Below are 69,331 nucleotides of genomic sequence, written 5' to 3'. Positions count from 1 at the left end.
ATTCCTTACTAACTTGACCACAATTCCCTGGGATTTGGTAACACCTCACCCAAACATAGCCAAGTTTGCCAAAATATCAATACAAGAAAAAATCAGATGGTACACACTTCACAATCAAGCAAACAGTTTTCCGACGAATAGGGTCTTCAATAACTTTTGATTTTACTTGGAAATCATGAAAAGAGCAGAGTGAAATAAAATTTTCTTGAGATGTTTTCATGAAATTAAAAGCTTAAGTAAGGATAAAGGTGACAAAGTTTGTGCTGCATAAGAAAATAAGTGAGATCCCAGAGAACTAAAGGCTAAAAATGATAGAATAAGCACTGGTATCAGCAATAACATACCGATATTGAAGCAAAAGCAGAAGGATGTGCTGTAAATGCACCACCACATATAAGATTCAGCTGCTCCTTCACTGAGTGAATGAGCTCTGCCTGCAAACCAGGATTGCTTCCACCAATAGTGGGACATAAACTGACCATTGTAAAATTCCATGAAACATATCAACACCAACTAATGAATGTTAAAAGCGCACATGAAGATGAAAGATGAATTTTCATGTGTTACTTGACGTAGTTAAAAGATGTCAATATTACTGATGTGCACAGGCTTAACAGGGATAGAAGAAAGTAGTTTAAAACATGCTGGGTACCAATTTTCCCTCCGCAAAATAAACCAGATGTGAATTAACCTCTAATGATTAATATCACATCTTAGGCCACATAAACATGTGCAAGTCAAAGATTCCAAAATTTCCAACCATTTCCTACAGTTACATCAGACATGCGTCATATGATGATCACCTTGTGAAACTCTATGAAATATCAAAACAAAATTACTCTTGTTAAGCCCCAGTTCAACTTGAGAACATACCTTTTGCCCAACTCAACCCATAGAATCATAAAAAGCTGAGAAAGAATTAAGATTGGGATGCGAAAGTCTTGCTGGAACAAATCAGTGGCCTCAAAGGCATCCTTCAGACCTAGCTCTCTTAGGGTAAAAATATTTTAATGCTCTTCTTCTTCTTTTTTTTTTGGCATAATTTTTCGTCAAGACATGTGCAGAGACCAGAAGGGAACGGTAATACCACTTCAACAGCATATTATCATCAGATTCAGAACAGCATAAGTAAAATTCATTTGAGTTTTTCTGGGTGGTTAATTATTATAGAGACCAGTATCAACAACTGATATACCTCTTTTCTTGTAAACCCTCAACATAGCACATAAGAGAAGAACCTTTAGAATGGAAAGACAATAATGTACAGCTAAAATAATAGAGAGACAGCATAACCAAACCTGAACTGAATTGTGGGCTTCACCATAAGACCAGATCGCTGCCAAGCCAAGGCTTGCGAAAAACCCAGTGTAAAAGACTTATCTGGCCATTGTATCATGGGTGTGATGCGTGTTCCCCACTTATTCTGAAACAAAAAAGATTTAAACAATCTTAACTATAATCAAACAAGAAGACTAAGCGTAAAATAATCTATATAAGTCTATTCTGGTACAAATTGTGAATAAAACTACTACAATTCTTTGTAAAAAGCATTTTACTAGTTTGCAATCTAACCTTGCGAGAGAAACTGAATATCATTTCTCCAGGATATTGACCTTGAGCTTGTAGAAGGCCTCCACAAAGAGGTAAGAAAGCACTTGTACTAAGTCCTTCACCAGATATATATGTAAACTGCCCGTTTGGAAACTGTAAATCAACAAACGACTGGGCACAGAGAGAGTGATCATGAGAACCAACGCCATAGACACAATAATAGTGCCGACACTGAAACACAAAAAAAAAAAAAAAAAAAAAATATATATATATATATATATATGAAAGCACAGAAATATGTATTCTAAAGAATCAACTTACACAAGTTAATGGTTTCAGGCAGACCATTGACATTAAGAGCCACCTTCTGTGTTTTGACCACACAGCCGGACAAAGAGAATGCACCCTATTCTGATAAATGAAACGAGTATATGAGAACATGGCAAGGAAACTGGAAAATGTGGAGAAGCATCAAGCTTCTATACATGATATAATGCCTCAATAGTCCACCCAATTAGTTTTACTCTTGTACACCTTGCAATTGATTCACATATTTAAGTTTCAGGTTTTTCTTTTCTTCTTCCATACTTTTGGTGCATTGGATGCTCTACTGGTGACTTCTAATGAGACTTTCACTTGTTACAGAAACAATCAAGCACAAGATTATTCCTTTCTTATGATATTAGTGATGCATTGACAAGATCTTCAAATAAAATGCTAGGTCGAAAATCTATTCCAAATAGTCAATTTTGGATGATGGGGGAAAAGAGAGAAGTAGAGCACAACTCAAACATAAATGAGATTCATATTCTATTTATCATTTTATCTCTAGATATAGTATAACTATTCAGGTTTGATAAACAATTACTTTTACACTTGAAGTAACAAAATACAATTGGCCAACAGAATTTATTCATACCTTCCTATCATAGCCATACCAAAGCAGGTGTTGCTTTGACAAATGCACTGGAAGAAGAAGAGTTGCATCACGAACAAAGAGTAACGGCCCAAGCTGGACAAGGAAAAGTGATGAATTGTCATTTCTAGATGTGGAACTGCCACTAGACGCCTCTACTCTCCATAAGTCTCCCTTTGCAAGGAAAGAACTTTCCAGCTTACGGGTTCTAGTATCATAACTTGTTGTGGTATTTACAGTCCCCTGCACTCCAGTACCCCACAAAAAAATAAAAAATAAAAAATAAAAGCAGTCAGTAATTGCACTACCAAGAACAACAACAACAACAACAACAACAACAAAGACGAAAAACGATGCACCGTTGCCGGGGATCGAACCCGGGTCACCCGCGTGACAGGCAGGAATACTTACCACTATACCACCAAGACCAACCATCTAAAATTCCAAAGGATTGCAACTAATGGTATGGGTGATTAGTAATAACGACAAAGTGATGAGAATGATAACAACAAATTGATGCTGCTAACAGGATATTGGTAATGATCACAACTAGTTCCACTGACCAGTAAACTGTAAATGGCATTCCAAATACACTTCATGAATAAATTTCCCATATCAATCAAACTTCTACCAATCATAAACACAATGTGCATTAGAAATCCTAGAATTTCATGAAAATATTAAACACCCTGTAGATTATAGGCAAATGGTTATAGTTTACTCTACCACCAATCACAACACTACAAAACTTCCCAGAAGAAAAACGAAATAGCATCCGTTTCAACAATTCCCCTCATCATGAGTTCTAGTTTAGCATACAAACTATCCTCAGAACAAAAAATCCTACAACTTATCCTGAACTTACTGCACCGCGTACATGAAAAAGTGACTATAACATTCTATCACGAATTCTAACATTGCATGAAATTATTGAGCACCTTACTAATTACAAAAAAGTGGTAAACTTTAATCTAGGACTTATCACATGACATATTTTCCTTTCAAAAAACAACTTGAGCAAATGTCCACTTCTATCAGCACTAAGTGATTATCTATGAAACACAATCATGCTCTATCATAATTCATATGTGTGGTTCTGTAACAAGTTAAAAATGTAACTTGGTGCTCCAATTAGAAATGAAAGGTGCAACTAGTTCATACATAAAGACCATAAATTACATACTACAATAGGTTGAAAAAAACTTACCAGTGGTCTACCCAGAAGACCAGCAGACCTTAGATTCAAGCCACCAAGTTCCTCATCCACCACACCATCAGAGCCACCATCACTCTCCACAACCCTGAAATCCTTCAACCGTTCCTTCAACGGCCCCAAATCCTCCTTGCCACTCAAAATCATATCAGCTCTGTGCTTAGCCTTACCCGAATCAATCCGAATTGCCGCCAAATCAACATTCTCATCATGCCTAAACGGCACGGGTAAGGCCCTAAAGAACTGCTGAAGCATCCCATTCAAGCACGCCCCAAAATCCGCCCCGGCTTGCCCAATCCTGTTACCGATATCAAGAATCGCAGAAACCCCGTTAATGCCCGGGTTCTCAGCCACCAAGCCAACAAAATCCCTCTTGCCAAAACTCTGGTTCGGGAATTCGAGGTCGAAGAGCTTCGATGTGTTAGGGTTTGGCCAATGAAACGACGGCGGAGTGATGTGGGACTGAATTAAACCCGTGAAGCCCTGCGTGAGGCGGTCCGCCAAGTCCTGCCCATGGCGCTGTACCTCCTCCCATGCTTCGAAGGGGCTCTCGACCGACATTTCGACGAAATTTGAATGCTTTTTCTGCTATTCCTCTGAAACAATCACAGCTTCTTCATAGCACAAATCAACTGGACGAATTATCGTTACCAAAAACAATGAAATTTGGGAATTTTAGCTACTGATTAGGTCCAACAAACCTAAAACAGTGAAATTACAATCCCAAGCTTGAAATTTAAGCTTTCAAACTTAGAGTTTTCAGATCAAATTCGAAAAGGCAAAAACCGAAAACAGTGAAATGTATTTGAGCTTGGAAACGGAAGTTGTCGAGCTTCTAGGGTTTTTCAGTCAAAATTCGCAAACAAAACAAATCCCAAATTTCAAAAGAGAAATCGAAAATTGAGAAAGGGGAAATTAAAGATTTGATTCTTCGAGGAGCTCCAAAGAAGCAACTGAAAGACAAAAAGAAAGGCCGCACTTAGTTTCCGTTAACGCAACGCTAACGGGGAAAGGACGTGTAACTTGTGAGGACGTGTCTGGATAGGGGAGTAAGTGGATGTAGAGGCCGTCACAGGCCAATTGCAAATTTTAGATAGATTTTAAGAATTTAAAATACAAGCAACATTACCATTTAGTACTACGTTCTAGTGGTATTCCTCTTTACTTATTAATAAGACATCTTAGATTCGATTATCAACAAAAACAAATTTGAACTACATTATGACTAGCACATTGTGAGGCCAAGTCCACTCATCCCTCTTAATGTAGATAATATCGTTTGTTTGAAGAAAAAAAAATTAATACAAGCAACATTTCTATGCTAAGCTAGACTAAGCGAGGTAGTGGTTTGAAGAGGTCATTTTTTTTTTCAATTTTAATATACGTGAGATTATTGTATTAAAAAAAAAAAAGTGATATCATTATTCTAAACTAGACAAAGAACATGGGAAGCTTGAACTACGAGAGTCGTAGTGAATTGAAAAAGAAAGTTATAACCATCAAAATAGTTCATCACTTGTAAAAGAATCTTACTTTTATATTTTCAGTATAGTCACTAGCTACATGGATTGTATCATCGATTCACCTTGCAAGCACATTAGGATTCACGAGGCTTTAGGCTTTATTAAGGGCATGTTTATTTCTTACGATGAATGAGAATATGACTCATTTTGATCTTGAGTTTCATGCGTTTAGTAGAATATAAAAATAGAACCAACTAATTTGAAAAAAATTCCATTTTTATTAACACGCAAGGAATAAAAAGTGTTAATTTTCTCTTAAAATTCATAATCAAATATCTAAACAGCATGAATCAGATCACCTAGGGGGGTTAGTTGATCCCATTCTCTTTCCTTACTTTCCCATGTTCCTAAGTTCTCCCATTCCCTCCTTATTCCATTTCTATTAAATAATGCGAATACATTGGAAAGTAATAATTCATAAGGTTTATTACTAGATCATAATGCTAGTGGTAGGGCTTTTTTGGATTAAAGGGTTTTAAACTTAATAACTAACCGTTTTTAACAATAGCTACTCCAGCAATAGTCACGTTTGTTCCATAATTATTCCCTTTTTTTTTTTTTTTCTTATAGGGATTACATAAGAGAATCTCTCTTCATTAGCGGTGCTCCTATCGTTGGATTCTGTCAAAACATTTGTTACATATGGTCGCATGTGAGTACATGCCCATATATATATTCATCAAATTAGCCCACTTTGGTGGTGAGCTCTCTGCAGCTCTCCCACTGGCTAGGTGTTCATCTGCTGTAAATGGAGCATACAAATTGAATTGGCATATAATGTATATGTCATAATCCAAAGAAAGTACAAATCAAATGAATATATTAGATGGAATAATATAACATATACATATATATATATATATATATATTTATCAAAAATAGCCAAAAATTAACTCTTAATTTCAAAAATGTCATTTTTTTTATAAAATCTTTCAAATGTATCTAAAATTCCACTTAAATATACACAAATACCCTCAAATTTAACAATAAAATAAATTAAAGGTTTTTTAGCCAAAATGATTTGTGACATTGACATAACTTCTTAATCTGGTCCTTAACAATTAATGATAATCAATAGTAGTGTTCTTTAATTTGTTATCATGAATCATTTTAGTCTTTCTTTGAAGTTGTTCATCGTGGTCATTTTAATTTTTTGGTGAAAAATCTATCAATTGCTCTGTTAATGTGATGATGTGGCACCACATGGGTTTCACAAATACAATCATATAACAACATGTGGATTAACTTTAAAAACTATTTTTTTATATTTAAAACTAAAAATGATATTAGTAAGAAAAAAGGCGTTGAAGGCATGATTGAAATTCTGCTACTCCCACTTGCGGTAGCCACAGCGGCGCTCAATGTCGGTGATGAGGGGGTCGAAGGGGATAAGGTTGTTGTGGTGGAGTGTAGAACCGAAGGTGAAATTGGACCGAAACTTGAGGTGACAGTAGCTAAAAAACCTTTAATTTATTTAATTGTTAAATTTGAGGGTATTTGTGTCTATTAAGTGAAATTTTGGATATATTTGAAAGTTTATGTAAAAAATGACATTTTTGAAATGAAGAGTTAATTTTTTGCTATATTTGATAAATACTCATAATATATATACCGCCTAGTTAAAAATTCAAACTCCTTAATTATCTGCACAGTATTATCGCTCAGCCACACAATCAAATCCAAAAACCACCTCCTACTAAATGCTGCGCACGAGCAAGAAAGAACCAATCTTTCATATTGCACTTCGACAACCCCGGATTGGATGAGCATACCAAGCTTAATAGTTCATTTCTATCTGCTGTCGATGTGATTGGAACTTGCAACGGGCTCCTATGCCTTGCTGCTGACTCGAGTTATAGCTATGCTGCAATAATTTGAAACCCTAGCATTAGAATAGTGATGGTTTTACCTACGCGTGAGGCTGATGGTATATTTGTTACGATTCGCTTACCAATGACTACACGGTTATGAACTGTGACTCGTGATTCATTTGTTACAAAGGCAACAAATCCATGTGAAGTTGACGTCTGGTCGTTAGCCAGGGTTTATTGGAAGAGTCTTAATGCTGGGGTTATTCTTGCAGACTTTTGACCTCCAGAGGATCGTCATGCACAAAATGATTTTGTCTATGGTGCCATGCATGCATAGGGTTCAAAATCGTAAGATATATACCCTTATTTTGTGGTTTGATATCGCCCATGAATTATTTGGTGATATATTTTTACCCGAAGATTTGCGAAAAGAGAATCGTTGTTTTATTTCGAGGTACATGCATGGAGTCCCTTGCCTGGTTCAAGATTCACGAAAATTTAGTGGAAGATAGCAGTGTTTCTCTATGGTTGATGAAAGAGTATGGTGTGACGGAATCGTGGACAAAATTATTAACTGTATCCATGCATGGGTTACAGATTGAGCCATCTTGTTTCAGAAAGAGTGGTGAAGTTATGCTTAGAGTGATATACTTTACTGTTTTATGGATTATTTTGTAGAGAGCCTTGTAAATTTACTGTTTACCACTTGCTCTTTCTTATTAAGGACTGAACCAAGTAAAAAAATGGGACACTTTAGATGCGGTCCCTAGCTATCAATATTCTTTGATTGAAACCTGTTAGTTTTTAGTTTTTTATTGAGGTCCCTAACACTAATGTAATAATATAAGTTACTATATTTTTTTAAATTAAAAATTAAAAATTGAAATTTGTAATTGTTTATATTAATGAGATTTTAAATAAAATCCATAATATATGGGATTAAAAATAATAAAATATAAATTATACTCTCTATTGTATTGTGTGTGTGTGTGTACACATATATGTATCGGTACATTAACCAAAATTAACAAAAAAAGTTATTGTACCAAAACATGGATACATTCTCAAATTAACGAAAAAGAATGTACCCATATAAGTTTAAACATGGATTAAAAAATTTGAATGGATTTTATATTAAAAAAGGGTACATTTTACATATAACAAATTGATATATTTGAGAATGGGTACATTTAAGATTAAAAAAATTGAAAAATTATATGAATGGGTACATTTAAGATTAAAAAATTAAGAATCTTTATATATATATATAAAAAAAAAAAACTAATAGGTACAAACTTAATTTAATTTAATTTTTTATTATTTTGGAAATGTTTGAATTGAAAATTAATTAGAAGTTTAATAGGGGTGTGAGTATTAAACCCTAAATTAATTACTATTTTTATATTAAAAATTTATATAATAAACATGTAAATTCATTATCACATTAATGTTAGGGACTTGAATCAAAATTTGAGAACTAATAAGGTCTTAGTCAATGAACAGGAATAACTAGGGACCGGATACTAATTTTTCCTAAAAAAATATATAAATTTTGAATTTATTGTTTCCCACTTGCTTCCAGTTTTGTATGTTTCACGAATCATGCACTTTTGTCAAACGATAGATTTTATTCAATCAAATCTAATTGATACGTTCACATCCTCAGTAAGAATATTAAAAAGAAAATCGGGACCAATACAATCCCAAATAAAAATTCCCCTTACAGATTACATGAAAGCGCATTTTTGAAATTACTTTTCCATGTTTATTGATTATTAGTTGAGAAGGGATACAAGTCCAAATAAATAACCATAGATATAGGGGGAGATTCATAAAAGTGCCTAAAAACGGAATTATTTGGGAAATTATGTTATAGGCTTATTTTACTAATGGAAAAGAGAGGGAGAGGGCCGACAGCAGATAGATAGAGAAGAGAGATTGTGTGTGATTTCTCGCCTGTTTCCTTTATTTATAGTGATAAAGAAGAAAGAATCTTGCTCTTTAAGTAATACAAGATATGTACAACAAAACTATCTAAAAAATATTATAGAATCCTACACATAATCTCACTCCTAAATGATTTACGACCGCAACAAATCTTTTATATTTTTTGGGAAAAGCAAGTCCTTTTTCTTGCGAAAAAAGGAAGTCTTCTAATATCCTAGTTTGATTAGGTTTAGGATAGACATGGGAAAGTGTTGCTTTTCAAAGGTTGTTTTGTATTTCTTTTATGATATGCAACGCAATTGTACAGACAAATATAAGGAGGTTGTCCCTCCTTGAGACTCTAACCTTCCTTAATTTATGCCATAATGAGCGGCTTTAGGAAAGCTAACAGTGGCAGCTTTAGGAAAGCTAACAGTGGCAGCTTTAGGAAAGCTAACAGCAGCTCCTTGAATTAAGGAGTTGACCACTATACAAGAATTGCTAAACAAAAAAAAAAAGAAAAGACAGTCGGCACTTAGAAAACAGTAACTAAATCCCTATTGTCCAGTTTACAGTGAAGCACCATAATACTTTGGAAACCCTAATAAACCACTGGACATCCAAGACTTCCAATACTCCATCTCAAGCTGGATCCAGAAGATTGATGGATCCAAGCCTGGACAGAAGCCTTTGAAACTGATGAGAGGCCAAGGGTTTGGTGAATATATCGGCCAATTGATCGGAACTTCTTGTATAATGCGTCTGAATCACCTGTGACTGTACTTGTTCACGTACATAGTGACAGTCTACTTCAATGTGTTTTGTCATCTCATGAAACACTGAGTTTGATGCTATGTGCATGGTTGCCTGGTTGTCACAAAATAAGTTCATAGGTTGAGTCGTAAACACACCTAAGTCACACAGAAGTCCCTTTAGCCATATCAGCTCACACGCGATTGATGCCATTGCATGATATTCAGCTTCGGCACTTGATCTTGCGATGATAGTTTGCTTTTTGCTTTTCCACGTGACCAAGTTTCCACCGACAAAGGTACAGTAACCAGTTTTGGACTTGCGATCGATTGCATTTCCTGCCCAATCCGCATCGCAGTACCCCATGATTTGGGTGTTTTCATTCTTCTTCATGATGATGCCACAACCCACGGACCCTTTTAAGTAATGTAAGATCCTTTTGACAAGGTTCAAATGATCGATTGTGGGAGAGTGCATGAATTGACTGGCGATACTCACTGAATATGTGATGTCAGGCCTGGTGATTGTTAGATAGATTAATTACCAACTAGTCTCTGATAGTGGCTGATATCCGAGAGTCGCGTGCCCCCCAAGTCAAGTTTGAGCTTGTTATCGAGAGGAGTATTTGCAGGCTTAGCATCACTCATTTTAGCATCCTTGAGTAGGTCCATGATGTATTTACGTTGATTAAGAAATAGTCCCTTGTGAGAAGTTTCCATCTCTATTCCAAGAAAGTACTTCAACACCCCAAGATCTTTAATTGCAAATCTTTGTTGAAGTGACTTTGAGTTTGGAAATCTCTTCAGCATTATCACCTGTAATTATTAAGTCATCCACATATATCAACACAACCAATTTGCCCACAGCTTTGGTGCGAACAAACAATGATGAATCTGCATTGCTTATTGTGAAACCAACGCTATTAAGAACTGAACTTAGTTTGGCATACCAAGCTCGTGGAGATTGCTTTAGTCCATAAATCGATTTGTGCAATTTACACACTAAATCAGGCTCATGGCTTTGAGGATGCCCTGGTGGCAATTTCATATAGACTTCTTCTTCAAGATCACCATGTAGAAGGGCGTTCTTCACGTCCATTTGGTACATGGACCAACCCTTATTAACAACAACGGACAATAGAACCCTAATTGAGTTCATTTTTGCAACAAGTGCAAAAGTTTCTTTGTAATCCACCTCAAATGTTTGTGTAAATCCCTGAGCCACCAGCCTTACTTTATGCCTTTCAATTGAACCATCTGAATTAAACTTGATCTTATAGATCCATTTGCAACCCACTACCTTTTTTCCTTTTAGAAGTTTGGTGATGCTCCAGGTTTTGTGTTGGTTTAGTGCTTTGAGTTTTTCTCTCATTGCTTTTTTCCACACATCTTGGTTGTTAGCCTCATGAAAGTTTTGAGGCTCATTGTGACTTGAGATGATGCTAAGAAATGCAGCATGAGATGGAGTCAACTTTTGATATGACACATAATTGGAGATTGGATGCTTGGGATTGTATGTGACAAAATCTTAAAACCTTGTAAGAGGTTGTCTATTACGCATAGGATTGCGTCATGGTGCTCGTACAGTTGTCTCACACTCGTTCAAATTTTCAGCCACACTTGGAAGATTATCTTGGTTGTCGCTGTCATCATTATGCATAGAACCATCAGGATGAATGCCTTCATTGTTACCTTTAGTGAGTGGTACATGTGGTTCATCATTATTGGAACCTCTTCTTGTTGAAGCATTATTGAGTCCGATTCTTGGTAGAGGAAACACATTAAAGATACACTCCCCCTGACTTGTGGTTTCAAGGGACTTGCTGAAAAAAAAAAATGATTAGTTTCATGGAATCGAACATCTTTAGATACAATCATTTTTCTCAGCTGAGGATCATAACACTTATATCCCTTTTGTGTTGATGAATAACCAAGAAAAATACATTTGAGAGCTCTAGGATCCAATTTATCTCGATGATGTGGTTGAACATGAGTAAAGCAGACACAACCAAAGACTCTAAGATGTGAAAGGTCAATTTTCCTTCCTTTCATGACCTCAAGAGGAGATTTAAAATCTAAGACTCGGCTAGGAAGTCTATTGATAATGTAGACAGCAGCCATGACTCCTTGGGACCAAAATATTTTTGGTACATTCATTTGTAACATTAATGCTCTAGTTTTTCAAGTATGTCACGATTTTTTCTTTCGGCTACACCATTTTGTTGAGGTGTGCCAACACAACTTGTTTGATGCATGATGCCATGATTGCTCAAATATTGTGTCATGATATGGGACATGTATTCGGTGCCATTGTCAGATCTTAAGGTTTGAATTTGAGATGAGAAATGGTTCTTAACAAGATTATTAAAATCCTTAAACACTTCCATCACTTCACTCTTAGACTTTAAAAGGTACAACCATGTGGCTCTAGAGAAATCATCAACAAATATTACATAATATTTATAACCATCAAAAGATTCACACGTTGGTCCCCATACATATGAGTGAACAAGTTCAAACAACTTACTGGCCCTAGATAAGGATAAGTTAAAAGGCAATCTAATGGCCTTAGATAAATGACAGGTTTCACATGAAATTAAATCTGTTTGTACCATACTTGACTAATCCCGAAACTACCGAGCACCGGTCAACGTTATATCGTCAAGGACCCAGAAGAGTTTCCCTCCAACCAGGAGGCCAATCATAGACGACACGTGTCGACATCAGAAGCCAATCATAGCGCGACACGTGTCAACATCGGAAGCCAATCACAACACGACACGTGTCAATGTCAGAACAAGGCTAGAAATTCTCTTCTATAAATAGAGATCATTCTCTCACAATATTTCCTAATGTCATTTGTACTAAATCATTCACTAGTACTCACTAAAGGAGAGCTTGAACCTATGTACTTGTGTAAACCCTTCACAATTAATGAGAACTCCTCTACTCCGTGGATGTAGCCAATCTGGGTGAATCACGTACATCTTGTGTTTGCTTCCCTGTCTCTATCCATTTACATACTTATCCACACTAGTGACCAGAGCAATCTAGCGAAGGTCACAAACTTAACATTTTCTATTGTACCAAAGTCCCTACTGATATTGTGCATCAACATTTGGTGCCGTTTGTGGGAACGACACTTATTCCCATTCTCTTCAGCTTTGCCAAGCTGGATTCCACCATTTGTACACTCTCTTTTGACCAAGCATCCCTCTTCAACATGGGGAGTGAAGGAAGCCACAACACACAGAATGACACCCCTCTTGCACCTTGTGCGAAGCAACGAAAGAAGGAAGGAAAAATGGTTGCTCTTCAAGCTAAAGTCGATGAGCTAGAAGCTCAGAACAACAAGATAGCAATAAAGAATGAGGTCCTCCATGAGCAGTATGAGAAGCTCTTTGAGACACTCCACGAAACTAGGCGTACTCAAACACGCGAGCTCGTTGCCCCTGTGGACATCAACCATCATCTGGGTACCCCCCAACATGAAGGGTCACTTCCCTTCGACATGGGTATCACTGATGAGCAAGCTAATCATCAAAACATTGATCAACATGAGACTTCTTTCAACCCAGATGCTTCGACCTGAAGTAGAAGAAGTTGAGGAAGACACCTCATTGCAAAAGGGTTGGAATGATCAAAAGCTGTTTATCCTGACTGCCGAGACTTCCTAAAGCAACGTCGAGAGAATCCCCTCCATATATGCTCGAAGATCAATGACCTAAGGGTTTCTGAAAGACTCGGTCCCCTCCCACGACCCAGGCCAGTTGCCAATTTAGGGAAGGAACAACCGGTCCCAGAGGAACATAAAGGTACATGGGACTCTGAGGTATTCCGACAGACTCACCCTAGAAGTTAGTACGGCGAGTCCAAGAAAAAACCACATGTCCTTGCTCAAACTTTCCTACTTCTAAGAGGCGATGAAGATTTACGAAAGAAAATTTCAGTGGTACATGACTCCACTCAGGACCCCCTTGTCTTACAGCTTCGTGAAGAAGTAAAGAAGTTGAAAGCCGAATATCAGGTCGAGATACCTGACTGAAACCAACCCAGACCTGGCCCTCTCACAAGGAGGATCCTCGACACCCCTTTCAAGCGAAGACAAAACCAAAGCTTGGTTTACAACTCTATACTGGAAGGGAGGACCCAATTGAACACCTTAACCTCTTTGAGTCCACCATGGCATATCGGATGAACATCGACGAAGAGCGATGTCTTCTCTTCCCCTCCACCATCTCTGACGGAGTTTTAAACTGGTATTGTCATCTTCCACCTGAGACGGTAGACTCATTTGAGGAACTGTGGAAACTGTTTGTCTCTCAACATATCTTCCAGACCGATCGCTTGCATTCTACAGGTGACTTGTACACTATTTGCTAGAAGCTGGATGAGTCACTACGAGAGTATGCCGGTCGTTTCAGCCATGAGTATTCTCACTGCGCTGAGGCAGATGACAAGACTGCCATCAAGGCCTTCACGGCAGGCCTACGTGATTGTTTCTTCAAGTACATGATCAATGCTAACATTTGGAAGACTTACTCTGAGGTGATGGCACATGCTTACAACCACGTATTCGCTGAAGCAAGGACATACCAAGGGAACCCCCATATGGTTAACCCCTATCAACAAGTGGGAAGTGGAAGTCACGTTCTACCAAGTAAAGAGATCTTGGCCATTCAGACACCCATTGCATCATCTCCTGCCTCATTTAGCTACTCGTTAAGTCACCAAACATATCTGTCTCTTAGTAAGAGGAAGAATTTTTACTCTCAGCAAGCCCATTACAACAAGAGGGATAAAAGTTCGTATCAAGACAACCAGGGGTGAATGTACTGTCGACTATTATGACTATGGGGCCAAACCTCACTCTTTCAAAGTGGAGGACTAGGTACTGAAGGAAATACTATTATAAGAAGGCATACACATTACAAATGTTTTGACTTTCAACCGTTTGAGATCTTTTGTCGCACAAGCCATTTGACAAATATTTAAAGAAGAGGGAATTCAGACAACTTCTTCTGAGTCTTTTGCGTTCCTAGCACTAGAACACTTGCTATACGTTGACCTACCCTTATACTCTAACTCAGAGCTTCAACATACGTACTTTGACACAAAGTATGTGATACTAAGTGTTACAACCAACATGGTTTACATATCAAAAGCATGGATCCCTTCATGCATAGCAAAACATTCATAAGCATCACTCATATCAATCAATATAAACATCATACATTACAACACATTCATAAATAAACATCATACATTCCAACACATTCATACATAAACATCATACATTCCAACACATCCATACATAAGCCAACTATGATTCGAAAGCGTTCAACATACTTTGTGTCTTCGACACTTGCTACAATGTGCCTCGACACCTTGCCCTTATTCTGACCAACCAGGTGATGAAATGTGAATAAGGAACTCATCTTTATGCCACCAACCTGGTGATGAAATGTACAACCCGTACTCTCCTTCATGCCACCAACCAGGTGATGAAATGTACAACTCGTACTCTAATATCATTTGGCAACTTGCCACTCATGCCACCAACCAGGTGAAGAAGGAACTCATCTTCATGCCACCAACCAGGTGATGAAATGTGAAGAATGAACTCATCTTCATGCCACCAACCAGGTGATTAAATGTACAACCCGTACTCTTCTTCATGCCATCAACCATGTGATGAAATGTACAACCCGTACTCTAATATCATTTGGCAACTTGCCACTCATGCCACCAACCATGTGAAGAAAGAACTCATCTTCATGCCACCAACTAGGTGATGAAATGTACAACCCGTACTCTCCTTCATGCCACAAACTAGGTGATGAAATGTACAACCTGTATTCTAATATCATTTGGCAACTTACCACTCATGCCACTAACCAGGTGAAGAAGGAACTCATCTTCGTGCCACCAACCAGGTGATGAAAGCAACTCACCATTCATTCCACTAACCAGAAGACGAGTGGTACAACTTGTACATGTGAACTCCTAGCATTCATAAATAATAAAAAACCCTCATGTTTTACAACTAACCTAGGGGAGCACTTATGCCCAACAAGAGTTATAGTCACCAACAAAGTCTTATTACAAGCCAACAACAACTTCAGTGCATGGCATACGAAGATCAAGCTATTCAACCCTCTTGCATTAGCTTCAGACATTTCTCATTTGTAACAATGCAAACACTACAAGGTGTGGCTTGCATCACAATCTCTTGCTCAACAGTGTGGAAGCAAATTTGTATATGTTGTCATCAAAGGAGTTCAACCACAATTCTTAAAAGCTTCACACACTCTTGATCAAGACAGTGTGAAGGAAAACTAATCTATGATGCCAACAAGAGCTTCATCAATGGAGGGCAACCACAATTCTCAAAAGCTTCACACACTCTTGATCAAGACAGTGTGAAGCAAAACTAATTTATGGTGCCAACAAGAGCTTCATCAAAGGAGTTCAACCACAATTATCAAAAGCTTCACACATTCTTGATCAAGATAGTGTGAAGCAAAACCAATTTATGGTGCCAACAATAGCTTCATCAATGAAGGGCAACTACAACTCGTAGAAAACTTCACACACTCTTGATCAAGACTGTTCGAAGCAAATTCAATTTATATGGTTCATCTAAACCTTCGAATACTACAAGGTGTGACTTGCATCACAATCTCTTGTTCAACAGTGTGGAAACAAAATTTGTATATGTTATCTCTCCCATATTTTCAAATTTCTAATTTTCCTAAAAAAAAAAGGAAATTGGGAAATTCAATAAAGTTTCATCAATTGTGGACAACTACAAATTCTCAAAGCCTCACACTATCTTGATCAAGATAGTGTGAAGCAAAATCAATTCATGGTACCCAACAAAAGCTTCAACTCCAAAGCTTCACCTACAAAGATTCAACTCCAAAGCTTCACCTACAAAGCTTCACCAACAAAAGCTTCATCAATGGAGGACAACTACAAATTTCAAAAGCTTCACACTATCTTGATCAAGATAGTGTGAAGCAAAATCAATTCATTGTACCCAACAAAAGCTTCAACTCCAAAGCTTCACCTACAAAGCTTCAACACAAAAGCTTCATCAATGGAAGACAACTACAAATTCTCAAAAGCTTCACACTATCTTGATCAAGATAGTGTGAAGCAAAATCAATTCATGGTACCCAACAAAAGCTTCAACTCTAAAGCTTCACCTACAAAGCTTCAACACAAAAGCTTCACCTACAAAGCTTCAACACAAAAGCTTCACCTACAAAGCTTCAACACAAAAGCTTCATCAATGGAGGACAACTACAAATTCTCAAAAGCTTCACACTATCTTGATCAAGATAGTGTGAAGCAAAATCAATTCATGGTACCCAACAAAAGCTTCAACTCCAAAGCTTCACCTACAAAGCTTCAACTCCAAAGCTTCACCTGCAAAGCTTCAACTCCAAAGCTTCACCTACAAAACTTCACCAACAAAAGCTTCATTAATGGATGACAACTACAAATTCTCAAAAGCTTCACACTATCTTGATCAAGATAGTGTGAAGCAAAATCAATTCATGGTACCCAACAAAAGCTTCAACTTCAAAGCTTCACCTACAAAGCTTCAACACAAAAGCTTCACCAACAAAAGCTTCATCAATGAAGAACAACTACAAATTCTCAAAAGCTTCACACTATTTTGATCAAGATAGTGTGAAGCAAAATCAATTCATGGTACCCAACAAAAGCTTCAACTCCAAAGCTTCACCTAGAAAGCTTCAACTCTAAAGCTTCACCTACAAAAGCTTCAACACAAAAGCTTTACCCACAAAAGCTTGACCTACAAAAGCTTGACCCACAAAAGCTTGACCCACAAAAGCGTCACCTACAAAAGCTTTACCCACAAAAACGTCACCTACAAAAGCTTCACCCACAAAAATTTCACCTACAAAAACTTCACCTACAAAAGTTTGACCCATAAAAGCTTGACCTACAAAAGCTTCACCCATAAAAGCTTCACCCACAAAAGCTTCACCCACAAAAGTTTGACCCACAAAAGCTTGACCCACAAAAGCTTCACCTACAAAAGCTTCACCCATAAAAGTTTCACCCACAAAAGCTTGACCCACAAAAGCTTGACCCACAAAAGCTTGACCTACAAAGCTTCACCACAAAAGCTTCACCTACAAAAGCTTCATACACTCTTGATCAAGATAGTGTGAAGCAAAATCAATTCATAGTACCTAACAAAGCTTCAACCTCAAAGCTTCACCTATAAAGCTTTAACATCAAAGCTTCACCTATAAAGCTTTAACATCAAAGCTTCACCTACAAAGCTTAAATATATATATATATATATATATATATATATAATTTTTTTTTCGGAAATTCAAAAATTTGAAAATTCAAAAAAAAAAAATCGAAAAAAACAAATTGCCTAGGCCTCATCTTCTTTGGGCCTAACAACTTTCATAATACATATATATGAATGAGGAGTTTTGGGCTACCACTTAGAAGGGAAAATAGTGAAGTTTTGTTACTTTAGAAGCTTGGCTATTAGCAAGTCACCTCATTCATCAACTCCCTCGACCGGAGACTTGGAGGACTCCTACCATATGCTACTACACCTTGATACTTGGAAGTCTCACGACCACTCAGTGACTTGGATTTTTCAAGTCTCCAACCGAGAAATTTTCCTCACTCGGGAAATTAAGGGAACAGTACCTCAACCTACATGCATCACTCTCAAAGCTTCAACATACAAGCTTCAACAAAAGAAAAAATTCAAAGAACTTAGTGATGAAGGCTTTGGTGTATTTAACACAATACGTTGAAATGAAGCAAAGCTTATTTATTGATATCTCCGATAAGTTACAAATATGTACATATACATGAGTCAAAATAAACAAACAAGAAGGAGCCTTCATAAAGGTTGCTTAGGAGAAATCTCAGCAGTCGGTAGAGACCCAGAAAGAGAAGGCATCGGAGGGTGGTCAATCGGAGCCTCAGTATTGGACAAAATCCTAGAAGGAGGAGGCATCAGAGGTTGATCATTCGGAGCTACATTACGCGGTACAGCCCCAGAAGACGAAGGCAATAAATGCCTTTGGAACAAACCCACAAACCTCTGATGATTAAGTAAAATCTGACCATCAGATTCCTGCATCTGGTCAAGCTTCTTCTTCATGTTTGTAGCATAGTCATGTGCGAGCCTATGCAACTATTTATTCTCATGCTCAAGCCCTATAATCTCCTGTTTGAGACTTATCACTTCAGCCGCTAATGATTCAACTTGGCGGGTTCGAGCAATTAGGCGTTGGGCTATATTAGACACAGAACCTGCACACTGAACACTGAAAGCCAGGGAATCCTTAACAGCCAACTCATCAGACCGTTTGGAAAGTAGTCTGTTATCTTTGGAAGTGAGAAGGTTCCTGACCACCACCGCAGCGGTCATATCATTCTTCATCACAAAGTCTCTAATGGTAAGAGGACCAGTAGGGGATAAGAAGGATGGGCGCCATATGTTGTCTTGAGAAGACATAGCTGCATCTTCACCAAAGTTCAAGTCAAAACGACGATCTGATGGGCCAGACATTTTCAGAAATGATGAAGGAGAAATGAGGTCTAATAAATCTCTGAAGTACAAAAATAAGGGAAAAATTCTACAAGCAATAAATCTCTTAATGTACTTCTTGCACACAATTGGTGCCCTTATAAAAGAAAGGGCAACATAACCATTGGTTCAAAAATCGAAGAGGCACCACTCTCCGGATTTCGAAGAGGCACCACTTTCTACACGCAATATCAGCTCCTCAGGTACCACAGATAACTTTGCCAAAGATCTCTGACAAATTTTAGACATGTGAAGCTTACAGCTCCCACTACATTGCTATGACCAAGAAGGGTAAAAGAATAGCAAAGAAAGGGCAACATGGCCGTTGGTTCAAAAATCGAAGAGGCACCACTTTCCACACGTAACATCAGCTCCTCGGGTACCACAGATAACTTTGCCAAAGATCTCTAACAAAGTTTAGACACATAAATTTTGAAGGTCCAACTACCCACTATTACCCACAAGGGTAAATGAACAACACCACCGCTTGATAACTGGAAAGTCCCTATGTGTGTCAACCTATGTGCTCTATGGCAAGACAGACTGGCAAAAATGCCCAACCTTTACTCACATTTGAGAAAACACTACCAACAAGATTGCTTGCTCAAAAATAGAAGAGGCACCGCTTTCCGAATCTCGAGAGCCAGACTCCCAACAGGATTACTTGCTAAAAAATTGAAGAGGCACCCCTTCGAATCTCGAGAGCCAGACTCCTAACAGGATTACTTTCTTAAAAATCGAAGAGACACAGCTTTTCGAATCTCAAGAGCCAAACTCCCAGCAGGGTTGCTTTCTCAAAAATCGAAGAGGCACCGTTCTTCGAATCTCGAGAGCCAGATCCCTGACAAGATTGCTTGTTTGAAAATCGAAGAGGCACCGTTCTCCGAACTTCGAGAGCCAGATTTCCTTGGATAAAGCTTGTCCGTAATCTTCACACGCAACATCAGCTTTCCAGATACCACAGACCACTTTTTCAAAATGCTCTGACAAAGTTAAAACACGTGAAGCTTGCAGCTCCCACTACATTGATATGACCAAGAAGGGTAAATGAATAACATTACTACTTGTTGTTAAGGAGACTCCTATATATGTCAACCTACATCCTCAACAGACAGGCAGACCTGTAAAAATGCTCAACCCTTCCTCATATCTGAGAGGGCACTCCCAACGAAGCCTCTTGAAATACTCAGCTTTCTTTCCCCCCGATAATACCTCTGCAAACAAGCTACACCAGAGCAAGAGTATCTCATATCATCAGGGTTAAAAGCAAGAGTATCCCATATCATGCTTTTTCCCTGTCTTTTCCTTTGGCCTTGTTCTTACCTGCAAAACAAGGAGAAAGAGAGCAATCAGTCAGCGCTTGGAATCAAGCTTCTAGTTATGAACTGACTGCTTGGAACCCCTTGCCTGATTACTTACCTGGCATTGCTCTCGAGTACTCATTTCCAACATCTTATGCTTCCAGAGAATATACCACATCTGCCTGAAGAATAGATAAGGCAAGTGAGAAGGATACAAGGAAACATGTGGAGACAAGCGTAACAGAATATGTGCCGATACATCCACTACTTTGTCAATAGCAAAAGTATTTCATATCATCAAGATCGAACGTACTCTAGATTTGATGGACTTGTTTTGACCCTCAAATTCTTGAGTCGGCCTTATACTCTGGAGGAAACCAGAAAACCCTCCAACCCAATTCAAGAATAAGCATGTGGAAAGTTACTTCTTCAAAAGCAAAAGTATCTCATATCATCTCTTCTCCTTTTTCTTCTCTTTATCCTTCTTGCTGCTTGCAAGATAGGGAGAATAAGAACAATAAGCCGGAACTCGAAATCAAACTTCTGATCTAGGACTGATTGCTTAGAGCTCTGATTGCTTACCTTGTCTGTCACCTCTTTCGGTAAATCTCCTAGCTCGGTGACTTAAGGGACTCCTACTACATGGTTTGTATCGCGCTTGACCAAGCCTGAAACTACAAGTAAGCTTCCAATCAAATTGATACATTACCTTGTGCATTTCCACCAGTTAAAGATACCACCACTGGATGGAGGAAAAGTACTTCCAGAGAAGATGCCACATCTACCTATGAGATAGATAAGACAAGTGAAGACGATACCACACTTCGGTACTTAGAAGTTTCGTGATTACTCAGCGGCTTGGATCTTGCAAGTCCCCAATAGAGGAGTTTCCCTCACTTGGGAACTTAGGGGAGTACTGTATGTACCATACTTGACCAATCCCAAAACTTCCGAGCACCGGTCAACGTTATACCATTAAGGACCCAGAAGAGTTTCCCTCAAACCAGGAGGCCAATCACAAAGCGACACGTGTCGACATTAGAAGCCAATCATAGCGCGACACGTGTCAACATCGGAAGCCAATCACAACACAACACATGTCAATGTTAGAACAAGGCTAGATACTCTCTTTTATAAATAGAGATCATTCTCTCACAATATTTCTTAATGTCATTTATACTAAATCATTCACTAGTACTCACTAAAGGAGAGCTTGAACCTATGTACTTGTGTAAACCCTTCACAATTAATGAGAACTCCTCTACTCCGTGGACATAGCCAATCTGGGTAAACCACGTACATCTTGTGTTTGCTTCCATGTCTCTATCCATTTATATACTTATCCACACTAGTGACCGAAGCAATCTAGCGAAGGTCACAAACTTAACACTTTCTGTTGTACCAAAGTCCCCACTGATTTTGTGCGTCAACAAAATCCTTCCCTAAGTTTGGAAACAAAGAAGACAAAATAGGTTGAGAAGGATGAGCTAGACGTTGATGCCATAATTGATTATTTTGGGATGAATTGGACTTGGCTTGAAACCTTCTGGAACTGCTCTTTGATATGTAATAGAGACCATCTAGATAAAACCCTTCACCAATCGTCTTCTTGGTGACACAATCCTGAAAAATGACATTGTGAGAAGAGAAGATGGCTAAACAATTCAAGGTATTGGTGATTTTTCCCACAGATAGGAGTTGGAAAGGAAAAGAAGGAACATATAAGACCACTGACTCAATTTTGTCCGACATTAAGTTGATTTTTCCCTTTCCTAAAACCTTGGCATTTTCACCATTTGCAGTTGACACTTGAGAAGGTTTTGATAATTTTTCAAACCTATGAAACTTAGAAACTTGGTTGGTCATATGATCTATGGCACCCGAATCAACAACCCAAAAATCATGCAACATATTTACATTAAGAGCAGTTTTGAATGAATTCATGATACCTTGCATGTCTTCTTGAGGTATGTGTTCAGTGTCTGCCAGGAAACCAGCAAACTTGCCTAGCAAAGCTGTCGAGTTTCCATCTTCAAAACTGACCGTTTGATCACTTTCAGTCCCTCCTTTCTTGCTTCGAAGATACGCTGCGAACTCATTTATGAGTGCAGTCGGATTTGCTATGAAGCTCTTAAGTGTGTCAAACCTATTTAAGGTTGAGGTAGATGTATGGTTGGCTCTATGTGTAGCTCGGTTCAGCTTCTGAAAGCCCTTGTTGTCCTTCATAAAATCAGGTTTTAATTCTGGATGTAAAATACAACATGTCTCTTTAACATGACCGGTATAATTGCAGTGTTGGCACTTCAAGTGTGGATTCTTCCCTTTGTATTTTCTTTCGTTGGTTAGATAGGCCCTAGCTTCAGATACATTGGTCTTTGTACCAATGTTCATGACTTTCCTTCGTACTTCTTTACGTTGGATTGTTGCACATACATTGGTGAAAGAAGGCAGTTCGGTGTTCATGAGTATGTGGCTTTGTAGGTCTTCATATTCTGCATCGAGACTTGACAAGAGTTGGAATATCTATCTTCTTCTGCCCTCTTCAGTAGCACAAACGCTTCAGTTGTATGGGGTCGATACAATTCCAACTCATTCCACATGCTCTTTATGCTGCCTAGAAGTTGTACAAAAGGCTTTCCTTCTTGTTGCAGGTTGGAAATGTCCTTCTTTAATTGAAACACACGTGCAACATTGTTCTGACTGCCATACATTTCCTTGACAATCTCCCATAGCTTGAATGATGATTCAGAATAATTGAATATTTTAGCTAGTTTACGTTCCATGGAATTTAGGAGTCCGGACGTAACAAGCTGATCCTTGCAAAGCCAGGTTTCATAAGTTGAAAATGAAGCATCAGAAACTTTGATGCTTCCATTTATGAACCCTAACTTGGACCTTCCACCTAGGGCAAGACTTACTGCTCTTGACCAAGGCAAGTAATTAAACTCATTCAACAAGACTGAGCTTAGTCTTTGATTGGGGTTGACATCCATCTCAGACACATTCAAGGAGGAAAGGACCTATGAACTTTCAGCTTCAGATCCAGAAGGATTTTCTTCCGCCATATTGAAGGTTGAATAAGATCGGATGATAGTAATGCAGAAGCAGGTTATTTTCCCTGCTCTGATACCATGTTGCTTTTCAAAGGTTGTTTTGTATTTCTTTTATGATATGCAACGCAACTATACATACAAATATAAGGAGGTTGTCCCTCCTTGAGACTCTAACCTTCCTTAATTTATGCCATAATGAGCGGCTTTAGGAAAGCTAATAGTGGCAGCTTTAGGAAAGCTAATAGCATCTCCTTGAATTAAGGGGTTGACCACTATACAAGAATTGCTAAACACAAGAAAAAGAAAAGAGCAATTAGAAAACAGTAACTAAATCCCTATTGTCCAGTTTTACAGTGAAGCACCATAATACTTTGGAAACCCTAATAAACCACTCGACATCCAAGACTTCCAATAGAAAGCATCTCCCCAATCCCAAATCACAGAAGCTATATAGAAAATATATGTAAACCCCACAAGTACTGCTCTAATTAAGTCTTTCTTGATCGAAGTACTGCTATTTCTTCCCTTCAAACTTATAGCAGAATCTTGTCACTGGGGATTAGATTGATGAATGCAATGTCAGCGGACTATTTTCCTGAAGAAATCATACACGAAATTCTGCTGAGGTTGCCAATCAAACCTTTAATCCGGTTCAGCAGAGTCTGCAAGTCGTGGAACGCTATGATCGAAAGCCCTAGCTTCATTGACTTACGTCTCAGCCGCACAATCCAATCCAACGATCAAAACAACACTCACCTACTACTCCGGCTGGCTGAAAGCAGGATCGAAAAGAGTACGGTTTGCTCCTTGCATTGGGATAACCCTAAATTGGGTGAGTATTCCAAGCTTATATATCTTTTCGTAGATGATCGCAAGGACCCAAATTATTGGGGATTTGAAGTGGTCGGAATTTGCAACGGGCTCATATGCCTTGATTATTATCGTTGGGGTACTCCAATAATTTGGAACCCTTGTATTAGAAAGTTTTTTAATTTGCCTAGTGAGAAGACAAAGTTACGAAAGAAGACAAAGTTATTATGCCTTTGGCTATAATTCGCGTACGAAAGACTATAAGGTTTTGAGAACGTTGAGTTATGAAACCCTAACCCCAAGTAGGGTTGAGGTCTGGTCTTTAGCAAGGGGCTCCTGGAATACTCTTACTGCCGCTGTTAGTAATATTCTTGAAGTTTTTGAGCCATTAAATTATCAAGGAGCGAAAGCTTTTGTCAATGGCGTTTTGCATTGGCTTCAAATTCGTATAAAAGAGGGAGTTAGATATCATTTCATTACATGGTTTGATGTGAACAGAGAATTATTTGGTGAGATAGCGATGCCTGGATCTTTGAGAATCAGGGCAGATTCTGAATTTTGCATTTCAAGATACGGGGACTCCCTCGCCTTGTTTAAGTGACGGTCCTTTTGAAGAGGGCAGAAGAAGAAGAAGAAAACGTAGTTTTTGGATATGGGTGATGAAAGAGTATGGCGTGGTGGAATGGTGGACTAAATTATTTACTATACGCCTTCCTGCAGTCATACTAATCCTCCCATTTTGTTTTAGAAAGAGTGGTGAAGTGATACTTAAAACGTATTCGGATTATTGTTTGGGGTTGAAGCTGGTATCATTGAACCCTAACATCGACCAAGTTGAAGATTTAGATATTGACGATAATTGCTCCTTCATGGATCATTTTGTAGAGACCATTGCCTTGTTTGGCCACCCCGATGCCATTTCTTATTAGCAAACAGGTTGATGAGATCTTGAACTTCATTGATTTCTTCACTTTTGCTTTGTTTTGTTATACATATCCAAACATGCAATTTTTTCAATTAATTATGATTCATGCTCATGTGCAACTTAAATACAGTTATGAATTTCAGGAATCCGATCAAATAAGAATATTGTCGGATTAATGACAAAACAAAACCATATGTAATTCACCCTCCAAGGGGCGAGAAGACTCACAAAAATATTTCAGCCTCTCATTGACCATCATTGTGTGATTCACAAGCGACATGAATTGAACTCAAGACGTGCAATGTGGGGTATGGCCTGAAATTCGTCCTAATCACAAGGCCACCCCGCGGTGGTTAAATTTCAGTCATGTTGTTTTACCCTTTGTTTTATATTGTTTCCCGGAGAGTCATTTGTTTGAGATCACAAACTTTTTTCAATACTGAGATTGGTACATACCTTCGACTATTCAAGTCATCAATGAAGTGGGGAAGGAAAGCCAAACCTTTCTGGATTGGCTTCGGTTATGATTCGCGTACCAATGACTATAAGGTGATGAAAATACATGCTTACAGAACCCAAACTCAATGTGAGGTTTGGGTTAAGTCTGTGAGGTTTGGGTTAAGTCGTTAGCAAAGGGCTGCTGGAAGAGTTTCAGTGTTGTTAACAATGTTCCCAATGATTTTATGCCAAGGGGTAACAGCTGATCGGCGCGATAACTGATAAGCGACATGCTTTTGTCAATGGTGGTCTGCATTGGCTACTAGGACCATAAGAACATAGGATCGGGTCTAGGAGTAGCGGCGAAGTAGTGCTCAGAACGTACTTCGAACAGCTTGTGTTGGTGAACCCTAACATTAACAAGTTGAAGATTTTTGAACCGTTGGGTACTACTACTTCATGGAATATTTCGAGTCTTTTGTTACTTTACCATCCCAGAGCTATTTCGGAATCCTGATTATTTGCACCGTGCAGTAAAAAACTTTAAAAGTTCATTTCGTTCTGGGTGTGTTGGAAGAGGTCCTGAATTCAGATCTCATGAACGTCGTGTGTTGATTAATAATCAACAAAAATGTTTATATACACGGGAATTGGCCAGATCTAGAATATTTTATGAAGTCAATTTCTTTCTATTCTTTCTTCTAATACAAGCAATATTCTACATTAATCTACGCTAAGAGAAGGAGGATGATTTGTACTCGGGACATAAAGGATTAAAGAGAAATGCCTTAAACACCAAGGCATTCCACTACTTGCAATGACAAATAAAGTCTTATGTTCCCAACGGCTTTTCTTTTGGTCAAAAGATGGTTAACATATATAAAGATTCAAAGCGACATACCCTTTGTGGTCGCTCCGATACGTTCAGTCGCAATATGCTGCAGTAGTGGTGGTTTGGTCCACACCAGAAGACTATAGATAAAGTGATTCATTCTTTTTATAGCAATAAATTCTAATAGAAACAATAAATTTGTCTAGCGTATATCAATCACCACGAAAATACTTAGCTTCTTACATGTAAGGAGCTATTCCTCATCAAAACTTGACATGCTAAACAATGAGATATTTTGTACATGTCATATTGAGAAAATGTTCATTACGTGTTAGGAGTCGAGCAATGTTTTTCAAATAATATAGAAACGACCAACGAACCGGATAATTAGCATGCCAAACACACAAGTATAATGTCGAAGTATGTACAAAAGCCAATGGAAGAGAACACTACAAAATCTATTCACTCTTGGAAAAGGTTTGACAATTGAGCTATACCCTAAATCCCCTTTGGTCATTCAACAGTAATCTCAATGGCAAGCCACAGGCGGCAGCTAATTCATACGTGTACATGGATTCCTTCCAATCAAACTTAGGTTGTTCTAAGAAACAAGGACCAAAGGGTTGTATAACAATTCCGCACCTCAAAATAACTAACTTAATATGACTCGGGAGGAAGTAAAAATTAGGAAACGAAGAATTAAAAAATAAATAGAAAAGAGTGACCAGTTAAACTCACCTTGATTCCTTTTTCTCTTCCTTTTATCTGGAATCGCACAGACAAGGAATCAACGTTCGTTCTATAACAAGTGATCTTCACTTTGCGCAGTCCTTTAGATGCGAAGTAACATGATACAAATTCGCTTTGTGCAGACCTTTACCTGTAAATAACATTGTTTGAGTGAGCAAACGAACAATTCAGAACAATTCACTCAATGTTGCAAATCAAATGTTTAATGTTTATGCTAACACACCTTGTTCTTGAGCTCCCAAGAGTGAGCTCCAGATCGTCGGATCCACACTCTTCGTGAATCTTCTCTCCTTCCCATGCCTTAACCAGCCCTGTTGTATTGCATCCAAATGCAAACTCATCTGAAATCACCTCAGACATGGGGATGTCAGCAGTGTGATCAGAGCCAGCTGCAATGGCAGGAGAGCATGTCCCGCTTTGCCCGGGAGTCCACATGCGGGATCCACCACCAGCTAAAACCTCGTCCTTAAACCCAAATGGGTTTAAAGAGACAAGGCTGAATGTTGGAGAATTTGGTCCACGGGGAACCGGAATCCCAGCAAACCATTCTGGATCAGGAACAATCTGCCGTCCAGGGCTTGGTGGAGTAGAAGATGGCATGAAGGGGAATTGCTGCCTAGCCCAGCCTGGTGGAGCACACTGGTCATCCCAGTCAATTCTCATTCTCGGTGTCCTGGCAGTTGGGGAGCTTAATGGAGGGGTAACAGGGGCACTGATAGAGCCGCCATGGATGTAGAGGTTCGGTAGTTTGGAAGAGGAGGCCGAAGAGGATGCAGAGGAGAGATTTTTGAGCCATGGGATAAGGGACCTGCCATCAGCATTCGGGTTAGTAGCATAGGAAGATGATGTTGGGCTAGGGAAGGAGGAAGAGCCTGGGCTTGGATTGTAGGAAGCACAATTACTTGGGAGGAAAGACGAGCTTGGGCTAGCTAATGTGGATCCACCCATCACGTCCATGTGTTCGACCGGCTTGCATCCCTGCATATAATTAAAGATGATTAGTGGCACATACCAAAAAACAAAAAAACAAAGTTCAAGTATAAACAAATTTGAATGGAACTTGCAGAGAGCTACGGTCAAAGTTCCATTAAGAGAAAATTAGGCTGATAATAAAGCAAATATGGAAGAACCCTCATCTGTTTTAGCCTTCAATCTAAGTCCATTTTTAAAATGCATGTGTGAGTGCACTCGCCTAAATAACGATATATTGCCTTTCACACAGTTATTTTGTCAATTCTAAGGGTCATGTGTATTGAGGTGCCAGGTTGGTTACTAGCAACTACAGTCCTATGATTGGTTACTACAGTCCTCTGGTTGGTAATCGTAATTTAATCATTCAATGGTGTGATATTATGCAGATAAAATTATTGCAAAAGAGCTAGCTAGCATAGCTGTTTGATTCCATGTCACTTCTCTTTTAGAGAGAGGGAAGGAAGAGGGATGAGAATTTATCACTAGTTCAAGTAATGATATCATTAGCAGCAATAAGAGGCTATGACACATTCCCAGTTGGTGACAACCTCTAAATTTCACTGGAATACTGTGAGCACACCTATAACCGTCAACTATGGCATTACCAGGGCAATCTAAGCTGCCAACCAAACTTAACTTCAATTCCCAAGCAATGTAAGATCCAAAGGAACCATGGTCCCTTTTAGAAACAGTTTACTAGCTATGGTGCACACAAGAGGCAGATGTGGAAACATGAATGCGAAACCGAATTAATCAAAGGGGAAAATTTGACCCCAGTTTCAATTAACCCTCTCTTTTACTAATTTCATATAACAACACCACTACCAGCTGACTTGAACCAAAGCCATATTGGGAAAACTTTCAACACGACTACATTGTTCTTAAAGTACAAACTTAACTCAATTGCACTTATAAGGCGTGATTCTAAATACTCACAAAATTACTCTACATTGGCTTGTCGACTTTGTATAATCAGAGAATTCCGTAGTAAATCTTGCTATCCCCACAAAGTGTGGAACAAAAGAGGTACCTTGTCTAATAAGCAATTTAATTAAGGATATCACTTAGTACAACGGTCTAGTGGTATTCCTCTTCACTTGTAAGTGAGAGGTCTTAGGTTCGATTCTCGCCAAAAGAGAATTTGAACCACGTTATTGCTAACCCATTGTAAGGCTGAGCCCACCCTCTCCCTCTCCCCCTTAGTGTAGATAATATCGTTTGTTAAAAAAAAAATATATAAACAAGTGACAATTAATTAAGGGTTATTAAACTTAATAACTGCGAGTTATCGATAAACGATATCTCTACAACAGAAACCGAGCACAACCCAGAAAAGGCTCTGCCTCCGTTTCCCTTGACAAAGTAAAAGGTTTCGCACTAACCAAAGCAGTGAGCACACAAAAAAGATCAAAACTTCAGACAATGGCACACAAAGCAAGCGGGCATTTTGGGCAGTAAAGTTTGAAAATAATTGGTAAAAGGGCATCTTCGTCGCCTCGAGATCTACGTAGCTACCCTTGGGTTTCAGACAACAGAATCTCCTTCCGCAGAAAAGCAGAGAGAGAGAGAGAGAGAGACTGTGTATGTAGTGCTCCCACGCGCAAAAGCGATCTCACGAAAAAGTAAAAGCAAAAAAAAAGAGAGGAGCTAAAGGTTTAAAGCCAACAAACAAAAATAACAGGGCTGACTAGATCTAACGTACGCGGTGACCGAATCTATCCCCACTCTCTGAATTGTTACCCCTCGGCTAACGTGTGCCGGTAACACCAGCTCATGATAGCAAAAACCTCCCATTTATCCGCCTTCCATGATTCCGGACACTTTCCCGGCAACCGCTGCACCCGGCGCAAGTTAGCTACTTTGCTAACATGCGCCACTTCATGTTGCAGATGATCAGCATTGCCAACCAATTCCCGCTCCATCGCGCGCACGCTAGCACATAGCTAACATGCACGGTAGACGGAGCTAAAACCTTAACGATAACTACCGTTCAAATTTAACAATTTGGTTGAGATTGTCAACGAAATTAAGAATCAATCAATCTATCGCGGTAGAAACTTATCAAATACTCGTAATAAACAATTGAACAGCGGTTAAAGAGAATTGAATTTTGTTTTTTTTGTACCTTGCGGTAAGTGGTGCCGTCCAATTCGACGGTCCAACCGGCCTCGTCGCAGAGAGCCTTGAGGACCTCATTGTTGTCGCAGTGCTTGGGGAGCTTGTAGTTGCCGTACATTCTCAGGCCGGCAAAGATCTTCGCCGCTATGGCCCTCCGCCTCCTCTCTCTTCTCTTGTTGTTCTCTCTCTCCTTCCACGTCGGCATTCGAGTCCCCGACGTCATCTGCGATCGAGCAGCCCTTCGTTGCTAGCTGGAACCGAAAAGACGCCGCCACGCAGAGAAATTTTGAGCTGAGAACTGAGGAGCAGCGTGAGAATTGAGTCTTCGGAAGCCGAGGGAAGAAGCTCCGGCGAGACAGCGGCGTTGAACGGAAGAATTGGAGTGAGCTGGGGTCGACGGGGGACTTGAATTTTGCGGAGGATCGATGAATTGGATCGGATCTATGTGGGAGGTTTGAAATCGGGTCGGGTTGAGGGGCTGATGGGAGAGCGGTGTCGGAATCGGAAGGGAGTGCGGTTTTGATGAAACCCCGGGAAAATGAGAAGTGAAAGCAACAGCATGAAAGCTGGGATTTGTAAAAAGAGACAGATTTTAGGAGAGGAAACGTATTCGGTCTTATTTAATCGTTATTTTACGACTCTGCCATTGGTGCTCATTGGTCCACGCAGACCGTCTCCGTCTGCAAGTACAAACAGTCCAAACGATTCGTCGTTTTTGTAGCAATTATTTTTTGTTTTCGGAGGAAAAAGAAAATAATCACGCACGTGTCGGACTGCTCTGGGACCAGGTGTTTGCTCCATCCCCATCGCGATGCATGCGTCATGCGTGGCAGGAGCTTCACGTGACCCCACGCCAGCAGCACCACCCTCCGGGCCCACATCTCGCCAACGCCGAGCGCGGCAAAAAATCAAAGAACAAAAGCTTTTGCAAAATCTGTGTTCATTCCATGTACGATAATGATATAATTTTAAAGTAATTTTTTTAAATTAAAATATGTGATTGTTAATAATTAAATTATTAATAGTTAATTAACGTAATTATATTTTATTAATGACAACATCAGAGATTTAGAATATTAAAATACTTTGATATTATTCTCTCAAATAATCAGAGGTATTAAAAATTAAATTAAAATGCACATGATAACATCATGTGTATTCGGCACTAAAAGTCTCGAGTTAGACTCCCCCTCAATTACATTATGTTTCTGTTTAGATATATGCATTATGTTTTGCATGCCTACAACTCAACTGCTGTTCTTGAACAGAATATATGGTCGGTTCGATAGCAGATATCAGCACATGGTGAGGACCAAATGAAGCAATCAAGAAGATCTTTGCATGCCCAAGATAGAAACAAGTCGATAACCTTGTCCAATCCACTTCACTGATGGAACTTGGATGAACAAAACAAAATCGAAAAACGAGTAAAAATGCGTAGAATGTGACTCTTTATACACAGAATATGTTAATGGACTTAAGCATGAGTTAAATTACGCTTTCAACAGAATGTTGCAAGTCAATACTTATTAGAGTTGGACATGTGCATTATTCTTGAACATCGCTTGAAATCCTTGGCATCGGGTTGAGCATTGATCAGGACAAGCAAATAGAACAGCGAGCTTAGCATATCGAATTCCAGGGAGGGTTGGATTCTTTCGGAAGCATCGCACCTCAATCCTTGCTATATAAAAAGAAAAGGGTTCAGAGTGAAAGTAATCAAAATGGCACCAGAAGAAAGCAATAACCAAAGACAATGAGCCTCATTTTACCGGGAACATCATGCGCACATCCTATATAGCCTCACAAAGTAGCTTGACTTATCTTCAAAACCTCCTTTAGCAGTCGACTAACAGAAGACTGAACTTCGTCGGGGACAACCAGCTCTGGAGGCACAGTATCCGGGAGCATATAATGTGATAGTATTCATAACATCTCTGAGATCCAAATTCTTGCCGCCTCCGTTTCACACATTCTGATTTGCAAACTTGCACGACTGTTTCAAGACACATTTACTGCAGACCTGAAAGTGACAAAAAACACAAAACAACAATTAATATTGCTCACTTTGTCTTCTGGAATGTCAAAAAATTTGCGCATTCTTTTAGCCCAAAAACACTCTTTCTGGCAAGGGAAGGGCACAACCAAGGAGGGCCACCTTTTTCAAGTCCGAGCCTGACAACCATCTGGAAGACCAAATTTCAAGAGCATAGATATGGAGATTACTGATTAGAAACTATCTAACTAACAGAAATTACTAGCAATAAATGGCAATACTGCGCATAAAGTAGTTGGAGCAACTTGATGAAATCATTAACTCATAAACACGATTTCCTAAAACTCTAATACATAGCTTGGTGTTTAAAGCCAGGAATGGTGCACGGATGCAATGAAAAGATTGTTATGAAATTTAAAATCATCTTCAATCTTCTCACCGTACGGCTTCTCAACTCAACAGTCAAGCAACATGACATTACTCTCACTAAAGAACGGTTTAATCCTCTTTGGTGAAAATCAGACATGGCTGTAGTACATTTACATACCGATTTCTGAGTCATGTCTTATTTTCACCCAGTGAAACCACAGACAGCTTATGGTTTCTCCCAGACAACATGTCAAACGACTTTAGCTCCACAGTGATCCCAGCATACTTTCAGCATTGAGCACACTTCATACGTATACAAAATTTTGAAAATTGATGCTAATCATGACCTAGTGAACTTCTAAAGAATCAGTATATCTTACTTGGTACAAGTAGCAGAATTCATAATGGATTGACATAAGCCTTGACAAAGGTTTGCACATAGAAACAATGAATGGTATTAGTATCAGGCTAATATTCCGTTCATGCAACTTTCCCCTCATTAAAAAAACAGTTCCTCAGCTCGTCAAGCAGTGGCCACCTCATAAGCCTTAGCGTTGCTCATCCAACCAACGACAGTATACACGCTACATACCGTGTGGCAAATTAAAAATTTCAAGTGTAATAATGAGAATGATGGAAACCCCAGTAAGCCCGACTCTTTGGCAGCTAACATGTCAATGAATGGCATTCAACAAAACTTCATGGCATTCTGATTACCAAAAAACAAAAAAAAACTTCATCGCAATCTATCCCGACTATATCTCTTCTTCAGTGAAAGTTAATTTAAGTTCTACAAGCATAGTCACTCCACCACTTGGAAAAATAATCAACCTAAGCCTCTCATCAGCCTCTATATATACCAGCAATACTAAGAGCAAAACATAGTATAAATACCAGGCAGTATTACTGATACATCAACACTGATATTTACATACCGATTTCTCAGTCAAATCAAAAGAACCGTTTACCATTGACATGTTATAGTTTACACATTAACAGATCGAGAAACAACTTAAAACAATGAAAGCGGAGACTTGAAACCCCATTTACCAAGAAACCGAAAGAAACATTGGACAAGAACTATAACATGTAGACCTAAATCACCTTTTTCTTCCTCCATCGACACGAATCATAAAAAGAAAAACATGCAAGTAAACAAATATACAGAAGCAAATGGAGCTAGCAAAAACAAATTTGAAAAATATAAGGGAAAAATGCTTACTTTGCAATCACCTGGTTGTCTCTGGCAAAACTTTCGACCGCAAACCTTATGAAACTGCGGCCATAGCTGTTGTTGAAACAGCTAATATCCAACCTATCACCATTCACAAACAAGAAATTGGCATCTTTAAAGTACCCTTCTTTGAACAAATGGCTCGCCATCACTTCCATATCCTGCGACAAATCCTTCAACACATTCGACCTCTCTCTCGTAACCGCCATCCGCTTCCTACTGCTGCCATCCGCCGGCTTCTTATTCGTGAACACTGCGTATAAACTGACCTCACCCTCAGAATCCGAATTGGGTTCTCTCTTCTTCGCTTTGTTTTCGGCTCTCAAGCTCCTGACCTCCTCCTCCAAATCCCTCAAGCTCTTCTTTAACTGGTTGTCTTTGGTTTCATCTTCGCTGTCAGAGTTTTCGGGTTTTGGGGAGAGTTCGACGGCCTCTTTGAAGAGGAGGTCCAGAGGCTTTCTGGGTCTGGTTTGGTTTTCGGTTTGGTGTGAGGAGGTGAAGAATCTGTAGGCGATGGAGAAGCGTGAGAAGGGTTTGTGGGTTGTTAGGAAAATGAACAGAGGGTTGGGGTTTAAGGAGGTGGAGGGTTCTGAAGGGATACATGGGCGGTGGGTTTAAGGGTGTTTGGGGGTTGAAGTCTTTGAGTGGTTTTGTTGGGGCTTTGCAGCGTTGGTAACTTGGTAGTGCGACTGAAAGAGTTAGGTCCCGTTTGGGATTGAGGTGATTTTAAAAAAAGCCACTGTGAAAAAAAGCTGAGGGTCATTTTTGTGTTTGGTAAACTGAAAAAAAAGGGCTTATTTTGGAAGCTGCTGTGAGAATAAGCTGAAAATCAAAGGAAAAGCTGAAGCTGCTATTTGCTGCTTTGAAAAAAAGCCAGTTTTTTCAAAGCACACAGAGCTACAGTGCTCCTTTAATGAAAAAACACAATATCATCCTGATTTTTTTTCCAAAAGCACTTTCACAAAAAAGTTTACCAAACACTCTACTGGCTTTATTTCACAGCCGCTTATTCTCACAGCACAGCCGCTTATTCTCACAGCAGCTTTTTTTCAAAGCACAGCAATACCAAACCAGCCCTTAGTGGAAAGGTTAAAAATGAAATTTGCTTCCAAGTGGTTGGTAAAACGCCGTCATTGCTGCATTTGAGGTTCTTAAGTCAATTTCTCTTTACACATATACTTTATATCAAACGAGAATTGAAATCCCGATTCAATAGTGCGCGTCTAGATTCAATAGTGCATTGTCATGTAGAAACAAGCTTACGCGTAGCAATGAATTATTGGACCGAAACACCACTTTGCAGTAAACCTGTTCATGTAGGTCATTCTCCAAGTTTTGGTTATAGAATTCTGCTCTCCTCTGACTTAAAGAAAAGTAATGATTCATGGCACCTTCATATCAATCGTACGGTCATGATGGGAAAGTAATGAACAAGGCAAACTGGTTTGATACTATTACTCTGACTAGAAACAATTGGTCTGAAGAGGCTCAATAAAATCGATAAGAAACATATAGCATGCAAAACAAAAACTATGCAAATATTCACAAAAAAAAAAACCTATGCAAATGGATTCCATCTTAAGATCAATAAATGTTGCTATAACTGTTGTATCCATGTTCTATCGTGTCCTAGTTTTTAAGCTTTACCGTTTTACTGTACTGTATCTTATCACTAGATCCGTATCCGTGCTTTATAGATTAGTTGAGTTTCATAGTCAGACAAAGGTTGCTCTACAACAAGAAATAACGAAAAATATAAAGTTGGGAATTCCATAAATATCTTCATAATCCATCGAAAGACCAACAAAGATGTTTCTCTAGTTTACAACATCGATGAGAGAATGATCAATCCAAACCCCATGGAACGATGATTGCGTTTCACACCTAATTCAAATAGCTAGACAAGTCCCCGAACCCCTCTGGAACAATGTAAATTCCTCACCTAAATCATTATAGATAGCCATCTTATCCAAAACAATACCATTCTCGAACAAAAACCTTGCCCCTTTCTTCTCATGCGGATATCCCTTGAATCCTCTTATGGTGATAGTCTTGAGGTGTGATGTCAAACAAGCAGGCACATACTCCGGTGTATGCCATCGAAACTCTGAGGGTAGGTTACATTTAAAATTTGAGTGTTGTCCAAACGAGTAGTGTTGAACACAGTCCTTGTCCTGAAAACATAAATGAAATGAGAATAGTAAAGAGCTGCGTGTTAGTACGACACATGGGTGGAAAGAAAATCTTACTTCTTTGTGTTCTAAGACAAGATGTTCCAAATTAGGTGATTTATCGAGCAACTTCATGAGCAAATCCCAGTTATAGGAATCATATAGAACCAGCTTCAACTCGCTCAAATTATCAAAAGCCGGCAGACAATGATCCTGCATGGAAAATAAACTTTTGATAAATACATAAACTGATGCATAATTAAACGCTTACTATTTCAAGAGAATGGCTAGGATAACAGGAAGACGGCAAGCCAGGAATATGTCTTTTCCAAATATCATGGAAAGAGCTGTGCACGAAACTTTCCATATTTGTAATTCTATGAGGAAAAGCTGGAAACCTCAGGGTAAAAGTAATAAGTAAGATTGTTGAAGGGACTGAATGATAGGCCTGCATGGCTTATTTCCTCTTTACAAACAAAGAGAGCTATCTTTCCTTCCCCTTTTCGAACCACCCCTTTCTTCCTATACTCCTCTCTCTCTACCAAACAGTATTAAAAGTTGGGGCATACTCACCCACAAAACACGAGCCGAAAGACAGAGATATTTGACATTGGATATCCCTTCAAGGAGTGCAGTTGCATTTGTTACAAATTCTACATCTCGATGTACACAATAGCAATAGAGATCGACATTGGCTTTGACAAGGGACTTCGCATTCTCCAAACAATAATTGGCCAAAATATCCTCCTTAACGTCAAAGTTTTCAAGCTTCGGAGCATTAATAAAGACTTTCTCCCCACCTAATTGAATCAATAAATGGTGGAATGTTATAATTAGCCTCTTTAGTTCAGAAGCAGAGATCTTGAAATTGCAACCTCGAACACCAAGCGTTATATCTATTATCAAATCTTCAAGTACCGGGCAACAGGATAAGAGATTTTCCACTGAGTCACAGTAGGGACCTTCAGCTGTGATATGGAGAAACTTGAGACTTGGGAAACACCCAGATGTGGGTGGATTGTAGGTAATAACATTTGACTTCACTTTTAAGACCACCAGTGTTTTGCACATGAAAACGCTTTTGGGTAACTCCAAAGTCTTGCCCGTATTAGATACACCAAGATCAAGTTCAACAGCCTTACGCCTAATGGCAGTGCGAATCCAACCATCGATACGAGTGTAATCCCCAACATAGGAACAATGAAGACGAAATTTCTGAATGTCTATTGAGCCGGGAAATTTAAGTATACGGTCAACAAAATTCATAAAACCAACAGTTTCAGACTTATCTTTGTTTTCGAAGTCTAGATTCGGAACGGAATTCCAAATGTTCTTCCATCTTGTAGACAGAATGCTGCACCTCATCGCACATTTTGTTGGCAGGAAGGAAAGCATATGGCAAAGAATTGGATCAGGCAACCCACTGATCCTATCTTTAACTCTTGCTTTACTCATTTGTACCCTGATGTTTTTTTTCACAACAAAGAAAATGGTCAATTTAATAACTTTTGCAAATAAGCCACTTAGTATTACGGTCTAGTGGCATTCATCTTCATTTGTAAGTGAGAGGTCTTAGGTTCGATTCTCGCCAAAGACGAGTTTGAATCGTATTATTACTAGTCCATTGTGAGGCTAAGCTCACATCTCTCCCTTTAGTATATATAATATCGTTAAAAAAAAAAACTTTTGCAGATATGGTGCTTAAGGAAGTTCACACTTCAAAATATCAAAGAAAACATAAGCAAGTCGTTTTTGTGTTTTAGTTCGTTGGCAACTGAAGCAGAAGAGTATACATGATAATGATCCTAAACTTTTATATATCTGAACGATATATTTGATAAAAATGAAAACAAAACTAAAATTAAGAACTTTATTAATTAATGTACGCTCCGTCTAGCTACTGATCAGAAACTTAGACAGTCTATTTATTTTCATTATTCTCAGATAACTACTCCATGGATGAAGCTACGTACATTAAGGGCTGTCCATACTGAACTTTGGAAAGAAAGAAAACCTATGTTGAGTATCTCACAACGCAGCTAAAACTACCCGACCCCTTGTACATGAGAGAACAATTACTCGCTGATTGTCAAAAATCGACTTCAAGATGAGATGGAGGACGATTAATAGTATCGATAATTAATGATTTTAACTCTTGGAATTAAAGACTCGAAGGGTTCTACTCAAATACTGTTATTTTGTATTTGCGTTACATGTTTATTAATGATTGTCTTTAATTTTTTACTGTTAGTTTCTATCTATATGTGTTAGGCACATTTTGAGCGGCAATGCTCGTTAAGTCACCCCCACCCCCATCTATTTATAACTGTAAGATTGAATAAATCAAGAGTGAATTAATTGACATAAACAAGGAGGGAAGCACAGGAGAACAAATAAGGAGTTTGAAAATCATTTCCCTTCTACCTTCTTCTTAACATATGGTATCTTTGGAAAATTATTTCGTAAAGTAAATCCCGCCCAACAAACTTTCAGATCCCGACTCTGTACTCGTGAAATGCCGCCTTTTAGAGAGGTAAGGAAAATAAATTCTACGGAAACAAGCAGACCCAAGAACAAAATATTGAATGGAACCTTATTGTAAGGGGAATATTTTTGCTTACCGCATTCAAGTAATGGTAATGCTCACAACCATATTTACCAACATTAGATGAGTTTAAATTTCGAAATCTGTATGGTAGATAGACACAAATCTCAAAATTTAAACTTATTCACGATAGGAAATAGGGTGGTGGCATTACCATTACTCTGGCGAGCAAAACTGCACCCTATTGTAAGAACTAAAAGAAGAAAAACAAACGATTACAATTTCTCGTTAACCAAACAGATGATAGAGAATTTACAGGGTTACGAAAAGAAAGGTACCTGAAACGGTCCAAGATAGCTGCCCCAGTAAAACCCTAATGGCTGCGAACGGTAGACTGTGTTTGGTTGGTGAGAATTGGCGAGAATGTGAGAGCAACGTGAGTATATAAAATACACCAACACTCTTTTACTAAACTTACCGTTTTGCTCCTTCCCTTTATAATCTTTTAGCTATTTATAAAGTACACCCTGAGGTTTGGGTCTCATTCAAAACATGACCCAACCTTTCAAAAATTTTAACTTAATCAGATCAATTTTTTCCCCCGCTATGTCCTCAGTTAATGGAATGTACTAATAGTTTGAACTTTGAAGTAGTGTGGTTTCAATTGTTAACAATCTAGTATGTTAGGTAGTAAACTGAATAAATTGAAGGGTTTTATCCCTTTTACTTTGTTAAGTTGGTATATATATTTGTTGGTTTGGGCAACCCGACCGCGTGACTCACCCAAGGGGGAATTGAAGGTAACATAATTTCTTCCATCTTTTAGAGAGAACGCTGGTCCTCACAGCATATTTTGTTGGAATTAAGGAAAGTATGTGACAAAGAACTGATTCCGGCAATTGACTGATCCTATCCTTAACTATTACTTGTGGCGTTGGCTTCTTTGCTAGCATGAGAGGCTTTGACTGAGAACCCATTTTTGTCTCTGTAAATTGGGATAAATTTGAAAATAAATAATTGAAACTCTATTCATCATCGTCACAGATATCATGCAATGCTGTCTAAAAGATGGAAGCAAAAAAAAATTCAATGGAAACTCGTGGGGAAACATTGTTCTATAGAATTAGCAATTGAAATTTTATTGACAACAAACAACCCATAGGAGAAAGGCTTGAATCTTCAATTAATCATTTCTCAGTTTTCTGAGAAAACTTTTCTCAGTAGCCAAATAGATGGTAGAGGTAGTAAAGGGGTTGTGCAGAAAATTACCTGAAACGTTCTAGATGACCCAGAAAAGACTTGCTGTCTTTGCTGCAAAGTAAGAACTGAGATATGAGGCTTGAACCCTCTAGCCTCCCAGGGGCAAGGTTGATAAAATTTGACTCTGACAATCCTTTTGAAGGTATGTGTTGTGACTTGTAAGCCATTGCTACTTGACTTTGTCATGTTGTACATCGTGTTAATGTAGTGTCATTTTTGTGACCGTGTAGAATATAACGCTTCAGACTTTGTGGTGTTTTACATCGTGTTAGTGTCGTGTTATTTTTGTGTCAGTGTAAAATAATGCTATAGTTGGTCCAAACCCATTAATGTATCCGTCCAAATATGCAAATGGAAGCTCATTGGCAAAATTTGTCTTGTTGTATCGTTTCCATTTTTTTTTTGTCAATCAAACACCAAAATATAATTAAGGCTAAGTATACTTCGCATCTCTGGCAATCCTTTTTAAGGGATGTGTTGTGGCTTTGTCATGTTCTACGAGTTAAATGTCGTGTCATCTTTGTATTAGTGTAAAATATGCCGCTTTAGACTTTGTCATGTTTTACAACGTGTTAATGTCATGTCATCTTTGTGTGAGTGTAAAATGTAATGCTTTGGTCAGACCAAACCCATCAATGTATCCGTCCAAATATGCAAATTGAAGCTCATTGGCAACACTTGTCATGTTTCAAATTTTTTTCATTTATTTTTTTGTCAATCGAACTCCAAAATATAATCAAGTCTAAATATGCTTCGCGTCTCTGTGATCTAGTACTATAGTACATTATGGTCCATATCTTTTAGAAACAGAAACAAAAAAAACCTACAAATGCTATAGTAATTTAGGGGAGGGGCCGGGATGGATTGGTAGAAAATAAATCCCATCTAGCTTTTATAGTACAATGATAGTTAGGATGAGTTTCTGAAAGACATCGTACTAAGGACCTCTACTGCGAGTAAATCCTGTTGGGCTTCGTTGCTCCGAATTGGAAGTTCAATAAATAATTATAGCCTCTTTTGTCCCCAGAATGGCTTTATGAAGCAGCCTTGAGGTATGACAACAAACAAGTAGGCACAAATTTTGGGGTGTTCCAATGTTATGTTCCGAGACCTCTTCATACTTTCCGGTAATTTTAAAAGAACAAATTGAATGGGAATACATAATATTATAGAGGTGATATTGGTATTACATAACATAAGAGAAAATATATCTTACATCTTTGTGTTTTAAGACAAGAGATTCCATATTCTGTGATCTTTTGAGAAACTCCGTTAGCAGTTCCCAGATGTAGTAATTTTGAAGAACCGAATTCAATTTTGTCAAATTATCAAAAGCAGGCGCACAACTAGGCTTGGAATTAGGTCAAATGAAAAACCAATAATTAAAAGTAAAGACTTCTAATTTACAATCCGCTCGGTTACTTGGAAACTTGAAACGTTTATAATTTAGGGAAGTGTTATTAGCACTCCAAAAATCTCATTCTACACTCCTCACAAGAGTATTTTTGTTTCTAAATATAGAAAGTTTGGAGTGTAGAATGAGGAATTTGGAGTGCTAGTAACAATTCCCTAATTTATATATGAACTGATTACTGATATGATATTCTACTCTTTAGAGAAAATCTTTGCAACCTAACATTACCGAGAATTAGCAACTGAAATGAAAGATTACACTTATAGCAGATAATGCAAAGGGCTAGGTTTGAATTTCCTATTCATCGTTTCCCAATTTCTCAGTAACCAAACAGATGGTAAAGAAATCAACAACATATAAAGCAGTACAACAATAGTGGCAGCGAATGATTTGATAAGAGTCTGAACTTTCTAAGCTCATCCATATCATCATGTGTGGAGTTTGCTAGTAACACTCTGCTATAGAATAGTCATTCTACGTTCATTCACTTATTAGCATTTTAAAAATCTCATTATGCACTTATTAGCATTTTGAACAATACACATTCTGCACTCCGAGCAAATGGACACGCAAACAACGGGGTTCCCTACAGGGGCGGAGCCACCAAGGGACTAGGGTAGTCCCTGGCCCATCCTGACTTCATATGAGGTGTGAACCTTATAGAAGAAAATGAAGCAAACGACATCGTTAAGTTTTGATTTTAAATTTTTTCGACTGTCTAATGAAACGATAAGTTTGGTAGGGGAGTTTTAAAAGAGATGTGCAATTTTAAATGGAAAAAGCAACACCACTTCTGGTTCGATTCTCTCACCTAACAGTAATATACACCCTATAATTTTCTAAAGCAACCCACCTTCTTTATTTGCAGACCTCTCCCCCTTGTCCTTTTTCTACTTCTTTGTATTTTCTTTAGCCTTCCACAACCTACCTCTTACTTGGTTGTCTGGGGTTTTACATTTTTTCTTCTTAGTATTGAATTTAAAAGAATTTTTTCAGTTTTGTGAGGATTACACAAATTGCATATGTCAACATGTTATGAATTCAACTTTTTACACACACTCATGTATATATATATATATATACACACACACATATTTGTGAAAGGCCCCTCCTCATTCAGAATTCTGGCTCCACCACTGGTTCCCTATACACGTTTTGGGACGAATTATTATGAACACACGAACCCCGAGCAAATGAATGATTATAATTAAGATAGATTACGCTTATTAGTACTTTAAAAATCTCATTATGCACTCCTAACTACTGTATTTTTCATTTTATTTATAGAGAATTTGGAGTGCAAACAAAGAATATTTTAGTGCTATGAAAACAAATCTACTGTAAGACGCTAGATTTAAGATATATTTAATGGTATATTTGACTGCGTTATAATGAAAACAGAAAGTGTAATGATTATTTTTTATAATTTTTGAAAGAGTCATACGCAACATGCTATTACACAGAAACAACACGTGTTCAGATTGAAGCTTATCGAGACATATTAAAAATGAATAGATACGTTGAGTTCATTGGTTGTATTGTGAACATTAGATACTACACTCATTTTAATACGTTGATTACCATTGATTTATAAATATATTAAAATTTCGATTAAATACACCCCTTAAATTCTTTGTTAATTTAGTGTGCAATTGTAGACATCAAAGTTTCGGTGGTCAAGTCATGAATCCCACACAATCTACCACTTGCAACGCTGCTAGAATGTTAGAGATTAGCATGCTGATGACAATGCTTTATATGTTGGATTAACCATACATATGTAGGTATCCGCTTCGAACTAGTGTCAACTGGTTCACCATGTCCAGAGTTTCCAGATTTTTTCTTACGTACCAAAATCGTAAGACTTCACATTCGATATGTTAACTTCACACACCAAATTGGTCCATCAATCATCAATTAAACTTCATTAAATCAAAGGGGTATTGTGCATGAATGTTTGCAGTTTACAACTTTGAGACACCCTCTTGCAGCCAGAACTGACTTTCAGCAAAACAAATGTTTTAACAACTAAATTTGCATCTCAGAAAAATTCGACTTGACAAGTCCTCGAACCCATTTGAAACATCATGAATTCCTTGTCTAATTTCTTTAACCGAAACAAATTCCCGGTATAAATGATCACCTTATTGAGAACTTTGCCATTCTCTAACAATTACTTTGTCAGTGCCATCTCATCATAGTATCCCTTGAATCCCATCACAGTGATAGTCTTGAGGTGTGTTGACACACAGATAGGCACCGTCTTCGGTGTATTCCATTCAGGCCCTAAGAATATGTCTGAGTATTCTTCTTCATTGTCAGAGTATGTAGTGCATTCCTCCTGAAAGTTATTTTTAAAAAAAATGAATGAAATGAGAACAGTAAAGAACTTCATGTCGGTTTTACCTAGGATAAATGGAAATACACATCTTACTCCTTCATATTCTAGGACAAGATGTTCCAGCTTAGGAGATCTTTTGAGCAGCTCCGTTAGCAATTCCCAGTTGTAGCAATTATGAAGAACTAACTTCAGCTCACTCAAATTATCAAAAGCAGGCAGACAACAAACCTTTGTGAAAGACAAAGTATTAAACGTAAACTTGTGCATAAAATTAGCATTGCTTATGCAGAACACACTATTTCAAATAATAATTTTCCAAACTGAAAAAACATGCTTTCAGTTATATCTTACGAACTATGTCTGGTACAAAGAACTAAAGACTAATAAGACCGGTGCATAGAGTGAAATAATGGATAATAGTGCTCTCTACCAAACATTATCAAAGGAACAAGTTAGCACTTGCTTACCTTCAATGAATGAGCTGAAAGGTACAGACATTTAACCTTGGAAATTCCTGCCAGCAACTTAGCTGAAAGGTTAGAGAATTCACGGTGTAAACATGCAACATGGTGATAGAGATTAACACTGGCCTTGACAAGGGACTTTGAACTCTCCAAATTATAGTTTGACAGAACATCCTCGGTCACATCAAGTGTTTCAAGCTTCGGAGCACTAACAGAGAAATTGCTGACAACACCGATAAGTGCCACATCTCTTAATCTTATTCTTAACTTCTTCAACTCGGGTGCAGAGATTTTAAAATTCAAAACATGAGGTCCAACATCTCCATGTATCGTCAAATCTTCAAGTACAGGGCAGCAAGAAAAAAGATTTCCCGCTGACTCATTATCAAGAAAACAGAAGGTAACATGGAGGAGCTTGAGGCTTCGGAAACATCCTGACTTAGTTGGAACATAGCTAAGACAATTTGAATTCACCCTCAAAACCACCAGTTTTTTGTACATGAAAATACTTTGAGGCAACTTAAAATTTTGATTGGTGAAAGATTCAACAAGAAGATCAAATTCAACAGCATTACGACCAATGGCAGAGCGAATCCAACCTTCAATAGGAGCGAAATCCTCAACATTTGAACAATGAAGTCGGAACTTATGAATGTCCATTTCATGTAAGAAAAGTACTCGATCTACAAACGTAGAGAAACGCACATAGTCATTTGTGTCTCTGTTTCTCCTATAAAAATGCTCATTCTCGTCGTCTAAGTCTATATTGGGAACAAAAGCCCACACGTTCTTCCATCTTTTAGACAGAACGCTCGTCCTCACAGCATATTTTGTTGGAATTAAGGAAAGCATGCGACAAAGGACTGGATCCGGCAATTGACTGATCCTATCTTTGACTATCGATTGCAGCATTGGCTTCTTGTTTAGCATGAGAGATTTTTTCTGAGAACCCATTTTTATCTCTGTAAATTGTGATGGAAGTATGAAAGTAAATAAAATGAACTCTTAATGTATGAAAAATTCTTCTCACTATCCTCACAGGTATTATGCAATTCTATTTTCTAGAGATAAGTTGTTCTAAGGAAACAAACATCATGAAATTCTATTTTCTGGAGAAGTTATTTTCTCAGGAAACAAACAGCCCCAAGAAGAAAGAAAACAATGAAAAACCTTTGGTGAAAGTTATTGTATTTAGTTCTATTTAGAGTGAGCAACTGAATAGAAAGATTGCATTTTCTTCACAGATAAACAACCTAAAAGGGAAAAGTTTGAATTTTTTATTAACCATTTCTAAATTCTTTTTTTCCTTTTTTCAGTCAACATTTCTCAATTTTCTCAGTAACCAAACAAATGGTAAAGGAAGTAAAAGGGCTGTGAAGAAAAGTGTACCTGAATCAGCAAGCATTTGCTGTCTTTGCTGCAAGTAGGAACTTCGATTTGAGGCTTGAACAGTCCATGCTCCCCAGGGAATATTTATAAAATTTGAGTCTGACAAAAAGAAGAGTTTTGGTCCTTTTTAAGCTTATGTGTTGAGAGACTTGTAAGCAATTGCTGCGTGACCTTGTCATGTTTTACAACTGTAGGGTCATCTTCTGTGTGAAATTACTCTTTAGTCTAACTCGACTCACTAATGCATCGTTCCAAATATGCAAACTGTAACTCATTTGCAAATTTGTCGTGTTTCACATTTTACCGTTTATTTTCTATCAATCCAACGGCCAAATATAAATTCCAATTAATTACACATTGCATTACTACTTTTTAAATTGACCAAAAATATCCATTAAGTTACAAAATGTTTTAGTGTTGGCCCTTTAGTCCACTTAACTACTATTTTTTTGAGTTAAGACGTGGCGGGCAAAAGTTTCTTGAGGAACAAGAATCAATAGTTACAAAATGTTATAGTGTTAGCCCTTAGACAAACCTAACAATAATGAAGTCAATCAGTGAGGTTGTTTTTGCTGGAATGAGATCGTCTCATATCTCTGGTTCTGATGTAGACAGAGCTTGAAACTTGGATCATTCAATTTAAATCATGCGGCTCCCATTAGCCTATTCCACTAGTTCACCTCACAAACAAAGCCACCTCTCTCTCTCGAATGGCCTAGATTTTCAAGTCTAGCTGCTCCGGGGGCAGAGATTTGGAGATGACCTCATCCCGTTTTTGCTTACATAAACGTTTGTATTTCTTGCCTGGAAAACGTTTTATTTGTGGAATATGAGCCAATTTTTACAATTTATATATTTCAACCTTTAAGATTTTCATTGATAAACCGTGAATCCACGTGACACCAATAACATTCATATGTAAGTACAAAATGAACCAAATGAGTAGCAATTAACTTAATAGTACATAAGAAATTACACAAAGTTAGCCTAAATACGTTGGAACTTCAAACTCCCTCGTTCGAACAAACCCGGGGTCAGCAAATGACACTTCAAACAGATTCATCATAAGATAGTGATTAAAGATAAAGGAAAGAAACGGCAAAGACAATCATCTTAATATAAAAAAGAAGTTGCTTAAATCGTCATCTTCCATAGCAGAATCCTTCTAAAACCCAGAATTAAAGTACCAGAATAACATCTTTGTAAACGCTAAAAATTGCATCTTAATTAGATAAATTTGACTCCTAAACCCCAAAAGTAAACTTACAAAATAGAACCCCCTTGCAGATAATCATCATACACAAAACTTGACTGTTCTCTAACAATACAAAACAAATATCTGCAAATCTTTCCATCTTAAGATTAACAAAGGTGCTTGTCTCATTTCCAGCTTTGATAGCAGAATCCATCTAAATCAGCAATCCAAAATTATAATGATGTACAAGCTAACATTCAACTGGTCAAGTCCTAGGAGCCCTTCTAGGTATGAAATATTTGTAAGCCCCATTCTTAGCATAGATGGTCATCTTGTCCAAAACTTTACCGTTCTTCATAAAATATTTTAGCACTTTCTGCACATGCGGGTATAGATTTAAGCCCCTTATAGTGATGGTCTTCAGGTGCGATATCAGACAAATGGGCACAGACTCTGGTGTACGCCATCTATCTGCCGAATTTAAGACATCTCCACGCTCCTCAACACATTCCTTGTCCTGAAAAGTACAAATGATGAGAATGGTAAAGAGCAGCATGTTGTTAAGACTTAGTATGAGTGGAAATACTTCTTACTTCTTTATGTTCGATGACAAGAGATTGCAAATTTGGTGATTTCTTGAGCAACTCTGTTAGCAAATCCCAGTGATAGCAATCATAAAGAACCAACTTCAATTCGGTCAAATGATTGAAAGCAGGCAGACAACCATCCTTCACAAAATACATAAAAGTTGATCAAACAATGCATAACTTAATCGCTCATTTATTTTGCCCAAATCATCAAACATTCCATAAACCATGCATAAATGAAACATTTACTAATGCGTATATTGTTTCAAATTATAAATTGTCAAAATGTAACAAGGTTTCAGTTACAAACACTACTTGTGGTATAACGAAAGAATGATGTATAGGGAAAAAGGAATGGGAAAAGGCGGCATGTATTTGCTTCATTTAGTTAAGGATAGGGCAAGGAAATATTTGCATAAACTTTTCCTCATTTGTTTCGTACATAAAGATCTGATTCAGAAAAAATAAAATAAAATAAAATAAAGAATAGGAACAAGACGAGAATTTTATTATTTCTTTTCTTAACACAAAACCAAAATACTATATGTTTTACAAATGAAGGAAAACAATATACTTCCTTCTTCATTTAAAGATCCCCTGCCCTCCTTCCTATTTTTCCTCTTTACCAAACATAGTGTAAAAGAAACGAGTTATGGTGTAGACTAACCTCGACATAATGAGCTGAAATCAACAGATATTTAACGTTGGAAAATGCCTCCAGAAGAGCAGTTGCTCGTTCAGAGAAGCCAACCTGGGTTTTCCCAATATGGCAATAGAGATCAACACTGCCTTTGGCCAGGGATTTTAGATTCTCAAATGTATAATGTGACAAATAGTCCTGCTTAATGTCAAGGTATTCAAGCTTTGGAGCATTCACAGATATATTGTACTCAAAATCTTCAGCACCATTGATAAAACTGAAGAAAGTCATTCTTAATCTCTTGAGCTCAGGCGCTGAGACCTTAAAATTCTGACGATTATGATCTGGAACAGTTGCCTTTATAGATAAATCTTCAAGTACAGGGCAGCATGAAAAAAGTTTTTCCATTGAGTCATCTTCAGGATAATCAACTCTGACATCAAGGGACTTCAGACTTGGGAAACAACAGCCTGATGTAGGGGGAGCATAGGTAATAAAATTTGACATCAGTTTCAAAACCACTAGCGTTTTGCAAGTGAATACGCATCGAGGCAACTCCAAAGGCGGTTCCTCAATATACTCATCATAATGTGCTTGAACACAGAGATCAAGTTCAACAACATTATGGCTAAAGGCAGAGCGAATCCAGCCATCAATACGAGAGGCATCCTCAACACGACAGTAACAATGAAGACGTAATTTTTTAATATCTGATAAGCCACGAAAGTAGAGAACACGATCAACAAACGTCAAAAATCCAACATGGTCAGACAGATCTTCGGCTTCCCATCTGAAACCATCGGGGTCAGGCTGATTTTCGTCTCTCCATACAATAGGTATGTTTTCAAATTCGAAGTCAAGACTGGGGACAGAAGCCCATATGTTCTTCCATCTAGTAGACAGAACACGGGTCCTCACAACATATTTTGCTGGAACGAAGGAGAGTATGTGACAAAGAACTTCATCCGGCAATTCACTAATCTTATCTCTACCCATGGAGAGCATGGGCCTGAAAATTTCAACGAAAAGTGAAATTCTAATTTCTAAATCTGATCAATTGATACAATAAGAAAGATGAATGCAACAAATTTCTAGAGATAATTATTTCGGCGGAAACATAAACCCTAGACAATCCGCCTTGGACAGAGATCATGAATTGAATGTAGCAATTTCCGGAAACAATATTGAAGCTATAACTAGTTGCATTTTTATAGCAGATAAACAACTCAAAGGGCATGCAAGACTTGAATTTGCCATACTATCAATCTTTCTCAGTTTTCTCGGTAACCAAACAAATGGTAAGGAAATCAACAAGTTCACGAAGCAAAAGCATACCTGAAACGTTCAGGGATGGACCCGGTGAAACACTAGTGGCAACGAGTAGTGAAAGATGGTGTTTGGTTGCTGAGAAACGGTGGCAAAATCCAAGAAAATCAACCTTCCAAATTTAAAGTTTAAAGGATGAACCTTCCAATCTTTCCTCTGAACAAATCTGAACCCGTTTTCTGCGACCTTGTGTTTCCATGCTAGCTCTGGTTTGGGCCTCTCTTGCCTTTTCATTGCGGTTTTCTTCTTGGGCTTTGGCCATTTTATTTTTGTCAAATTTGGCATTTGGAATTTTGAAATAAAACTATTTGTCTTCTTTACTACCTAAGAATTTGGATTAGTAGAAAAACTATGGATTACTAATTAATAAAACACTCATTGTCAATCAATATTTTATGAAGTTATCAGTTTAATCTTCTAATTAAAACAGAACATGAATAAGAAATATGGGGCAGAAAGTAATTTCACACAACTAAATTTTATTTTTATTTTTTCAAAGTCTCACCTACATGTAATCCTAACATATCTCTAATTAAAAATAAAATAATAAAATAAAATAAAAACTTCTTACTCCCACATTCTCTATCACTCTCTTCCTCTCTCCTTCTAATTCAAAAATAAAAATATAAAATTTTCTCACACACTTTTGTGTGTGCCTATATGCTAGTTACTAATTAATCTCATAACCCCTTGCCTAGTGAAAAGTGAACGAAGGCCCAACCCAAGTCTAAACTTCTACGGATGCGTATTCTTTAGGATCATCGGTTCTTCGTCGGGTTTACTTTAACGAACTGTTCCACCCAAGAACCAAAAATACGTTGTTGCCTCAAGTAGTATCGGAGCTACATGATGAAGGATGGAAATAGTGTGTAACTATTATCTCCCTTAAAATTATCAACTAGATATAGATAGTGTACTAAGAACGTATATCGATGCATAACAGCTAATCACATCGATTAGAAAACCCACATCAACGCATTTGCAAAATTGATCCAGCTCAAGATCAACAATGGACTTGCAATTTAAAAGTTAAAGACTGCGTTTTAGACGATTCAACTCGGCTCCTCAATTGTAATGCATAGTTGTCGTTTTAATCTTTGTAACTGGTTCTGTAAGTGTCGTGGAACTGAAATTCATCAACTCCTCCATTTTAATGCATAGTTGTCGTTTCGTTTTATCACTTTGATCATCAAATTAGTTGATTATGATGTCCAACTTCCTCCAACGAATAAAGTGACGCAACACGAAGCTAGTAAGGGTTACAAGTGTAAATCCTTGAAGGATAAAACTCTGGAGTCCACCAGTTTGGTAGAAATCCCAAAGGATAATTTGATTAATTGATTAAAAGATTGATAGATGATTACAATGGATAACAAACATAGCTTTAATAAACCATTTACAACCTCTTTGGACAACTCAAAATGCTTAGGAAATGAAAATAAATGACATTAATCGGACTCAAAACTAAAAGGTCTTATTTTTATTATATAAATTAAAATACCATTTTGAAAACCAAAACGATCGATTTGGGCTTTAAAGCTGACGGGCTCTTGGTATATCATGAGTCTTGTTCAGCTCGCAATTCACTTCAAAAGCGACATATTATGCGCCCAATTTTGACACCACAATATTGGTTGCTGCCTTTTCTGTCACCAGATCGATTTGAATGCAATATTTTTCAACTTTAATTATTCTCTGCCATAATTTAAAACATCTTATTTTCTTTATATTTTTCCGCCGGAATTGACTCATACATTATCCTACACTAATCTTCTCCACTTGAAAGCACCTCACCCTTGAGTTGATCTTGAAAAGAACTAGGCTTGATATGAATCTTGATGAGTAAATAAATCCTTCAATCCGAGGACCCATATTCCTGATATTTAGTTGAAATCACCAATGAACTAATATCATACAAAAGATTAGAACATGCAACTTGATAATATAACATCTTCTTGTTGAATCTTATTGTACTTCATATTTACTCGTTTTCCCAATCTTGCAATATAAATCCGCATTAATTTTATCACCTCCAACCATGTCAATCATAATATTTTCATATTGAAGACTACCTTGATTTTCATGGATGTATTGTTGTGGGATATCAACCTGCAAGATCTCGTCTTCCTCAATATTTGCTTTGACAAATGGCTTTGCTTGTTTAAATTTGGATATCCCTTAGATAAATAAAAATCGTATTCATAAGGAAACAATTGTTCCACCAATAGCCGTTTCATCTTCCTCCATGTGTTGACATCTGATTTGCATTCTTGTTGACGAGCTTTCTTTATACTTGCTCATGATATTTTAGTGGTACATTTATCCATAATTTGAAGTTATTTTCACGATTCTCTTCAAAACCGACATATTATGCGTCCAATTATATGTGACAAGAAAAACTAAATGGGTTAGCTATTTTATTAATTGAAAAAGAATTGGTTGAAAAAATTACACGAGACCTGTAATATTTAAGTACTGTTTGTATATTTTTCTTGTTTTGATATTAATTTTTTGGTGGTGTTATCCAAACACCCATTTTTACCTACCATACACATTTTGTTAATTTGTTTCTTTGATATTCTATAATTCATTTGATCCAATAGCTGAGAATTGAGAGAGATATATGTGGGAAGTAAAGAGGGAAGTGTCGCACCACAGTACATGCCAAAATGGTATTTATATAAGAATTTATGTTTATGCTCAATTTTCATTTTTTTTCTTCGAACAAACGATATTATCTACACTAAGTGGATGGGAGAGTGAGTTAAGCTTGACAATGGGCTAGCAATAATATGGTTCAACTTCGTCTTTGGCGAGAATCAAACCTAAGACCTCTCATTTACAAGTGAACTGGAATACTATCAGACCGTAGGCCGTCTCTGAGATTTCGGGGGTCCTGTGAGAAATTTATAAAAGGCGCCCTCCTTAAGATATTTTTAAAAAAAATATAACAATATATTGATGCTAGAAAATAATCACTTAAATCAAAACAAACTTTAGCACTCACAGATTGCAAGTTTATAAATGTCATTCATTATAAGTAAAAAGAGTTATAAACATAATATTCACTAAATAAGCAAAAGAAGTTCAATATGAAATAACCAAACATTAAAAAAAAAATCAAAACTCTAAAACTCCAAAACTTTAAAGTTTCACTTGAATATAACCCATTATTATATAATAAATTTGAAAAAAATATATATATAGTTTTTAGAGTATTATTAACACTCAAAAGCAAGTGGCCCATTACCACAGTGGTGAAGATAAGTGTTACCTTGTACCACGGTGTAAGTTCAAAACTCGTCGGCCTTCTAATCTAATACATAATCTAACAAATCTATCGTTTAACAAAAAAAATATTGACACTCAAAATATCTCATTGTACTCCATATTTTTATATTTAGAAGGAAAAAAAGTACTTTTATAAAGAATACACAATGAGATCTTAAAGTGCTAACAAAAGCAATTTTTTAAACATAAAACATTATTACATAATATTAAATGGCAAAAATTTGGAGACCCCTTCAAATTTAAGACCATGTGCGACTCCATCTTTTTCTTCCTTCTAACACTCCCTTTGACCGTATTACTAAGCGGCACTCAATTTTTATCTTTGAATGCTCATCAATTTCTCTTTAGTATAATGAGAATCATCGTCAATTGTAAAAGTACAACATTGCTGAGGCCTACGTTTATCCAAAGTGTGATTTATCTAGTTTTATCCAAAAATTATATCAATTTTTTGAATTAAACCTTAGTCTCTCATGCTCTAATTTCACCTATTTCTGTTTTTATCCCCACTCATCGACTTCTCTAACTCCAAATCCCTAAGTAACAATAAATTTTTCATTACGATCGAAACACTGGTGGTACACCATGCGTCATTATATAAGTGAAGGGAAATTTTACTTTATATGTAGTTAATTATTTAACACAAGTATCACACTACTTGTATAGTAACATGTGGTGAACCATTCTGCGTTATGGGGACTTCGAAATCTCTCCCAAGTGTACAATCAGTCATAAATCACTTATATTGTGTGGAAAGAGTACATTTGAGGAACAAATGGTCGACTATGATAATTCTAAAGAGGGAAATGTGAAATTTTTTGTACATGTTTGCACTTACCGTTTTGGTTCTTAATTTTGAAAATCTAAAATTTTCAATTTGAAACCCCCAGAACGAAGGAAAAGAGGAACAAACTTTGACATTCTTTCCTCTTCCGAATTATCACAGAGTGGTTGCTTCGAGTGGCTAAAGGAGGAACTGCATTCCAAAGGAATTTCAAATTCAAAAATTTGAGAATAAAATCCATCGAAAACCAGACATTTGAGTTTGGAATTACAACGTCCAAATGTCCTAAAAGCTACAGATTATGTTTTACACAAATTCAAGTTCGCAATCCTTAGAACCCTTTCGCTGCTTCAATTGTTTGTGAAACTCATTCTCCACTGTCATCTTTTTCAAAACTCTACCATTGTCTAACAGGTACCTTGCCACTTTCACCTCGTGAGGGTATCCCTTGAATCCCCTGATCATGATACTCTCGAGGTGTGATGTGAGACAAATTGGGACAGATTCTGGTCTTCTCCATTGATCCTCCGAGTGTAAGACACATTCGAAGTACGATTCCTCGTAGTCATCAACGCAAACCTGGTCCTGAAAAGCATGAAGTAAGTGAGAATGGTAAAGAAAACTGCATGTCGGTATGAATTAGCATGAGTAGGAATACATCTTACATCTTCATGTTCTATGACTAGAGATTCCAGATTGGGTGATTTGTTGAGAAACTCTGTTAGCAAATCCCAGTAATAGCAATCACGAATAACCAGCTTCAATTCCCTCAGTTTATCAAATGCAGGCAGACAACCCTCCTTCGTGAAGAATAAAATATCAATCAAACAGAAACTCATGATGCATTATATGTTATTTCATCTCATAAATTGGCGAAATGGAAGAAATGCTTAAATTCATTCCCGTGTGCAATTTAGAATTTCATACAAGGAAATGTGCACGTAGTTTGCCAATGGAGGGAATACACTACAAAACATACAAGTTAGGGTATATACACGTACCTTAAGATAATGAACTGCAATAGAGAGATGTTTAACATTATAAAACGGCTCCAGAAGCGCAGGTGCATGTTCGGACACGTAATTATGGTATGAACCATAATGAACACAGAGATCAACACTGCCCTTGACCAGGGAATGTACATTCTCAAACGAATACATTGGCAAAGAGTCATGCTTGATGTCAATGTTTTCAAGCTTTGGGGCATTAATAGAGATACTGTAACTTGGACCATCACCTTTCCTGTAATCACGAAATAAGGTCATTTTTAACGTCTTCAGTTCGGGCGCAGAGACCTTGAACTTCAAAGCTATAGCTTGTGAAACAACATCCGAAACAATTCCGGTTATGGATAAAACTTGAAGTACAGGGCAGCATGAAAAAAGCTTTTCCATTGAGTCGTCTCGAGGATATTCAACTTTGACATCAAGGGACTTGAGACTTGGGAAACAGCCAGATGGAGGAGGACCATATGTTATACAATTTGACATCACCTTGAAATCCACGAGTGTTGTGCACAAGAAAACGCATTTAGGCAACTCCAAAGTCGGGCCATCTTCATTAACCTTATAAATTGCTTTAATACGGAGATCAAGTTCAACAACATTATGCCTAATAGCAGTGCGAATCCAACTAGCAACAAGTGAGACATCCTGAGCACGACAATAACAATGAAGACGCAACCTCCAAATATCTGACGAGTCGCGAAGAGAAAGCACACCATGGACAAACTTCAAAAGATCAACATGGTCAGAGAGATATTCTTTTTTCCACATACCGGTTGGTGGTGTTAAAGTCGTATTTATAGCCCAAACAGCAGACAGTTCTGCGAACACAAAATCTAGTTCGGGGACAGAAGCCCAATATTTCTTCCATCTTTTAGACAAAATAGTGGTCCTAAAAGCATATTTTCTTGGAAGGGATGAGAGTATTTGACTTAGTAATTCATGTGGCAGTTCACTAATCCTATCTGTAATCATCCCTTGAAGTTTTGATGTGGAACCCATTGATTTATATGTGCCTGTAAATTTTAAAGGAAAAATGAAACTCTACTTTCCAGATATGATATAAATCCATGAAATTCTACTTTCTATTTGAAAACAAACACACCCAACAAGAAAACAATCAACTCACCAGAACCCAGGAAATCACTTCTCCATTTTCTCGGTGACCAAACAGATGATAGTAAGGAAGTGGAGTTGTGATTTTTGTGAACAAGAAGAGTGCCTCAAACGTTCTGAAATTAAGAAATTGAGAAGATCAATTGCATTCAGAACGACTGCGCTCCGACCTTTGCCGTTAATCATTTCTGAGTTTTCTTTTTTCTCGGTAACCAAACAGATGATAAGGAAGTAAAAAGAAAGGTTTATGAAGAAGAAAAGTACCTCAAATCTTCTGAAATCAAGAAACTGTGAAGCTCAATTGCATCCAAAACGACTGCTTTTTCCGGCAAACGCACTCTTTCAAGAAGCTTTGGTTTGGGCGGGGTTTGTTCTCACTTCTCAGGACTGTGCATCTAACCGCCTTTTCACTTTGCCTTGAATTTATGTAATAACGTGACCAAACTACAACGGTTTAGTAATTGGGGTTTTCTTGGAAGAGAAACAATACATAATTCGAGTTATCAAGTAAATTAAGGAAACTTGTCTAGTTGAAGCCTACTAAATGGTTTATAAAGGATTACGTTAGAGAGACTAAATTTGTAGACAAAATTTTAAAAACTAAAGGACATGGAAGTTGATGATTGGTTTATTATTTACGCGTTGATAAACGTACTCATTCCTATTTATAGACCAAAATTTACAAACTAAATGATGTGTCACAAATAGGAATGAGCCCTCCTTCTTTTTTAGAAGATACGATATTTTATTGAAATAAATGATGTGTCACAAATAGGAATGATCACTTTTATCAACGCTTAAATAATAAACCAATCATCAACTTCCATGTCTTTTAGTTTTTAAAATTTTGTTTACATATTTAGTCTCCCAAGTATTACCTTTACCCTAATATAAATACTGAATAAGAATGATTACATCTAAATGAGAGAAGACTTAGTCAATGCTATTAAAGATTAGGCGAGGCTCCTAATACCGAAAGAATGACCTCCCATCGACCAAATATTCTGCACTCAAAATGAGTGTGGCCTGTCTGTTGCATATCAATCATTGTCCGACACATATTAAGTTAAAGAAAACAAAATTAAAAAAAATTAAGTTTATAAACACGTATCAAACAATAATTGAAATAAAAGCCGCATAAATAACATATCACATCAGTAAAATATCGACCAAACATCGAGAACTTAAAGCAAATCGCTAAGCATACCACTAGTTACTCAATTTAGAAAACCACATCAACACTTTAAAAGAAAAGAGTTAATTATCATTTATTCTTCTAGACTAACATGATATGATCAGGCAGCCTCGTCTCACTCTCGCATAGAAAACCGGCCGGAGGCTCATCTTCCCCCTCTACCTGTTGAAGTCTCGATGATGGCTACCACCGCCGCAGCACCGCGTCAGCTCTCTCAGAAGGAGGCTGACATTCAGATGATGTTGGCCGCCGAAGTCCATCTGGGCACCAAAAACTGCGACTTTCAGATGGAAAGATACGTCTTCAAGAGACGCATGTTAGAACCTAGCTCCACATCTTCTACAATTGCACAGAGAAATACTAACAGAACAACAATATCATTTCATTAACTCCCTTCCTTCTCTTACAATGTACTATTTATACTCATGCTCAACTCTAATTGTCACCACAAGATGATGCCACCTGGCATCCTAACAATACCCCCCCCTTAAAACCAATCTTACAAGTAAGATTTACAATTTCGAAGTAAGTACAATTGAAAACCAGCAATAAAACTATAACAACAACATCACAAGAATGTATTAAAGGTTCACAATTTCTGGAACTTAAGCTTCAGTCCATGGTATAGCTCTCCAATAGCATCATTCCTGAAATGGTTCTGCCATTGGACTCACTTCACTAGCAATCAGCATTGCTTCTCTAGCGTAGCAGAGTAGCTCACTGCCTTGACTCCACATTACACCCTCCAAAAAAGTTGAGCAATGGTATTGACCAAATCATTTGATCAACATAAGCGTATTGCTTGTGATGGATATGACTGCAAACCAAAAGATCCATGAACATTACTTTCAAATGTTAGTTTCTTCTGCCTATAAAACATATGAACCGGATAATCCTCCCTAACATATTTCTTCCCTGATTCGATAGCAAGATGCTTCAAAAACCAATTTAAGTTTTCCAGGTCCTTCTATGATTGCATCAGTTGCTCGGTACTGAGCACCAAAAACATGTCTCCCAATACATGTTGGCATTGTCCAATCTGGAACAAGAAGGATAACATTTCTGCAGATAAAAGGTTCTCCAAAAACAGTACCATTTAAATGGTTCCGTATGGTCCCATTTGGACTCCTCCACATCTGTTTCAAGTGGAACTCCTTAACACGAGTTTCATCTGGAGTGATAGTTGCACACTTTATTGCGACATTGTACCAGAATTTTGAGCCACCACCCTTATCCCGAATGCCCTTGCAATAGTCACGATTGAGAACAACACGGCAAACAACACAGCAAACAATACAGCAACCATTTCCAAATCTGGAGAGAGTGAACTTGCTTTCATGTTTTCTATTCTTGTCCATACAAGCTTCTAAATGATGCAATCCTAAAATACCAGCATACTCCCCATCAATGATCATGGAAGAATCAAAACTTACCTCACGTTTGACCACCGTGGAACAATCAAAACCCCGAGCACAATCTGTATTCTTGGACTTTGAATTAAAGAGCCTCTGGCTAATTGTCCCACCCTTGTCACGAATTAACTCATGGAAACCAAGCTTCAAATGCACAATAGTAGCATTTTTCATGACTTCACCATGACAAACAAGAAATTTAGAACTATGAGCATCTTTAATTTGAACATTCGAAGTAAAGAACCTACAAAGTGTACCTCCGGTGTCAGAAATCGGCATGTGATAGCCCAACTGAAAATCACAATCTGCTGAGTGTGACCTTTCATTAAACACTTGGAGTGCAAGTGAATCAATTTTCACGAACCCATCATCAGATACGGAAATTATGAAAATGAATTCTTGGGCCAAGTCGTTCGTGCAGTGAAATTCCCGATTAGACGAAGTCGACGTCCTGAATTGATTGAATTTATCGCTAAACGCAGCAACCAATTCGTTAGGAGATGAAGAACCCAGAACGCAAGCTTGAATCTTGGATTTCATGCAATCAGAATCAAGAAATGGAGGACTTTTCACAGGGTCTTCAACTTTCTTGTCGAGTAAATCGAAAACCTTTGCATTCTTTCCAGCCAATTCACTTCGAAAAAACCCAAAAATTTCTTGAAATTTGGAACTGGAACGAAACTTTGTAGAATCATCTTTGTGGTATTTGCCGTAGTCATGCACCTTCTTGAATTTCTTCAATATGGGTCGTAGACCAGAACGAGTCTTGGGCTTGTATCTTGGACGAAATTGAGACCAGAATTCATCTCTTTTCTCACGGGCTTGAATCTTTTCGTTGTGGAAGGATTGAAGCTTGAGAACAATTTCATCCGATTTCACAACAGAGATATGAGACGCCATTTTGAAGAATGGTTGCCTCGAATTCGATATTGAATCGTGACCCTTAGCCATGAGGGACCGCAATTGAAGAAGAATCAAGTCGTGAGACTTCTTGAATTCGTCGAACTGGGCTGCCAGATTGGAAACCCTCGATTCCATGGTTTTTTTGCAAAATGTTTGCGGCGTTATACAACGGAGAAGGATTGAGAGGATCAACGCTGGCTGATACCAATGTTAGAACCTAGCTCCACATCTTCTACAATTGCACAGAGAAATACTAACAGAACAACAATATCATTTCATTAACTCCCTTCCTTCTCTTACAATGTACTATTTATACTCATGCTCAACTCTAATTGTCACCACAAGATGATGCCACCTGGCATCCTAACAACGCAACGATGGAATCTATATCATTAATCTTGGGAAAACTTGGGACAAGCTGCAGCTGGCAGCCAGAGTGATTGTTGCGATTGAAAACCCAAAGGATATCATTGAGCAATCCGCAAGGCCATACAGTCAGAGGGCTGTACTGAAATTTGCTAAGCACACTAGTGCCAATGCAATTGCTGGCAGGCACACTCCTGGTACTTTTACCAATCAGCTCCAGACATCATTCAATGAACCCCGTCTTCTCATTTTGACCGATCCACGAACTGACAGCCAGCCCATTAAGGAAGCTGCTCTCGGAAACATTCCCACCATTGCTTTCTGTGACACCGATTCTTCTATGCGTTATGTTGATATTGGCATCCCAGCCAATAACAATTAACAAGGGCAAGCACAGCATAGGATGTCTTTTCTGGCTCCAACAAGGATGGTCTTGGAAATGCGTGGTTCACTCCTTCCCAGTCACAAGTGGGATGTTATGGTTGATCTATTCTTCTATAGAGAGCCTGAGGAGGCCAAGGAAAAGGAAGAAGAAACTGCAGCAATCGAGTACGGCAACGATTTCTCTGCACCTATTGGCGGTGATTGGTCTGCCCAAATATCTGATGCTTAGTGGCCAACGGATGCATCTGCACCCATCCCTGCAGCTCCTGGCTGGACCGTAGAAGCAGCACCAATAGTAGCAAATGGATGGGATTCGGCGGTTCCACCACCACAGGCTCTGGCTACTGCCCCCATTGTTGAAGGTGGAGTTCCCGCTCCTACCGGCTGGGAATAAGGAAATTTTGGTCACCACAATGTGTTGAATCATTTTGTAATCGGCTAGATTTTCTTCTTTTTTGGGTTTCGAAAAGGGATTATGATTCCATTTCTGAAAAATGGATTGGTTTTTAGACTGTTAGGGGGGTGTATTCAATTATGATTTTGAGGGATTTTAATTCTTTTAATGAATCTAGGGGTATTCAATCAGGAATTTAAGTGATTCTCTGAAATTCAATGTATATTCAATCAGAATTTTAAGATAGTTTATGAAAATCCTTAGAAATCCAGGTGTATTCAATTAGAATTTTAAAGAAGTTTATAACATTCCAGGTGTATGCAATTAGAATTTGATTTTAAAGAATTTGAGAAAGTTGAGGAATTAGAGAGAATTGGAGAGATTTCGTAGTGTATTTTGAGCATCCACAAATCTCACCTCCCCCAAGAGATTTCGAGGGAATTGAATCAAAATTTTACATGGAATCTCCACAAATCAATTAAACTCCATTAAAATCCATGGATTTATAAATCCATTAAAATCTCTCAAATTCTCAATTGAATACACCCTCCTTAAGCTGTAGAATTGAGTTTTCTTGGAGATGTTGACAATGTTAAAAAAAAATTAAAAAGGCATGATATGATCAATTTAATCCATGAAAGATTTTTTTCTGCCGATTTACTCGATGAACTTAGCATTAATTAGCTAATTTCCGCCCTTTAGATCATGCATGTGAAAGTATGTAATTACTTTTGAGGGGTGAATTCGTATTTCAACCTCTTCACAATGAAACATTGAAGAAAAAAAATATGTTTTAGACCATTGTGAAGAGTTGAAGAGGCAAAAAATAGGGAGCACCGCTTTAGTGTAGATGTCATGCTCTCAAAATCAAGTGGCATGACACTCACATGATTTGACGTTAATGGTAAATTGGCTAAATCTCGTGCTAGTTCGGGAAAATAATTGACAGGAGACATTTCGATTGGTGAATTAACAATAGTGTGCTAGTTTAGGGGTAAATGAAAGTCTAGCCAAAATAAAAGGAGGTGGTGAATGAAAGTTTAGTGGAAAACGGCGGTCAAGAGTAAGGATGGATTGTTTGAGTGGCTAATGTTACTGTTTAGACTGTCTAATGCGTTGAGTACTTTCACGAGGCTTATGAATCAGGTTCTTCATCCCCTTATCGGTCTCTTTGTTGTGGTTTATTTTGATGACATTTTAATCCATACGAAGACCAAAGAAGAACACGTGATGCATTTGAGACAAGTTTTGAGCGTGTTGAAAGAAAATCAATTGTATACGAATCTTAAGAAATGCATATTTGTACAAATAAATTGCTATTTCTGGAATTTGTGGTTGGTAAGAATGCCACTCAGATTGTGACAACCCATCCCTAACTTTACGTTTTTATTTACTTTAACCAAGGGAATTGACGAAAATGCCCTAGAGGCAAGGGCTTGGACTTCCGTTGACCATCGTTAGAGAAACGTATGACTTATTCTTTTAGCGTATTTAAGTAGTACTCGTTGGTACGAACACATAGGCGAAAGCCGTTTGCGAGTCCAGATTATATCGGTACAGTTATGAACTTTTGAAATTGGTTATTTTAAGTTTAGTTTTAATTAAATTGAACTCCCATCTTGTGGGAATATAACCAATAAGAAAATAAGAAGATGAAAAAAGATGGAGGAGAGGCTGCCTGATGGCAGCGAGGGAAAGGAAAATAAGAGGGAACGGAATAGAGGAGGGAGGTTGAACGAATCAGAGTGGGGAAGGAGGGGACGGGAGAGAGGGAAAGCAGCACGGGATCAAGGATCCCTACTTAGCTTGTGCGATCCGACCCGGTCGGAAGTAATGGAACCGTGGGTTCCTCCGGCCAAATTCCGGCAAATTAAGTCGAGCCACCACTTGGGAATCACTTCATGACCTTCCCTCTACCCATTCCACTCCAAAATTGATGGAATTTGGCCTTGAAATTGTGAAACCCGCACGGTGGGTGAGACAGGGTTCGTGGCGGCGATTCATCAATTGTGAAGGTAACTCAACTAATTACCACCACCAATAGGTTCCCCTCAACCCCAGGAACAAAGCCCAAATCGTGGTGGAGGCATCGGGCTCGCATGGAGGTCGAATTGAAACACACTCATTTCTAGGGTTTCCGACGGGTTCGAGTGAAATTGGAGCCTTTCTAGGCCAAATTAGACTTGACTGTAGGTATAAACTTTGCTCTACTCTTTGATATCTTCATTTTTGAAATTTTTGAGAATTTTTAAAAATAGTTGAATTTTCCGATGAGTCAGGGCGGTCGACCACCACCCACGGCGGCACGTGGCCAGGGGGCCATCGATGCTATTCTTAGGCTAAATTAGATGCCTTGAATTCATTTATGACAATAGTATGACGCAGGTTGATCGTTAGAACCTAAATTCTCTACAATACGTGATTAGGTCATTATATGAATCGACGATCCAACCGTTGAATCGTCATCAAACTTTAATAGGTTATTGTTCGTAATATTTGAGGATTATAGGAACTTATGGATCGGGAATCCGACGCACGGATCTTTCCGAATTTAATTTGTAAGTTCGTAAAATAAAACGTTAAACGCCACTTGGTTTTGGCAATTGGTGAAGATTCGACTGTTGGATCGTCCCGAAACTTTAGGATATTGTTCTAGAATTATAATGTGCATTTTTGGAAGTAATGGATCAGAAATCTGTGATGCGGACCTTCCGGATCGAATTACGTAGGGATGTGTTTTACGTAAATTATGTGTTCTATTGTTATAAACTCTTAGATGTGATTTGATCATTGTTCTAGGTGACGATGGTTCGTGATGTCTTTATATTCGTACTAGGGAGTTGTAGCACGGACCTCAGGTGAGTGGGTCTTTTCCTTTTATCGTATATATATATGATTGATAATGCTGCAAACGCTTTTAATTTGATTTATGCATATGTATACCATGTCACACATATATTTATATAGTCTAAGATATTATGATATGGTTGAGTGTTAGATTGCATTATGGCATATCTATATGCATATTACCTACATATAATGACTGTGAATGCTTTGACGTACTAAGTTGAACTACGAATGGCTTGATCCCGTTTGAGGGTACGTAGGTAGTCTAACAAGACAGTTAGATGCAGCCATAAAATAACCCGAATTTAACATGGTACTTGATTTCTTTAAGGAAAGAAGTTATGATGGTTAATCGCATAGAGATTAACCGTGATTTTAATTATTTTGGCCTATTACCGAGTTTAGTTCCGATTCAGAATTTGGGGACGTTCAAGTGGTTATGTCAAATGACGTTGCGGACGCCCAGGTAAGTTTCAGATGAGTACATGTTGATGATAGTAATTACAGTGGGTATGGTTATGTCGAGATGTAATTATAGCTCATTATCCTGCACTTCGGTGTTAGTGCTCCGCCTGAAGACAAGGCCTAGCCTTCACGTGATCGTTCACCTCCCGCACCACACACTCACCTTGGATCCAAGGTAGGTGCCAGCCTGTCGTACAGACCACACTTTAGGTGGTTCCGACTCGTAGGTGACTTGCAATACTTCACACAGCCTTCACGTGATTATAGCACTTGAGCGTATTTATTTACACCCAGCCTGTCGTACAGTTCACTTTAGGTGGTTCCGACTCGTGTGCAAGAATTGCTAGATGAGCTATATAAGTGACTCTGACTTATGTGCTAGCATTGATTGATGAGATATGGATAAGTCGTACATGTCACTATAGGTGACGCCGACTTATGTGCTAGCATTGATTGGTGAGATATGGATAAGTCGTACAGGTCACAATAGGTGACTCCGACTTATGTGCTAGTATTGTTTTGTTTTCACCCTCCAGATTTTATTAGCTGAGCTTTCTTATCGACAAGGATTCATGGCAAATCTTAGTATTGGGGATTTTTTTCGATGGTATGATTCTCAATTCACTCTACTGTACTTACTTATGCTCTAACGTCACGTGTGAAGTGGGTTCATTCCCGCTCACCAGCGCACTCTAGTTTTTAGGCACTCTTAGGTTTAAATTTTTTCACATTTTCCACATCATCACAATTTATGGTTTCGTCACCTTCCAGGTGTCGACCAGCACAACTCGATTCGGATTTCTAGTAGACATCCTGGGTCGAGGTGTGTCATAGATGGATGATGAGAAGATCAAGGCCATCCGAAATTCGCCAATTCTGAAGTCCATCTTTGACGGAAGAAGTTTCTATGGACTAGCTACTTCTTTATTGTATATTTGTGCAGCATTTCAGCACCATCATCGCACCTTCACAAAGTGTTTGAAGAAAGGCAAGTTCCATTAGGAAAAAGAACAAGAACAAAGCTTTGTTGTACTGCTCTGTTGTTAGCTTTTCAGAATTTTGAGAAAGTATTTGCAAATAAAAGGGATATATATTATAAAAATAAAAATAAATTTAAAAAAAAAAAATATATATATATATATATATATATATATAAACACGCTTGCCAAGGTTTGTTTCTAATTGAAATTGACGAAGATGATTTATTCACACTAAAAGAGGAGTATGAGGGATAAATAGCGGAATGAAATTCCTTAGATGGTATTTGCACGTAGACAATAATCTCCAATTTTCGCAAAATAAAACACCCCTTGAATGTTTGGGAAGTTGATACTGTCAAAACTGATATTTCTTCAACATTTCTTAACACTTCGACAAAATATCGACCAGATATCACCAATGTATAATGCCTATAGTTTGCAAGGCATACCAGTTGATCGCTCCCTTTAGACATCCAACAGCAGCGCATTTATAGAAACAAATACACACTATAGAGAATCATAGAGGTTAAGAAATGTGCAATCCATCAAAATGAACAGAATCCATCTAAACTTTGTTAACAGAATCCATATTAAAACCTGATATTTGACTTACAAAATACCAACTTTGTAAAAGTTAAACATTTCGTTTTAGATCAATTCAACTCAGCAGTCCTCGGAACCCTTTTTCTGCTTCATCTCTGTGTAAAACTTATTTTGAATAGTCTCTTCTTCAAAGCTTCATTGTTCTCTAACAAATATGCTGCAACTTTCCTCTCGTGCGGGTACCCCGTGAATCCCCTAAAAGCGATAGTCTGGAGGTGTGATATCAGACATATAGGCACAACATCTGGTGTACTCCATCGCTCCTAGGAGTATAAGAAATCTTCTAACTTTGATGCGTCTTGTATTCATCAACACAATCTTGGTCCTGAAATTTATGAATGCGATTAGAATAGTAAAGAGCTGCATGCCGAAATGAGATAGCATGAGTGGAAATACATCTTACTTCTTCATGTTCTATGACAAGGGACTTCAATTCGTGCAGTTTATCAAATGCAGGCAGACAACCCTCCTTGAATGATAAAATATCGATCAAACATAAACTCATGATGCATTATATGCTATTTCATATCATAAATTGGCAAAATGGAAGAAATGCTTTAATTATTTCCCTAGTGCAGTTTAAAATTTAATGGGGGAAACAAGCAAACACTTTACAAATGAAGAGAACAAATAGTAAAACAAACAAGTTAGGGCAGATTCTTACCTTCAGAGAATGAACTGAAATAGACAGATATTTAACGTTGGAAAATGGCTCCAGAAGTGCAGGTGCTCGGTTAAAAACGTAATCCTCGTCTTCCCCAAAATGACGACAAATATCAAGACTGTCTTTGACCAGCGATTGTACATTTTCAAACGAATAGTTTGGCAAATAGTCATGCTTGATGTCAAGGTTTTCAAGCTTTGGGCCGTTAACAAAAATATTGTAGTTAGGACCATCACCAACAAAGTCATCATCACAAATCAAGTTCATTCTTAACTTCTTAAGTTTAGGCGCAACAACCTTAAAAGTGAAAGCCTAAACTTAAGAAGTTAAGTATGAACTTGATTTGTGATGATGACTTTGTTGGTGATGGTCCTAACTACAATATTTTTGTTAACGCCCCAAAGCTTGAAAACAAGCATTCTTTTAGACCACTGTAAAGAGTTGGAGAGGCAAAACCTAAGGGGCACCGTTTTAGTGTAGACTTCATACCTCAAAAGTGAGTCGCATGACTCTCAGGTCATCTAACGTTAATGAAATTCTATCGTTTCTCTCAAAAAAAAAAAAAAACGTTAGTGTTATATTGGCTAAATCATGCTAGTTCGAGAAAAAATTGATAGAACAAATAGTTTGATTGGTGAGTTAACAACAGTGTGCTAGTTTAGGAGGTAAATGAAGGTCTAGCCAAAATAAAAGGAGGAGAACTAATCACTCTTTAGATAAACACCCTTTTGACCACATAGAACAAATGAATCAATAAAGAGGCACAAACAAGAAAATCTTGAAAGATTAAAAGTTAGGATGTTCAAGGTCCTCAAGCATCAAATTAACATGAAAAAAAACATTAAGGGAGGACTAACATGTGAATACAAAACATAGTTTGTGTTTTACAACTTGTTAGATGATCATATATATATCATGTTACACGACAATCGTGTGAGATTATGCTCAATCCGTACTTGACTTGTTAACGTCATGTTACACGACAATCGTGTGAGATTATGCTCAATCCGTACTTGACTTGTTAACTTTGTCGTCGCAAACATGTAAACCTAATAGCAATGGTCCCTCAACTTTAATCAAAATGGAGCAATGATCTCTCAACTAAAAATTCATTACTATTGGTCCCTCAACTTATTGAAATGTGTAGCTATAGTCATTTTCATCAATTTGGTCAAAATTTGGTCAAAATAAGTTATGTTAGAATAACCATTTATATAATTAGGGTCCATCAACTCATTAAAGTGTATAATTATGGTCATTTTTGTCAACTACGTTAAAAAATTTGTCAAAACGAGTTATGTTGAAAGGACCATTGCTACAATTGAGTTAAAGTTAAGGGACCATTTCTCTAATTGAATTAAAGTTAAGGGACCAATGATAATGAATTTTTAGTTGAGGGACCATAGCCGCACGTTTTGATGAGTTGAGGGATCAATGGTAATGGATTTTTAGTTGAGGTATCATTGCTCCAATTGAGTAAAAGTAAAGGGACTATAGCTACAATTTACTCAAAGCTAAAAATTGCATCTTAGATAAGTTTGACTCCTTATACAACCCAAAATTTGACTTGCAAGATAAAACCATTGTAGGAACTACAAACTACACACTGCTAAATTCTACATATCAAATTTCTGACTTGCTTTTGTGTCAAGCGAAGTTGTTTTCTCCACAACTTCACAATGTTTAGACGGCTGTTGAATTTTTCTTATTCACAGTTACCTAAAAATGGATAATAAAGTGAAATTTGAGAATATGCCTCCTTTTCCACGCCTTAGTTGTCCTAGTTTGGCTTGGATCAGTCAAGCTAGATTTTTCTCTCTTGGGCATGCCCGCGATGTTTTGTATAAACAAATTTTAGTCTCTCTTAGATCTCGATTGAGTTGTGTAAAGTTTTCTCTATTGCTCTAGTTCTTTCACCTCTTCCTTCGTATCCATAGGTGTGAATACAGTTGGGCTTGCTAAGCGTAACACAGGTCTTCCAGCTTGTGGCGGGGTTTTTCAAGATTGTGGGGGTTATTTTCTCAGCACTTTCTTCCATAGCTTTGCGCACCATACTTATTTTATGCGGCGGTTCATGTATTTATCTTTATTATGGTTTGGCTCACGGGCAGGGTGAGCAAAATATATGGCTTGAGGATAACTCTTCTAATATGATCTCTTGTTTTAATTATGGCTCTTTTTCTCTTCCTTTGTTGTTTCATACTTATTGGAAAAATTGCATTTCCCTGTTCTAGCATATAGTTTTCATTGCTCTCATATATTTCGAGAATGAAATGCAGTTGCTGACATATATTAATTGCTTTGTTTTAATTTTTAGGTAAGTTACTCATTCTTTGTTAATTTGTTGTGTCAAGAAGTAAGTTATCAGTCATGTTATTATTCTCTTTCTTATTCATTACTCTGGGTATATTAATCTGGGGTTTCAATATATACAAGGCACACAAGCTCCAAGCCCACTTATAAGTTTGCATCGTATCATCAATCAGTATATAAGATTTTGCTATAATATTGAATGAAAAAAATAAAAATAAAAAACCCTTATATTTGTGCATACAAATAAAATACTTCTAGTACTGCTGCATAAAACACTTAAAATGCTTGATCATTATTTATAAAAACATGTCTGCAAGTTAAAACACTTGCACTAACCAAATTACACTTACTGATAGAGATTTTTACCACGTGCAAAAGTAGGAATAAAAACACTTAAAAATATTCGCAAGAGTATAAAGTTATCGTAGTATAGCACCTTAACCTGGGTAGTTTTCCACAGGGATTGAATGAATAATTTGTATTTAAACTAATTCTTAGCTAATTATTTATAACAAAGTTTCAAAAAGGTTGATTTTGGAATTTAAAATAATAAAAAATATTTTGAAAAACCATGCAACCGAGCTTGATGTTTGCCTTAAGTGAACTTATAATTACTAATCACAAAAAGCCCTCTTCAATTTCAGGGTGATGTTCCAACAGAAATTGCCTTGTCTAAAAACCCTAATGGTCGTGAATCATTAAGACAATTAGATAGTTTAATCGCGGTGATTAATAATTCAAAGCAAGCATGCATCCATTTATAAGCAAATTAATAAAATTACATATTCATGCTAAGGCTCGTAGCTTCGCCTAGCAAAAGGACTAGTTACGAACAATCATAATAAAAACTTAAAAAAATATATTAACTAGAAAAAGGATTGAAAACACCTTGTAGGTAAAAAGTCTGAAGTTCTCCAAAATAATGCTTCTCCTCCTAATGTTGTGTCCCCAAACCCTAATGGTTAAAAAGCCTTATTTATACTACTCCAACTTAAAACCCTCATAGAAAGGGTTTTCTAAAAAGAGTAAATTGTACAAATGGTCCCTCAACTTTAATCAAATTGGAGCAATGGTCCCTCAACTAAAAATCCATTACCATTGGTCCCTCAACTTATCAAAATGTGTAGCTATAGTCATTTTCATCAATTTTGTCAAAATTTTGTCAAAATAAGCTATGTTGGAAT

The 69,331-nt window shown here is 37.6% G+C and overlaps 8 protein-coding genes and 1 pseudogene across 11 annotated transcripts in view; 1 reads left to right on the top strand and 8 right to left on the bottom strand.

Moving 5' to 3' along the window:
- Window positions 1–4,717, bottom strand: part of LOC103448797 (uncharacterized) — a 5,602-nt gene extending 885 nt beyond the window's left edge. The window contains exons 1-6 of the mRNA XM_029089103.2: window positions 3,675–4,717; window positions 2,471–2,710; window positions 1,873–1,962; window positions 1,573–1,722; window positions 1,299–1,423; window positions 345–474 (exon numbers count right to left, since the gene is read on the bottom strand). Coding sequence (XP_028944936.1) covers window positions 345–474; window positions 1,299–1,423; window positions 1,573–1,722; window positions 1,873–1,962; window positions 2,471–2,710; window positions 3,675–4,241 — 1,302 coding nt within the window. The 5' untranslated portion in view covers window positions 4,242–4,717. The remainder of the gene's footprint in view (window positions 1–344; window positions 475–1,298; window positions 1,424–1,572; window positions 1,723–1,872; window positions 1,963–2,470; window positions 2,711–3,674) is intronic.
- Window positions 4,718–27,092: 22,375 nt separating this feature from the next.
- Window positions 27,093–31,082, bottom strand: LOC103448795 (BES1/BZR1 homolog protein 4-like). The gene is made up of 3 exons (XM_029089101.2): window positions 30,503–31,082; window positions 27,629–28,383; window positions 27,093–27,535 (listed from the first exon to the last, which is right to left on the bottom strand). The coding sequence occupies exons 1-3, from the start codon at window positions 30,716–30,718 to the stop codon at window positions 27,532–27,534; spliced, it is 975 nt and encodes a 324-aa protein (XP_028944934.1). The 5' UTR covers window positions 30,719–31,082; the 3' UTR covers window positions 27,093–27,531.
- A 1,379-nt stretch (window positions 31,083–32,461) lies between these two features.
- LOC103448877 (uncharacterized) lies at window positions 32,462–35,710 on the bottom strand. The gene is made up of 4 exons (XM_070808520.1): window positions 35,653–35,710; window positions 34,094–34,683; window positions 32,613–32,681; window positions 32,462–32,518 (listed from the first exon to the last, which is right to left on the bottom strand). The coding sequence occupies exons 1-4, from the start codon at window positions 35,708–35,710 to the stop codon at window positions 32,462–32,464; spliced, it is 774 nt and encodes a 257-aa protein (XP_070664621.1).
- Window positions 35,711–35,838: 128 nt separating this feature from the next.
- Window positions 35,839–39,277, bottom strand: LOC103448794 (F-box protein At4g22280-like). The gene is made up of 4 exons (XM_008388060.3): window positions 39,149–39,277; window positions 36,839–37,727; window positions 36,344–36,478; window positions 35,839–36,268 (listed from the first exon to the last, which is right to left on the bottom strand). The coding sequence occupies exons 2-4, from the start codon at window positions 37,718–37,720 to the stop codon at window positions 35,984–35,986; spliced, it is 1,302 nt and encodes a 433-aa protein (XP_008386282.2). The 5' UTR covers window positions 37,721–37,727; window positions 39,149–39,277; the 3' UTR covers window positions 35,839–35,983.
- Window positions 39,278–43,382: 4,105 nt separating this feature from the next.
- Window positions 43,383–45,815, bottom strand: LOC103423054 (F-box/LRR-repeat protein At4g14103-like). Of its 2 annotated transcripts, XM_070808233.1 has the most exons (4): window positions 45,679–45,815; window positions 44,293–45,251; window positions 43,919–44,053; window positions 43,383–43,825 (listed from the first exon to the last, which is right to left on the bottom strand). In XM_070808233.1, exons 1-4 carry the CDS (start codon window positions 45,692–45,694, stop codon window positions 43,658–43,660), a joined length of 1,278 nt encoding a protein of 425 aa, XP_070664334.1. In that variant the 5' UTR covers window positions 45,695–45,815; the 3' UTR covers window positions 43,383–43,657. The 2 variants fall into 2 exon arrangements, with proteins under 2 accessions (XP_070664334.1, XP_008359344.3); XM_008361122.4 differs by lacking the exon at window positions 43,919–44,053.
- A 955-nt stretch (window positions 45,816–46,770) lies between these two features.
- On the bottom strand, window positions 46,771–49,641 carry LOC103448793 (F-box/LRR-repeat protein At4g14103-like). The gene is made up of 4 exons (XM_008388059.4): window positions 49,436–49,641; window positions 48,128–49,109; window positions 47,467–47,601; window positions 46,771–47,390 (listed from the first exon to the last, which is right to left on the bottom strand). The coding sequence occupies exons 2-4, from the start codon at window positions 49,103–49,105 to the stop codon at window positions 47,139–47,141; spliced, it is 1,365 nt and encodes a 454-aa protein (XP_008386281.1). The 5' UTR covers window positions 49,106–49,109; window positions 49,436–49,641; the 3' UTR covers window positions 46,771–47,138.
- A 4,053-nt stretch (window positions 49,642–53,694) lies between these two features.
- On the bottom strand, window positions 53,695–56,027 carry LOC103448792 (putative F-box/FBD/LRR-repeat protein At5g22670). 3 transcript variants are annotated; one of them, XM_008388057.4, is made up of 5 exons: window positions 55,886–56,027; window positions 55,635–55,737; window positions 54,503–55,521; window positions 54,167–54,301; window positions 53,695–54,086 (listed from the first exon to the last, which is right to left on the bottom strand). In XM_008388057.4, exons 3-5 carry the CDS (start codon window positions 55,505–55,507, stop codon window positions 53,808–53,810), a joined length of 1,419 nt encoding a protein of 472 aa, XP_008386279.2. In that variant the 5' UTR covers window positions 55,508–55,521; window positions 55,635–55,737; window positions 55,886–56,027; the 3' UTR covers window positions 53,695–53,807. The 3 variants fall into 3 exon arrangements, with proteins under 3 accessions (XP_008386279.2, XP_070664339.1, XP_070664338.1); XM_070808238.1 differs by having other exon boundaries at window positions 53,695–54,080; XM_070808237.1 differs by having other exon boundaries at window positions 54,167–54,298.
- A 1,147-nt stretch (window positions 56,028–57,174) lies between these two features.
- LOC103430150 (uncharacterized) lies at window positions 57,175–59,409 on the bottom strand. Its single transcript, XM_008368282.4, has 2 exons — window positions 58,486–59,409; window positions 57,175–58,404 (listed from the first exon to the last, which is right to left on the bottom strand). The coding sequence occupies exons 1-2, from the start codon at window positions 59,264–59,266 to the stop codon at window positions 57,716–57,718; spliced, it is 1,470 nt and encodes a 489-aa protein (XP_008366504.3). The 5' UTR covers window positions 59,267–59,409; the 3' UTR covers window positions 57,175–57,715.
- Window positions 59,410–59,498: 89 nt separating this feature from the next.
- Window positions 59,499–60,394, top strand: LOC103430162 (small ribosomal subunit protein uS2-like; annotated as a pseudogene).
- The last annotated feature ends 8,937 nt before the right edge of the window (window positions 60,395–69,331 follow it).

The sequence above is a fragment of the Malus domestica genome, chromosome 11 (assembly GCF_042453785.1).
Source record: "Malus domestica chromosome 11, GDT2T_hap1".
NCBI classification, from domain to species: domain Eukaryota; kingdom Viridiplantae; phylum Streptophyta; class Magnoliopsida; order Rosales; family Rosaceae; genus Malus; species Malus domestica.
This window is presented reverse-complemented; position numbering and strand designations above follow the sequence as displayed.

Bases quoted from the DNA above. Each gene is read 5' to 3' on its own strand.
- LOC103448795 (XM_029089101.2), bottom strand. From the start codon at position 30,718: ATGACGTCGGGGACTCGAATGCCGACGTGGAAGGAGAGAGAGAACAAC. The intron at 28,384-30,502 runs GTACAAAAAAAA...AATTATATGCAG, and splicing joins ACGGCACCACTTACCGCAAG to GGATGCAAGCCGGTCGAACA.
- LOC103448877 (XM_070808520.1), bottom strand. From the start codon at position 35,710: ATGGATACAACAGTTATAGCAACATTTATTGATCTTAAGATGGAATCC. The intron at 34,684-35,652 runs GTTTTTTTTTTT...GTATCCCTTCAG, and splicing joins GATGGAATCCATTTGCATAG to AACCCTCCACCTCCTTAAAC. The intron at 32,682-34,093 runs GTGATTGCAAAG...TTGGTCTTCCAG, and splicing joins GTTTTGCCAGAGACAACCAG to ATGGTTGTCAGGCTCGGACT.
- LOC103448794 (XM_008388060.3), bottom strand. From the start codon at position 37,720: ATGAGTAAAGCAAGAGTTAAAGATAGGATCAGTGGGTTGCCTGATCCA. The intron at 36,479-36,838 runs GTGAGTATGCCC...TTTTCCATGCAG, and splicing joins TTTCGGCTCGTGTTTTGTGG to GATCATTGTCTGCCGGCTTT. The intron at 36,269-36,343 runs GTAAGATTTTCT...TTATGTTTTCAG, and splicing joins TTGTCTTAGAACACAAAGAA to GACAAGGACTGTGTTCAACA.
- LOC103423054 (XM_070808233.1), bottom strand. The intron at 44,054-44,292 runs GTAAGCAAGTGC...TCTTTCACAAAG, and splicing joins TTTCAGCTCATTCATTGAAG to GTTTGTTGTCTGCCTGCTTT. The intron at 43,826-43,918 runs GTAAGATGTGTA...AATAACTTTCAG, and splicing joins TTGTCCTAGAATATGAAGGA to GAGGAATGCACTACATACTC.
- LOC103448793 (XM_008388059.4), bottom strand. From the start codon at position 49,105: ATGCTCTCCATGGGTAGAGATAAGATTAGTGAATTGCCGGATGAAGTT. The intron at 47,602-48,127 runs GTTAGTCTACAC...TATTTTGTGAAG, and splicing joins TTTCAGCTCATTATGTCGAG to GATGGTTGTCTGCCTGCTTT. The intron at 47,391-47,466 runs GTAAGAAGTATT...TGTACTTTTCAG, and splicing joins TTGTCATCGAACATAAAGAA to GACAAGGAATGTGTTGAGGA.
- LOC103448792 (XM_008388057.4), bottom strand. From the start codon at position 55,507: ATGGGTTCCACATCAAAACTTCAAGGGATGATTACAGATAGGATTAGT. The intron at 54,302-54,502 runs GTACGTGTATAT...TTCTTCACGAAG, and splicing joins TTGCAGTTCATTATCTTAAG to GAGGGTTGTCTGCCTGCATT. The intron at 54,087-54,166 runs GTAAGATGTATT...CATGCTTTTCAG, and splicing joins TAGTCATAGAACATGAAGAT to GACCAGGTTTGCGTTGATGA.
- LOC103430150 (XM_008368282.4), bottom strand. From the start codon at position 59,266: ATGGAATCGAGGGTTTCCAATCTGGCAGCCCAGTTCGACGAATTCAAG. The intron at 58,405-58,485 runs GTACACTTTGTA...GTCATGGTGAAG, and splicing joins GCCGATTTCTGACACCGGAG to TCATGAAAAATGCTACTATT.